Source organism: Podarcis bocagei (assembly GCF_964188305.1).
Source record: "Podarcis bocagei genome assembly, chromosome: 14".
Taxonomy (NCBI): domain Eukaryota; kingdom Metazoa; phylum Chordata; class Lepidosauria; order Squamata; family Lacertidae; genus Podarcis; species Podarcis bocagei.
Genome location: NC_138139.1, coordinates 54,885,337 through 54,937,294, shown reverse-complemented (window position 1 = coordinate 54,937,294; position 51,958 = coordinate 54,885,337). Strand labels below are relative to the sequence as shown.

The 51,958-nt window shown below is 50.4% G+C and overlaps 2 protein-coding genes across 3 annotated transcripts; both read left to right on the top strand.

The window, feature by feature from the left end:
* The first annotated feature begins 324 nt into the window (after positions 1 to 324).
* ACTB (actin beta) lies at positions 325 to 6,611 on the top strand. The gene is made up of 6 exons (XM_081169676.1): positions 325 to 479; positions 2,959 to 3,087; positions 3,742 to 3,981; positions 4,476 to 4,914; positions 5,090 to 5,271; positions 5,732 to 6,611. The coding sequence occupies exons 2-6, from the start codon at positions 2,965 to 2,967 to the stop codon at positions 5,873 to 5,875; spliced, it is 1,128 nt and encodes a 375-aa protein (XP_081025802.1). The 5' UTR covers positions 325 to 479; positions 2,959 to 2,964; the 3' UTR covers positions 5,876 to 6,611.
* A 4,648-nt stretch (positions 6,612 to 11,259) lies between these two features.
* Positions 11,260 to 50,187, top strand: FBXL18 (F-box and leucine rich repeat protein 18). 2 transcript variants are annotated; one of them, XM_081169512.1, is made up of 5 exons: positions 11,260 to 11,385; positions 13,230 to 13,430; positions 13,999 to 15,548; positions 22,176 to 22,394; positions 48,160 to 50,187. In XM_081169512.1, the coding sequence occupies exons 1-5, from the start codon at positions 11,368 to 11,370 to the stop codon at positions 48,314 to 48,316; spliced, it is 2,145 nt and encodes a 714-aa protein (XP_081025638.1). In that variant the 5' UTR covers positions 11,260 to 11,367; the 3' UTR covers positions 48,317 to 50,187. The 2 variants fall into 2 exon arrangements, with proteins under 2 accessions (XP_081025638.1, XP_081025639.1); XM_081169513.1 differs by lacking the exons at positions 22,176 to 22,394; positions 48,160 to 50,187 and adding an exon at positions 20,889 to 21,495.
* The last annotated feature ends 1,771 nt before the right edge of the window (positions 50,188 to 51,958 follow it).

The following is a 51,958-nucleotide window of genomic DNA, read 5'->3' as shown; positions in this document are numbered from 1 at the left end:
AGCCTTTGCAGGACCCGATGCACCAAACGGCGCGCTTGCAAAGGGAGGCTCGGCGGTGCAATACTGCGGGGGGGCCCCTTCGCGAGGGAAGCAGGCGTGCAAGCGGCCCGGGCCGAAGCCACGCATCTCTGCCCCCTCCCCGGCTTGCATTCCCCCCCCCCCGCTTTGCAAGGGAGAGAGAGAGAGAGAGAATTGCTGCAATGTGCACCGAGGAGCCTCGTGAGTGAGTGAGGGCGGCGCAGCCAATCGGAGGCGCCCGCTCCGAAAGTTGCCTTTTATGGCGAGAGCGCCGCCGCGCTGCCCGTATAAAACCCGGCGAGGCGGCGCCGGCCGGGCAGCCGTTAAGCGCTCTCTCTGCCGTGCGGATCTCTGTTGCGCGCCGGGTGCTCTGCCGCCGAGCTCCCTTTTTCGCCGCCCCCGCCGCTCCTTTTGAAAAAGCCCCCTGTTCTCCAGCAAGCAGCCTTGCCACTAACAAAAAGGTAAGCGCCTCTGGTTTATTTTATTCTAATTTTTTGCATTTGCAAAAAACGGAATCCGAAGGAGCAAGGGGGGTGGGGTGGGGTGGGATCTTGGCCTTTGCAAAGAGTAAGTGAGCGTGCATGGGTTAAAACGCTTCGTGGGGGGCTTCGGGGGGCTTTGGCCCTCGGTTGCGTAAAGTTGCGCGTTGTTGGGGGCTCGCCTAAGAAAGGCGCGCGCCGGGTTTTGGTTGCTTTTCTTGGGAAGGAAGCCCTTTTTTGGGGGGGGGTCTGGATTCTCGGAGATGGGAGGCTCGCTCTGTAAAAGGGGAGCCGGGCTGCATCTCGAGGAGGGGGCGCGGTGTTGCAAAGGGCTTGGATTAATCGCATGTGCGTCAGCCTTCCGCGGAGAAGCCGCGAGGTTCCCTTTGCGCGGAGTTCGGGATGGGTTCGTGTCTTGGGGGGGGGGTTAGAGGTTTCCTGGTAGGATCGCGCGCCCCCTTTCCCCAGCCCTTTGCGCCGGTGCCTTTGGACTCGGCGTTCCGGGCTGCGCAATGGGCTGCGCGCCTAAGCCGCGGCGCGCCCGGGATTTACAACTCCGGAGTAAAGCGCTCGGGGGGGGGGGGTGCCGAGAAACGGGAGGTCTTTTGCCCAGCTTCTGTTAACGGAGAGAGAAGGATCTCCTCTCCCCGGCGCTAAAAGAAGGCAGCTGGGTTTGCGCGGGGTTTTTTTCCTGTTCGTGGGAACGCGTTGACGCGAGTCTCGCCTTGCGCCAGCCAACGGCCTGGCCCGGGGAGACCCGGTCAGAGCTTGGCGACTCTTCCTAGGCATTCCCGGGCCTGGTAGGCTCCGTTTCCGGGCTGGTGGTCGGTTTTTCGTGGGGCCTTTTTCTCCCCCGCCCCCCCAAAAAGGGGGGTTTATTGCAAAGTGCAAAGATGGGGGGCTTGACTTGCATGGGTAAGCTGGGCCATGCTGGCAGGCAGTTGGCCTTAAGGGAGGGGGGGTGTTGGAGTGCTGCTCCCCCACCCCTTCTCCTGAGCCCCCCCCCTCCGCCTAAGAGGGAGGTGGGGGCAGCACCTCAACGTGCCAGGGTGTGCCTCGAGGAGGAGGGGGCTGTTTCCGGTGGTGGGAGCCGGCATGTCTATTGTATTGGTGGAACACATGGGGGGGAGGCGCCTTTGGGGGAGGGGAAGCCGATCAATCATTCACGGAGGGGCTGCCCCACCCATGTGGGTGATGGGCGCTCTTTTGTCTCCTTGGAGCAGCTCTAGATCCTTCGGTGGGGGAAGGAGGAGCAGGAAGCCTTGTCTGTGTGTTACTTCTTTAGGTAGGGGGGACACTGGCTGCCCTAGAGGGCTCTCCCCCCCATAAAGAACATTTACTTCTTTGCTCATGTACCAAAAAGTCCCCTCTCTCTTCTTTCAGCTCTTTGGCCTTTTTCTTTTAAGCTTCCTGGCGCCGAGTGGCATGGTGCTAGTCCTCATTGAGAACCTTCCATTGTGTTTTATCTTTATAATAAAAGACTTCAGCGGCCGGCTGCTCTGGAGAGGGGTGGGGTCCTGCTACGGCCAAGTAGGGCATACATCTCCTGGATGGAAATTCCCCATTTTTTAAAGCACTGCTGAATTATTTGTGGCTTGCTCCGAAACAAACGGGGAGTTGAGATGCTGCTCCTTTTTTGCGGGTGGGGAAGCAGAATTTGCTCTTGGGAGTTAATGCCCGGGAGAGTCATCCCAGCAGCAGAAATAGCATCTTAATCTTCGGCTGGGGACAAAGGGCCCTGGTCATGCCAGCCTCCCCTTGCAGGAAGGCGAGGCAGACGGTGCCCCCCTTCTCTTAAAAATCATTGGGAGGAATGTTCTTGCTCCTTCCTCGCTTTTAAGCCGCATCTTGGCTTGCGAGACTAGCAGGACGAACAGGTTGGCGCGCTGCTGTTCTGATCTGGGTGCGGACGCGAGAGCCCGTGTGCTTTTTGAAAAATAACCTATAGGGTGTAACTTGCCCTAGTTTCAGGGCAAGACTGTTGAGGTCTTATCTTGCCTGAAAGGAGTGTTGAGATGAGCTGCCTGCGCCACTCCTGGGAGTGGCCCTCAGACATATGCTCCTCTCTGGAGGGGGGGGAGGCGTGGCCTCCCTCCCCATCCAGCCCTCCGAAATCTGGCTGCACAGCTCGCCTTTCTCCCAACCATTGCCTTTTATGGTAATAATGCGAGACGGGGAGCAGAGGACTTCCTTTGTCCCAAATCTGCACAGAGGAGGCGGGGGCCCCCTGGCGGCGGCGGGCGGCAAGCGCCGCACGATGACAAAACAGGAAGCTGGGGAGGAAGTTGGGGTGGGCGGGTGCCTGCCTGCGCCATTAAATCTCCAGAAGGAGAAGTGGGTGGGGTGGTTGCGCTTAGTGGCAGGTGGCGCCGAGTGCGAAACCAGAACCCTGCGGAAGAGACGGTCCTTGGATCCAGCTGCCTCATTGCCAACTCTGCCTTTTTGTTTCCTCCTTTTAAAGATCGCCATGGATGATGATATCGCTGCCCTCGTGGTTGACAACGGCTCCGGAATGTGCAAAGCCGGTTTTGCCGGGGACGACGCCCCTCGCGCAGTGTTCCCCTCCATCGTTGGTCGCCCCAGACACCAGGTATGTCGCTTGCCAGGGCCTCCTAGGCTCAAAAGTGAGTTTAAACGCATTCCAGGTCTCTAACAAAGTATAGTTGGTAGGTCTCTAAATCGGATGCTGTTGCTGCCAACTTGTGCCTGACACTGATAGTTTTAAGTGCCCTTTCACTACCAACACCAGGTCCACTTCGATCCAAGTCATCTGCTAATTTCTCTCTGCCCCCCCCCCCGGCCTTGCAGCTGGAGGTACAAGGAGGGGTTGAACCTAGGGGCCAAGTGTGTACAAAAGCAAACCAGGGCCTTTCCTCACAATGATCTCTGCCCCCTTTTGAAAAAGCTTGGAATAAATTAGTAGCCTCGAAATCGGCTCTCTAGATGGGCAAGCACTTTTAGCTGGGAGTTTTTCTCCTCTGTGCCAGCAAGTGAAATTTAAAAGTCCCTTCCTCGCTTGGGGCTTTCCAAAGCCTTTATACAGAAAAGAGGCAATGATGAAGGGGCTGCCCCAGGTGTGGAAATGGCACCCCACCCTGGGCTCCTTCACAATCGAGTCTCCTTGAGCACCAGGAACTTTAAAGACAAGCCACGCCTGCTGCTTTTTGTGCCCGGTGCTGGGCTTCTGCTAAGGGCTGGCTCTGGTGCCCGCTTGTGGTCTGATGCCTCTTGTCTCTCCTCCCAGGGTGTGATGGTTGGCATGGGCCAGAAGGACAGCTATGTTGGTGACGAGGCACAGAGTAAAAGAGGCATCCTGACCCTGAAGTACCCCATTGAACACGGCATTGTCACCAACTGGGATGACATGGAGAAGATCTGGCACCACACCTTCTACAACGAGCTGAGAGTCGCCCCAGAAGAGCATCCTGTGTTGCTGACAGAAGCTCCCCTGAACCCCAAAGCCAACAGAGAAAAGATGACACAGGTACGTGCCGGCAGAGCCCTGCTTCTGCACACCTTTCGTCCCCCTCCCCTGCCAACGTGCAAGAAGGCTACCTGTCAACATTCCCGTTTTCTTTTTGCTCATCTTTTCTCCTCTTTTGCCCATCTCTGCAGGGGTTTCCTTTCCTGGTCTGAATTTCTCTTGCTGGATCTTGAAAGGTTTTTATCTCTCCTGAATTGGCTTTTCTTTTCTCCTCCCGACTTGCTCGCACCACTTAAAAGCCGCTGCTCTTTTCCACTAACCCTTTTGACTTTGTTTTTGAGTGACTTCTGTAACATTTCCTGTGTTGTGAAACCGGGGCGGCACGGGCAAGAGTTTGCCACTATGCAAGCTGGTTGCATCAATTGTGTGGGGGCCCATGGCTGCCTAAGCATGGGCTGGCCATCTGGGTGGTACAGGCTGTGACCTGTTGAGCATGAGTTTTGGGTGCCCCTGGGGCTTCCAGGTTCTTGACGGTCTCCCCTGTGCTCTTCCAGATCATGTTTGAGACTTTCAACACCCCAGCCATGTACGTAGCCATCCAGGCTGTGCTGTCCCTGTACGCCTCTGGCCGCACGACAGGCATCGTGATGGACTCTGGCGACGGCGTCACCCACACTGTGCCCATCTATGAAGGCTACGCCCTGCCCCACGCCATCCTCCGTCTGGACCTGGCGGGCCGCGACTTGACCGACTACCTCATGAAGATCTTGACCGAGAGAGGCTACAGCTTCACCACCACAGCCGAGAGGGAAATCGTGCGCGACATCAAAGAGAAGCTCTGCTACGTTGCGCTGGACTTCGAGCAGGAGATGGCGACCGCGGCGTCCAGTTCCTCCCTGGAGAAGAGCTACGAGCTTCCTGACGGCCAAGTGATCACCATCGGCAACGAGAGGTTCAGATGCCCAGAAGCCCTCTTCCAGCCCTCTTTCCTGGGTAATCTCTTTTTTTTTGCAAAGCTGTTCCCTCAAATCATAGCCTTGGCAGAAATTGGGGGTTGTAGTCTAGCAGTATCTGGAGGCTGTGGGTAAAATCAAGGTTTCGGTTGTGTGGTTGGGGGAACTTGGTCCTGGGTCCGAGGCATTAAAAGTTTTTTTTTACCTTCCTGCAGGTATGGAATCCTGCGGCATCCACGAAACCACCTTCAACTCCATCATGAAGTGCGACGTGGACATCCGTAAAGACCTGTATGCCAACACCGTCCTGTCTGGCGGCACCACCATGTACCCAGGCATCGCTGACAGAATGCAGAAGGAGATCACAGCCCTGGCACCCAGCACAATGAAAATCAAGGTGAGCTTTCTGTTTTCAGCTGACACTCTGCAGCCAGTGGAGCCACAGGAGACTTGGTGTTGCTTTTAAGCAGGTCCTTCTGTAGCTAACTCTGCCGCCTGGAGGACTCTGGTTTAAAAGTGTCCTTTGCAGCCGCTGAAAGGTTGCGTTTGACCCATCTCCTTGTCGTGAAGCTGTGTGCATAAATCACATCCTTGGGATTTGGGGCCTGCAAAGGAATCCTACCAACTCTACAAAGAGCTGCCATGATCTCTGGCAGGGGTTGGGAAGAATGGCCAGGGGTTGGGAGTTTTAGTTCAACGACTGCTTGTTTTATACCAGGGTATAGTCATTGTTAGATTCTGTGAATGGGCAACACCTGAGCACTCAGGTGAGCTTCTGTAGCCTTTTTCATGGCTGAAACCTTTTCACCCCCTGCCTGTGGAGTCTTAACAAGTTCTGTGACGCTTTCTCCCAACAGATCATTGCTCCACCAGAGCGCAAATACTCTGTCTGGATTGGCGGTTCCATCCTTGCCTCCCTGTCAACCTTCCAGCAGATGTGGATCAGCAAGCAGGAGTATGACGAATCTGGGCCCTCCATCGTCCACCGCAAATGCTTCTAAAACAGGACTTAGTTACCATGATAACAATTGCCCCCCTTTTTTGACAAAAAACCCCATTACTGCGCGTTTAAAAAAAGTGAGAGTTGAGATTGGCATGGCTTTCTTTGTTTTGGCGCTTGACTCAGGATATAAAACTGGAACGATGAAAAGTTGACGGCAACAGTCTTTTAGAAAAATAATAATTGTGTTGGAGCGAACATCCCCCCCCCCCAAAGTTCTGCAATGCATCTGAGGACTTTGATTGTACATTTGTGTTCTTCCTCTTCCTTTCTTTTTTTTAAATAGTCATTCCAAATAGTACCATGCATTGAGAGGAAGTTAAACCGGCCTCTGCGGAGGCAGCAGCCCAGCTTTTGAAGGAGCAGGAGTACTTTCTGGTGTTGCAGGAAAGTATTGCTTGTACTTAGAAACCTCCCCCCCCCTCCCAAATGTAATCCAACAAGTGTCTTTTCTGTATCTTGCGCCTTAAAACGAAAAAAACACTTGGTCCTCTTCCAATTTTTGTTTACTTTTGGCCATGCAAAAAACCAATAATGAAATAGAAACGGGCTGTGTAGGTTTATCTTCTTCCCAATCTCTAGATGTGAAGGTTTACAGTGTACCCCCTTTCCCCCTCCCAGAGCTGGGGGAGCCCTTACCCAAATTTGGTGCCAGTATGTATACGGGGATACGGTGGGGGTGAAAACTGTACACTGACTTTAAAATAAACAGTTCCAATAAAGATGCACATGATAGACTTTTGCCTCTTCGTGTCAAGTCTCTGGTCCGCGCAGCCTGGGTTTGGTTGGGGCAAAGAAGAGGGTCATAGAAAAAGAACGGCAGAGGTGGAAGGAACCCCTAAAGAATGTGGGGAGGGTGGGGGGCTTTTATCCCCAGGGCCGGTTCTGATCAATTGCCAACCTGGGAAGTGTTGCCAAACCAAGCTGCTAGTCCAGTTGGAGTAATGCATGGTCCAGTTCAGCCACAGGCTTCCATACATGACCTTCCTTCCCTTACGAGAGACTTCCCTTGCCAAGGTAGAAAGCGGTCTGACTACAGCTTGGAACAAGCGTGAAACTAGTACAAGAATGGGAAACCTGGGGCCATCCCAATCCCTATCGGCCATAGCCTGTAGGGTCTGTGGTTGGGGATGAGCAGCCTGGCACCATTTGGAAAGACCTGGCCTTGTGGCTCAAAAGTGCTCCTGGGGTGCAAGTTCTGCCTGCTTACAGGCTGGGCTTTGAACCACTGCTGCAGAAACAACTCATGAAGCCTAAGGGCTGAGCAGAGTTGGAGGCAGCCTGCTTATCCTAAGCTTCAAGCAAAAGCCTCTTGGCGTAGTTTCATTCCTGCAGACAGACTATGGTGCTGAATACTAATAACGTGCAGGGGCAGGATTAACTGGACAATGCCTGCCCTTTTTCCTTTTGACTTCATTTCCTGTATGGGCTTGAGGGCAGATATATAAAGTATATGAACATGGTTCCAGTTCAGGGTGAGGTCTGCTTTTTGATCTACTAAGATCTGCAGTTCTAGCTGTTTCTAGGTGCATTCAGGGACCATTGGGCTGGCAATTCAAAGCAGCCAGAAGCCCTGGGAGGATGACCCAGGTGCTTTGCTCTGGTCTGTGCTGAAATGGTCCTCTTGGTACTGGAGGTTCTACTGAGCTGAGGGGCTGGCATGATGCACAGGATGGTAGGAACCAAAGAAAAGTAGCTTCTTCAGTTTGGCACCTTGAGTATAGTATTTAGAAGCATTTCTAATTATAAAAAGCCATTCAGCTCTCAGATGGCAGCCTGCAATCCCTGATACTGTACTGAGTTAGAACTGGTGAAAATAAGTCTAGAACTGAACCAAGCTCTTAATATTACTATCTCCTTATGCAGAACCTTTTTAGTTGCAAACAAGCAAATATGTATTAATCCCCTAGCACAGAGATTTCTCTTCTGAGACTCCTGGATTCCATCTGCTTGCCCAAGTTGGCCTCGGAACAGGGGTCTACAACCCTATCCATAGAATCATAGAATCATAGAGTTGGAAGAGACCACAAGGGCCATCGAGTCCAACCCCCTGCCAAGCAGGAAACACCATCAGAGCACTCCTGACATATGGTTGTCAAGCCTCTGCTTAAAGACCTCCAAAGTAGGAGACTCCACCACACTCCTTGGCAGCAAATTCCACTGTCAAACAGCTCTTGCTGTCAGGAAGTTCTTCCTAATGTTTAGGTGGAATCTTCTTTCTTGTAGTTTGGATCCATTGCTCCGTGTCCGCTTCTCCAGTGTCGTCAAAAGGAGCATTTGCTGTTTCCTTCAGATGTTGGTTGTATGTGTGACCACTTAAAGGTAAAGGGACCCCTGATGACTTGGGTTGCGGAGCTGCTCTTGCCTTATTGGCCAAGGGAGCTTCCGGGTCATGTGGCCAGCACTACTAAGCTGCTTCTGGCAAACCAGAGCAGCGCACGGAAATGCCGTTTACCTTCCTGCTGGAGTGGTACCTATTTATCTACTTGCACTTTGACGTGCTTTCGAACTGCTAGGTGGGCAGGAGCTGGGACCGAGCAACGGGAGCTCACCCCGTCGAACGGCCGAACTTCTGATTGGCAAGCCCTAGGCTTTGTGGTTTAACCCACAGTTCCACCTATGTCCCTTAGTCCTTCCCTTATAGATAGGTCCTCCTTGAGTGACATCAACTGCCAATAGTCATTTTGAGATGCAGCTGAGCAACCTTAGGGAAGCTTGGCAAACAGGGCCAGCCTGGCAATATGGGCCTCTCAGCGATGCCTGGAATCCAGGGTGCACTGCTTCTAATGGGAGGTGAAGGAATGAGTTAATGGACAGCGATTGAGAGCTGATTCCTTTCTGACTGTCTTGAAGGAGGCTTGCCCACCTTCCATGTACCTTTTGCTGGAATCCTGTCCCACCTTCCTTAGACACTGGCTGTTTTCAGTCCAGGTGTTTTGAATAGCAGGTGCCTGTTGCTATTTAAAAGGGATCCAGTGGATTCATGGAGAAGAGGAGGTCTGTTGATGGTTACTAGTGAGGATGGCGCTCTAGAGATCTCTAGGATCAGAAGCAGTGGGTCTCTGGGCAAGGTCCCTGATAATGGGTTTTGCAGACAGGCTCCTGTGAGGGATGGGGTGCTGGAAGAGGAGACGGACCTTTGCTCTAGCAGGGCTGATCTTGCGCTGCTGAAAACTTCCAGTAGCGTTTACCTGAATGAGTTGAACCGAGGAAATGGGGTGTGTGTCTTTCTCACTAGCAGTTCTGCAAAAAGGATTTACAGTACAGATGGTTCTTTAAAGCGAGCCGAGAAGAGTTTTTCTCCCTTGCAACGCTGGAACTGATGGGCACCCAAAGAAGATGAATATTGGAAGGTCACCCAGAGCAGAGTTGAAACTTTGGAACTCCCTCCCTCAGGAGACAGGGATGGCCACCAACTTAGAATCATAGAATCGTAGCACTGGGTGGGACTCCCAGGGCCATCTAGTCCAGCCCCCTGCAATGCAGGAATTTCAACTAAAGCATCCATGACAGATGACCGTCCAGCATCTGCTTAAAAACCTCCAAAGAAGGAGAGGCCACCATTTCCCAGGGGAGTCTTCCTGATGTTGAGTCAGAATCTCCTTCAGTGGCGTAGCGTGGGGGGTGCAGGGGGGGCCGGCCGCACCGGGCGCAACATCTGGGGGTTAGGGTTAGGGGGCGCAAATCCACGGGTTAGGGGGCGCAAATCCACGGGTTAGGGGGGGGCGCAAATTACTTGCCTTGCCCCGGGTGCTGACAACCCACGCTACGCCACTGATCTCCTTTCTTGTAACTTGAAGCCATGGGTTCAGGTCCTACTCTCCAGAGCAGGAGAAACCAAGCTTGCTCCCTCTTCCATGTAGCTTCCATGGGAAGATGGCTATTGTAGCTCCCCCGAGTCTCCTTTTCTCCAGACTAAAGACACAACTCAACCGTTCCTCCTAAGGCTTGGTTTCCAGACCCTTGATCAACCTGGATGGCTTTAAGAGAGGTTTAGACAAAATCATGGAGGAGAGGGCTATGACGCCTATGTCCTGTGTCCACCGTCAAAGGCCGATATGCCTCTGAATACAGACAGCTCAGTTGATTAGCGCATAGTGCCGCTAACTCCAAAGTTGCAGGTTCGATTCCTATATGGGAGAGCTGCCTATTCCTGCATTGCAGGGGTTTGGACTACATGATCCTGAGGGTCCCTTCAAACTCTAAGATCCTATGACCATATAAGCCTAGGGGAGGGATGCATTTGGCCGTCACACTACAGTTCCCATCCCACTGGGAGAGGCATTAAGCGCAGCCCTAGCCATGTCTGCTCAGAAGTCAACCCTGCTGAATTCTGAGCGGAGTTGGGATTTCAGCCTCCGCTGTCCTTAATAATCCATATTTGCTGCAAGGAATTTAAGAGCCCTGCTGGAACAGGTGAAAGGTGTGCAGTGCAGCGCCCAGCCAGAGTCCACAAGGACAATTGCACTCTTGCTGCTGCCCCACAGCGGCTGGTGTTTGGAGGCCCACGTTCTCTCATCTGAAGGTAGCAAACAGAGCCGTCGTGACTTGCAGCCTTCCCAAAGAGTCTGCCAAGTCCTCCTTTTAAAGCCATTGAGGTCCGGCACAGGCTCTCTCTTTCCTTGGAAGTTTTTAAGCAGAGGACGGCTGGCCATCTGCCAGGGGATTCCTAGAACAGTAGAGGTGGAAGGGCTCTCGAGGGTCATCTAGTCCAACCCCCTGCAATGCGGGAATCTCAGCTAAAACATCCAGGACAGATGGACCTCCAAGCTCTGCTTAAAAACCTCCCAGGAAGGGGAGGGAATCCATTCCGCTGTCAATCAGCTGCAATCCTTGAGCTGCAATTCCTGCATTGCAGAGGGTTGGGCTGGATGACCTCGCGGGGTCCCTCCCAACTCTACAGTTAGGAAGCTGCCTTATACCAAGTCAGGCCTACCTCGCAGGGTTGTTGTGAGGACAAACAGGGGGAGAGGGAGAGCTCTGGACGCCGCCTCGGGAGGAAGGTGGGACAAGTATGCCCTCAGTCACTATGCAAATAAAAGCAGGCATGTTTTGGATAGCAGCCTAAAAGCAAGAAATCTGAGTGCCGGCTCTTTTTTTTGGCGGGCCAATGCCACTCCCAAGATGGCGTCCGGGACACGATGGTACATACACGGAAAGAGAGGGAGGCAGAGAGAGAGAGAAATAGACGGAGACATAACGAGGAACACAGAGGCAGAAACTCTATTCCCGCGCCGGCGCCGGACGGAGGCGGAGAAGCTGGAGAAGAGACGGCTGGGGGGGGGGGGGCGGACCTTCTCAAGATGGCGCCTCCGCTTTCTTCCGCCTCTCCCCAAATGGCGCCTCTGAGGCGGCCGGGGAGCGGAAGTGAGGTCAGGAGCGCGCCGGAAGCTGCTCCATCCTCGTCTCCGCCGGCTGGGAGGCTGCGCGTGAGGCAGGGCCGGCGGCCGGGGCAGAGGCGGAGGCGCTTTCGGAGGCCGAGGCCCGCCGACCATGGCCTCCCCGGGAGAGGTAACCCCGCGGAGCGAGGCGCGGCAGCATCAGCCGGGCCTTGGTGCCCATGGCAACCCCGGCTCCCCCGCCCCTCGCGTGTCCATGGCAACCGCTCCCAGCAGCTCCTCCCGGGGGCGAACGTCTGAAGCGGCCCTGTCGCGTGTCAGGGGGGAAGCGGCCCTGTCAGTGCCGCCTGCTGCTCGGCAGGGAGGGAAGGGGAGGGTTCGGCTCCTCGGAGAGGCTGCATTTATTGATGTATTTCATCTGTTTCATAAAAATCCAGAAAACATCGCAGGATCCCAAAGGGGAAGCTTCTATATGCGGGTGGTTGACCTTTATCAGCACGTTTGCAGCTCTCCCTGGCGTCCGATTTGGTGCCAGGCTGGGCTGACACCCCCCCCCCCCGCCCCGAGGTGCCTGCTCTTCACTGCTGGCTTTTCCCTGCCTTGCTGCCTCTCGGGTCTGATTTGTATCACTTATTAGCATTTCCATGAATTAAAGTGAGAGCAGGTAGGACAGAGGTTTCAGCCTCTTGAATCTCAAAGTGCAGGGCAGCAGCTTAAAAAGGTAAGGCTGCAGAGTTCATACTCCCCCCCCCCCCAAGACAATTGCATGGGCCTTAACCTGGTGTCGAAAGTTGGGGGCAGCTGGGCCTGAGTAGGCGCCTCTGTTTCGCTCTGATGGGCAGCTACTTTCCAGCTCGAGTGGGTGATCTGTGGCCCTCCAGATGTTATCGGGACTCCCATCAGCCCCAGCTGCGCATGGGAGGGGTGGGAGAGTTGCAATTCAGCAACATCTGGGGGGGGGTCCCCCACAAATGTTCCCCTACCCCTGTTCCAAGGCTGAGGCTTCTGCAGCTCTGCTTCCTGAGGCAATTCTCATGGTCATTCAAAATGGGACCTCTTCTATGCAGAGCAGCTGCACCACCATCTGAGCTGTGCCCCCCCCAGTCTCTCCCAGCATTGTAACTTGAGCCTGCACACCCATCCATCACCCCCTGCTCTAATGCCAGCAGATTTCGCCCATTGCAGTAGTTGACCAATTCCCACCTCTCCTCCCCCCACCGCTTATATTTCATTCTACTTTCTCTTCATCCACAGCTGTGGTCTTGCCCCAACTTCCCCCCTCACCACTCTTCTTCACCCCTCTACTTCAATTTCTAGCCTTTCCCCCTCTTCCCCAGCTTCTGGTCTCCATCCATCTCCTTCCTATGGGGCCTTTCCTTCTATCCACGGTCACCCTCCACACAGCAGACCCTCACCGCTTTTGGTTCATAGCCCACCGTTCTCTCACAGGCCACTTTTTAAGTGCCTTGAGTCAGGTGTGGTTTTGCACCCAGGAGGAACTGGAGGACACAATCCCCAAGGGCCCTAATTCAGGCCTGGTTCAAGCATGCCTGTGTGTCATTTGGCATCTTGAGGCCTGCTGGCTCACAGTGGGCCTGTGATCTTCACTCCCTTGGGAATTGTTGTGTTCCATTCACATGTACAAGATGTTAACTTGACGACCTTTCATTCATATTTATCCACTCAACCATAAGTCACCAAATATTGCAGCGGAGAAAACTTAAAAGATAAGGTTCACACATTGTAGTCATCAGGTGATAAACATGCATGTGTGAACAAGTTTCCAGCATTTCCAAGTTGCTTCCTGTATTGCTCTTTTCTCGATTTTGTTCTTTACTCTCCTGCTCTCTTCAAAATCCCCTCTTTTCTTTGTTAACTGGCTTGCAGGTTTCTTCACCGGAAAACCCGTGATTCCATATGCTCTCCTTCAGACACATTCTCTTCCTCAACGGTCCCCAAAGGAATCTCATTTCTGTGTCCTGCTCTTTTGCTTTCTCTCTGTCTCTCTCTCTTCAGGAAGCGACGAGCGATGAGGGTGGAGAGGAGAGCAACGCTATGAACTTAATGGAGTTCTCGGATGAGATCCTTTTGCACATCTTGAGGTACACCCCAGTCTCAGACCTTGTCCTGAATGTCCGAAGAGTCTGCCGGAAGCTTTCTGTTCTTAGCCTCGACAAAAGCCTTACCCACGCTGTGACCCTACATAAGGACTATCAGGTGAGGAAGAGCCTTGAGGGAATCACGGGATGTGGATGGAGCTGGGAGGGATACTTGTTCTCAGGGATACTGAGTTTCAGTTAAGGGATTCAGTCCCTAGTGTACATCAGGGTGGAGAAGGAGGTTAGTATTTTAAGTGAAAAGGCACCATGGAGAAGGTGCTTCCTGGGTTTAGTGTAAGAAAATGCTTTCACTTGTCTTTATTCTGGCCTCAAACAGGGGAGGGGGTTTGCTAGATGGCTCTCTCTAGCAGAGAGAGTGAGAGAACAGGCTCAGTGACACTTTTCAGGGCTGTCCGTAACTTCACCATCAGTCTCTCTCCCAACCTTTCTTTCCCTCTGGCTGTTTCTTCAGCCTGAAGGTTAACCTAGCTCTCTGAACACGCTGCAGGGTGATCTGGCCTTCCATGCTGAAAACACTGGAAGCTAACCCTAACCCTCAGCTGCTTTCAAAGAGAGCTCTGTAAAGGAAGAGGTCTCTGGAGAGTCTGTCCCTTCACATCGAAAGTGGTGCTGGCTCCTTTTACGGATCGCTAACGTGTGTTTTTCTTTCTGCCCGTTGCGCACAGGTGGACAAGGACAAGGTGAAGCAGCTCACGCGGGAGATTGGCAAGGAGATTCAGGAGCTGAACATGAGCGGCTGCTATTGGCTGCCCGGCTCCACCATCGACCAAGTGACCCGCTGCAGGAACCTGGTGAAGCTGAACCTGTCCGGCTGCAACCTCACCTCCCTCCGCCTCTCCAAGATGCTCTCTGCCCTGCAGCACCTGCGCTCCCTGGCCATTGACGTGAACCCGGGCTTTGACGCCTCCCACTTGAGCAGCGAGTGCAAAGCCACTCTGAGTCGCGTGCTGGAGCTCAAGCAGACCCTGTACACGCCCTCCTACGGGGTGGTTCCTTGCTGCACCAGCCTCGAGAAGCTGCTCCTGTACTTTGAGATCCTGGACCGGTCGCGGGAGGGCTTGATTATCTCTGGCCAGCTCATGGTTGGTGAGAGCAACGTGCCTCACTACCAGAACCTTCGGGTCTTCTACGCTAGGCTGGCGCCCGGGCCGGTCAACCAGGAGGTGGTGAGGCTGTACTTGGCGGTGCTGAGCGACCGCACACCCAAGAAACTCCACGCCTTCCTCATTTCTGCCCCCGGCGGCTTCCCCCAGAGCTGCGCTGTGAAAAACCTCTTGGACTCCATGGCCCGGAACGTGACGCTGGATGCCTTGCAGCTGCCCGGGTCTTGGATGAATGGCTCCAGCCTCCTGCAGCACTTGAAGTTCAGCAACCCTGTCTACTTCAGCTTCAGCCGCTGCAGCTTGTCCGGCAGCCAGCTGGTCCAGAGGGTCCTCAACGGCGGCAAAGACCTCCGCAGCTTAGTCAGCCTGAACCTGAGCGGCTGCGTCCACTGCCTGTCTCCCGACTCCACGCTGCGGAAAGCGGAAGACGAAATTGACAGCAGCATCGCTGAGACCCTCGTCGCCTCCTGCTGCCACCTGAGGCACCTGAACTTGTCGTGCGCCCACCACCACAGCTCCGAAAACTTGGGCAGGCACCTGTGCCAGCTCCTTGCTCACCTGAAGTGCCTCCTCTCGCTGGCCTTGCCCGTCTGCTCCATCGCCGACGTGAGCCCTGTGCCCGCCGACAAGCCGTCTGTGCAGCCGGCGACCAACGCCGCCTCCCCGAGTTTTGGGAAGAAAGTCCGGATCGGGGTGCAGACGTATCCGCGGAACTGCTTGGAGCAGGGGAATTCCAGACCCCAGCCCTCCGTGTTTTGGACCCTGCTGGAAAGCCTTCCGTTTCTGCAGCAGCTGGAGCTGATTGGGTCCAGTTTTTCCTCCGCCATGCCGCGGAATGAGCCGGCCATTCGGAACTCGCTGCCTCCCTGTGGGCGGGCCCAGCATGTGGGGGATGCCGAAGTGGCCGCCATTGGCCAGCTGGCCTTCCTGCAGAGCCTCACGCTGGCCCAGCTGCCCAATATCCTCACAGGCTCCGGGCTCGTTCACATTGGGGCCCAGTGCCAGCACCTGCGGACTCTTTCCCTGGCCAACCTGGGCATGATGGGCAAAGTGATGTACATGCCAGCCCTCGTGGACACGTTGAAGCACTGCAGGTGTTTGCGAGATCTCAGGTGAGGGCCTCAGGTGAAGCAGAGGTGGGCCAGCTCCCGAATTAGCCCAGCACTGTTGCTTTCCCATCCCGTTGCAGCAGGGAGAGAGCTCTGGCACCTGGGGTTTCTTTTCTTCCTGGCAAATGAGGTTGTGGGCTGGGTCATTTTGGGTTTTAGCTAGCCGGAACTCCTAAAGAGGCAGAGGGCCTACGACTCAGGCAGCGTTAGAAACTCAGATACACAGTCATGGGAAAAAGAAAGCCTTTGAATTCTGTGGTTTACATATCAGGCATCATAACAATCCTCTGTTCCTTAGCAGGTCTTAAAATTTGGTAAATACAACCTCAGAGGAACAACAACACATGACATATTACACCGTGTCATGATTTATTTAACAGCGATAAAGCCAAATGTATGTATTTACCTACTTAATTTATACAGCAGAAGTATTCTAGGAAGCCAGCGTGGTGTAGGGGTGACGGGTGTTGGACTAGGACTTGGGAGATCCGGGTTCAAATCCCAACTCAGTCAGGAAGGTTACTGGGTGACTGCACAGTCACAGCCTTTTAGCCTACCTCACAGGGTCGTCATAAGGAGTAACTGATGAATGGGGTGAACTATGTGCTACTTGGAGATAAAGGTGGGCTTCAAAGGCAGTGAATAAGCCCTTCTGCTTACCTGCTTAAGAAAGCTGGAGATCTCCGTGTGGTTGCAATTGGACCTGTGCCAGTCGCAAAACGTGCCTGGCACCTGGGGAATTTCTAGCACTGGACTCGGGTAGGAGCTGCACATTCTATCCCTGGTACATTGACTCTAAAGGCTCTTGGTCATTAGTCCTGGAGATGACCTTTGCCTGACGCCCTAGGAAACCACAGCCAGGCAGAGTCGTTGGTTTGGGCTAGATTGGTATGCGCTACATCAGGCATATCATATCCAACTCTATAGAGACCACGATCTACTCCCAGTGTAATAAAACTGGCAGTGATCTACCCATTGTCATTGCCCATAGTAGTTGAGCTTTTTTTGGAAAGGGTTGCATTAATTCGCTCACCAGTCTGTAGCTCTCACTCAGACGCCGGCAGCAGTAATTGGACATAGTGCCAGGGCGGGGCGCGTAGCAATCGCTCATGAACAGGGTTCAGCAACCTTTTTCTTTTTTTTTTTTTAATAAATTTTTATTGGTTTTACAACATTTTTAAGAAAAACAAACAAACACAAAAAATGACAAACATACACAAATAGTTTCAAAGATATTTTCATAAACCTCTTTTCTTGGACTTCCCCATACCCCCCCTCTCTGCATCCCAATGTCCATATTTGAACTAGCAACTCCCAATTGTTACTTTCTAATCTCTGTCATCTTAGTCCTCTTTTATTGTCTAACCTTGTATCCCTGTACCCTATTGCTTCTGGCAACCACAACATTTTAACATTCATTCAGTTTATAGTAGTCCTTAAGATAGCTTTTAAATTTTTTCCATTCTTCTTCCACCGTCTCTTTTCGTTGGTCACGGATTCTGCCTGTCATCTCAGCCAATGTCATATAGTCCATCACTTTCATCTGCCATTCTTCCAGAGTAGGTAAATCTTGTGTCTTCCAATACTTTGCGATGAGTATTCTTGCTGCTGTTGTGGCATACATAAAGAAATTTCTATCTTTCTTTGTCACCAATTGGCCGACAATGCCCAAGAGAAAGGCCTCTGGTTTTTTAGGAAATGTACATTTAAGTACCTTTTTCATTTCATTATAGATCATTTCCCAAAAGGCCTTTATCTTCGGGCATGTCCACCAAAGGTGATAGAAAGTACCTTCAGTCTCTTTACACTTCCAACATTTATTATCGGGCAAATGGTAGATTTTTGCCAGTTTGACTGGGGTCATGTACCACCTGTAAACCATTTTCATAATGTTTTCCTTTAAGGCATTACATGCCGTAAATTTGATACCGGTGTTCCATAACCATTCCCAGTCATCTGACATAATGTTGTGTCCAACATCCTGCGCCCACTTAATCATAGCCGATTTAACTGTTTCATCCTGTGTGTTCCATTTCAACAGCAAGTTATACATTCTAGATAAATTCTTAGTATTGGGTTCTAACAATTCGGTCTCTAGTTTTGATTTCTCCACCTGGAAACCGATTTTCCTATCCTGTTTAAAAAATTCCATTATTTGGCGATATTGAAACCAATTTTCTACTTTGTGCTTCAATTTCTCCTGACTTTGTAGTTTAAACTTGTCTCCATCCTGTTCTAAGATTTCCCAATACTTCGGCCATCCGACCTCCATATTGAGTTTCTTCACTGCTTTAGCCTCCACTGGTGACACCCATCTAGGGGTTTTATTTTCCAATAGGTCTTTATATCTTATCCAAACATTAAATAATGCTTTTCTAACAATGTGATTTTTAAAAGTACTGTTAACTTTGTCATACCAAAGATATGCATGCCAACCAAAAGCATTATTGAAACCTTCCAGATCCAAGATGTCCGTGTTCTCGAGGAGCATCCATTCTTTCAGCCAGCAAAAAGCTGCTGCCTCATAGTACAATTTTAGGTCCGGCAGGGCAAAGCCCCCTCTTTCTTTAGCGTCAGTCAGTATTTTGAATTTAATTCGGGGCTTTTTGCCCTGCCAGACAAATTTTGAAATGTCTTTGTGCCACCTCTTAAAACATTCCATCTTGTCAAGAATCTGCAAGGTCTGAAACAAAAATAACATTCTAGGCAATACATTCATTTTGATTACTGCAATTCGGCCTAACATTGACAGTTTCAGATTTGACCATATTTCTAAATCTTTTTTAATTTCTGACCAACATTTTTCATAATTGTCCTTATACAAATTGACATTCTTAGGTGTTAAATAAACCCCTAGGTATTTCACCTTCTTGACCACTGTCAAACCTGTTTCCTCCTGAAATTTCTCCTTTTCCATATCTGTTAGGTTTTTCCCTAAAACTTTAGTTTTTTGCTTATTCAACTTAAATCCAGCTACCTGGCCAAATTGTTGTATTATTTCTAAGACCCTTTTCGTACTAGTGTTTGGCTCTTGCAAAGTCAATACTAGGTCATCTGCATACGCTCTTAACTTATAATGTTTAGCTCCGACCTGCACACCTTTGACCTGCTGGTCATTTCTTATCATATTCAGCAACACCTCCAGAACCGAGATGAAAAGTAATGGGGAAATTGGGCACCCCTGTCGTGTTCCTTTTTCTATCTTAAGTTCCTCAGTCACAACATTATTTACAATCAGTTTAGCTTTTTGTTCAGAATATATTGCAGCCATACCATTCTCAAAACCCTGGCCTACCCCCATCCCATGAAGATTCTTCCTCATAAAACTCCAAGAGATGTTATCAAAGGCTTTCTCCGCATCCACAAAGATCAATACTGCTTTAGTGTTTATATTCACCTCCAGCTTTTCCAAGATGTCTATTACATTCCTTACATTGTCTGCTAGGTGTCTTTTAGGGAGAAAGCCTGCTTGGTCTTTATGAATCTTCTCCATCAAAACTCTTTTAAATCTTTTTGCCAAAATGTCTGCAAAAATTTTGTAATCCACATTAAGGAGTGATATTGGGCGGTAGTTCTTGAGTTGGGTCTTTTCAGTCTCTGACTTTGGTATGAGTGAAATATATGCCTCTTTCCACGATTCAGGTGCCCTTTTTCCCTCAAGAATCTCATTACAAACTTCTCTTAGTGGTTGAATCAGCCATTCCTTCAGCGATTTGTAGTATCTAGAAGTCAGTCCGTCTGGTCCCGGAGATTTGCCCAGTTGCATATTCTGAATGGCAGCCTCTATCTCTTGTTCTGAGATTCTCTGGTTCAAGTCCATCTTACTTTGCTGAGAGATATTTTTCAGCAACCTTTTTCAGCCGTGGGCCGGTCCACCGTTCCTCAGACCATTTGGTGGGCAGGACTATATTTTGAAAAAAAAACAAAAAAAAAACAAATAATAATGAACGAATTCCTATGCCCCACAAATAACCCAGAGATACATTTTAAATAAAAGGACACATTCTACTCATGTAAAAATACGCTGATTCCCAGACTGTCTGCGGGCTGGATTGAGAAGGCGATTGGGCCACATCCGGCCCCTGAGTCTTAGTTTTCCTATCCCTGCTCATGAAGAACCGGGCGAGCTCTTTTTTAAGTCCCGCGATCGACAAGGAGAACCCTCGCAATCTCCCTGTTGATCGGTTGGACATTGCTGCGCTAGATCATGGGTGAAGGATGCAGTGGCCCTCCAGTTGTTGTTGCCTAACTCAACATGGCTAGTTGTTGGAGATTGTGATGGGAGATGCAGCCTGCGAACATCTAGAGGAGTGAAGAGACCAAAAGGCTCACCTGGTATAAGTAGAAAGCAGCTTCGTGTGTTTGCAATATCAAGGGGGAAGGCTAGAGAAGGAAGCAATGGACGTATACTATTCAATTTACAGTTAACATAAAAGGCTGTCAGCTCATTGATGAATTTGTAGTTGGTTGACCAATTGATTAAAATGCTGGTGAGTTTGCTTGTCACCAAAATTGCAAGGTGGGTGCCTTCCGGAGACATGGAAAGCAGTTTAATGATCAAAACATCCCTGCATTGTTTGTAGCAAAGGCCATTCCTTGTTTTATCCCCCCCCCCAACCTAATGAAACACTAAAACTGAAATAGCCTCAAAGAAAACCGAATGAACATGCCTTTAACTCCCAGGCCCACTGATAATAGTTGGCCTTCGCTGATTAATACACCACAGAGCCAATGGACTCAGTGTTCTAAACAGAAAAATACATATATTTTGATACAAAAGAGGATAGTTTCAAAGCAGCTCCCTGGGGGTGGTGTCTGTCTGTGCTTCACCCTGATTCTCAACCGGTTTCTAACTCTGAACATTTAAACAGTGATATTGTCAGGGCTTGAAAACAAAAAAGCATATTCTGATGATAATAATATGGCAACAGTGTCACCTGGTGGACGGGATGCTGTACTGCAAAAATATTTTCTGACCATTTACTGTTGTGAGTAACTTAATGTCATAGAATGGTAGAGTTGGAAGGGACCCTGAGAATCTTCTGGCCTAAGCCCCTCAGGTGCAGGAATATGCAGCTGTCCCATATAGGGATTGAATCTGTCACCTTGCTGTTATCAGCGCTATGTTCTAACCAGCTGAGCTTTGCTTGCTCACATGTTGCTTTGATCATGGAGCAACAGCGAAAACTTTTTATTTGCCCCTCTCCTACATTTCCATGGTACTTATCACACAAGGAGTCCTTCCTTTGCTTCCCTTTTATTTATTTTGATTTATTTCATAAAACTTGTTTGCCGCTTGTTTGTAGAAAACCTCAAAGTGGGTTTCCTTTCTTTGGATCTCAGTGGAGAAAACGGAAGATCAGCATTTGACACCTGAGACACGATGCTGAGTATCAAATAAGTGAATTCTTATCCCTGTGGCAGAGGGATGTCCTGAGAGGAGGGTGGAGGAAGACACACACACACACACACACCCTGCCAGCAGATCATTTTCAATAGTGTTTTCCTCCTTTGGATTCCTGGAGCTGATCCCACTCACTCCAGGCAGCTGGGAAAACAGCAGTTTACAAGCTATGGCAATGATGAGACCATCTCAGGTTGCCCTGTAAATAGATAAAAGCTCAGAAGTCAGGGCGTTGCCACAGGTTTCACCTGTCCAAGAGTCACAAAAGGGAGAGGAGTGAGGCAGGAGCAGATGCAGCCCAGTTTACAAAACGCCCAACCTCTTAACTGGAGCTTTTCGTTGGGGAATTGTCTTTCTCCTTTAAAACCCACTGGTGAGTTAACTCTCCAGCTAGTTCCTTCATAGAGGTTACATCAGAGGTTTCAACTAAAATCAAATGGATTTTGCCTTCCCAAAAGCTCTGTGCTGAGCTCCACTCTGCTAAAAGCAGGCTTGTTCTTTCCTCATCCCTTCTGGCTTTGCAAACACTTCCCCTCCTGGTAGAGCAATAATAATAATAATAATAATAATAATAATAATAATAATAATAATAATAATAATAATAATAATAATAATATTAAATACCATATTTTTTGCTCTACAAGACTCACTTTTCCCCCCCTAAAAAGTAAGGGGAAATGTGTGTGCGTCTTATGGACCGAATGCAGGCTGCGCATTTGCTATCCCAGAAGGCAGAACAGCAAGAGGGATTGCTGCTTTCACTGCGCAGCGATCCCTCTTGCTGTTCTGGCTTCTGAGATTCAGAATATTTTTTTTCTTGTTTTCCTCCTCCAAAAACTAGGTGTGTCTTGTGGTCTGGTGCGTCTTATAGAGCGAAAAATATGGTAGTTTACTGTTTATACCTCGTCCATCTGGCTGGGTTTCCCCAGCCACCCTGGGTGGCTCCCAACAGAATTTTAAAAGCACAACAAAATGTCAACAATAATAATAATAATAATAATAATAATAATAATAATAATAATAATAATAATAATAATAATAAATTTATTTATACCCCGCCCGTCGGGCTGGGCCTCCCCAGCCACTCTGGGCGGCTTCCAACAAAATATTAAAATACAGTAATGCATCAAACATTAAAAACTTCCCCTAAACAGGGCTGCCTTCAGATGTACAGCCCTCCCCTGCAAGTGTTGTCTCTCTGAGGCGTGTCGTTTTTGCCTCCGCAGGCTTGAGCAGCCCTACTTCAACGCCAACACCCAGTTCTTCCAGGCCCTGAGCCACTGCTCGTCCCTCCAGCGCCTCTGCATCATCTCCCGGAGCGGATCTCTGCAGCCGGACGCCGTGATGGCCTTCATGACCGCTTGCCTCGAGGTCATCATGTGCCACATGTTCACCGGGGAGTCTCTCACAGTTTGCAAAACCTTGCAGCAGTCCTTGATAAAGAGGTGAGTTCAGGCAGGTGACACGTTCAGACCATACTGTCACTCTGGGCAGTCCTATGTTTTTGAGGCTAAAACAGGGAACTGCCAGGCTCTCCCTCCTTGGCTCAGGATGCAAAGTAAAGACATGTGAGGCTGGAAGTGCACTGAGTGACGGCATAAGTGCATCCTCGCTGCCTTTGCCTGAGCTGCTCTCCAAAGGGGCCAAGAGTGACGTGCTGCGACACGTCTGCCATCAAGGGCCCCCCTGTCTTCCAAGCTTGGCAGGGCAACTGAGAACCTCCCGCAAGTTTGCAGGAGGGTGAGCACAACAGTTTTTTGTTTTTTTTAAAAAAAACTTTATTCCAAAACTGAAAAAGAATTACAAGCATCAAATTCAAAATCCATATTCGTTTTGTAACGTAAGCTTATTACATAGTTGACTAGATTAAAATATACCTAATTCCTATAGACTTCCCTTTGTTATATTATAAATGCAATGCAATTAGAAATACTACAGTGGTACCTCGGGTTACATACGCTTCAGGTTACAGACTCCGCTGACCCAGAAATAGTACCTCGGGTTAAGAACTTTGCTTCAGGATGAGAACAGAAATCGTGCTCCGGCAGCGGAAGGCCCCATTAGATAAAGTGGTGCTTCAGGTTAAGAACAGTTTCAGGTTAAAAACGGACCTCTGGAACGAATTAAGTACTTAACCCGAGGTACCACTGTATATTAGAAATTTTTATAAATTCCCCTATACCCCCCCCCCACTCCGCTTCACCCATGTGTGATCTCAATATTTTTTTAACTTCTTCCATCTTGTTGTGTTGTTGTAGTTTAATAATTATTCAATTCATTCTTTTATTATTTCCTTGCTTACCCCTGCACATTATCTATTAATATTCCAGTTCTGGAACCATATTTTCTCATGTATTCCTTCACTCCATCCCACTCTTTAATTATTCTCTGATTTGAATGGCCTCTAATGATTGCCGTCAATTTTGCCATTTCCACAAACTCACCGGGTTTGCTTTGCCATTCTAGTAATGATGGTATTTTCTCCCCCTTCCAATTCTTTGCGATCAATATTCTGGCTGCTGCTGTTGCATAAAAGAATACATTTTTCTTATCTCTGGGGATGTCATTAGATATTGGGCCTAACAGAAAAGCCTCTGGCTTTTTGATAAACGAAATCTTAAATAGTTTTTTCAGCGGGTGAGCAGAACAGGGTTGGTGGGCCTGCCTCCACCCTCGGGCTGCTGGTTGACCATCTATTGCAGCCTCTCCCAAGCTGCCTCCCCCCAGATCGGCCTCATCCTGACCGAGGCTCCTGGGAGTTGTGGAATGGGCTCTGATTTGGGGCCGGCTGATGTCTCAGATAAGTGGTTAGGAGATTTAACTCAAGCATTTTTCTGTGTTATTTTCTAGTAGAGCTATGCATGCGCATCATTATAGCTGGAAATGTCTGAATTTTACTTGGTTTTTCTTTGAAGCGACAACTTTCCAGCCCTGAGGACAAAGAGGGAAATTTGAAAATGTGCCAGGGTGTATAGCATCAGCTTAAGGCTCAGGTACCAGCACAGGAGATAATAACAGTCCTGGGCTTCCTACGTCAGAGAGAGTTGACATCTTGTAGCTCTGCCCAGTTTCCTGATCTATATTCCTGATCTTTCAATAGCTGAGTTCTGAATGTATTTACATGTGTGTTAGTCAACCTTGTGTGCTTTTTTGCTCGCTCCCCCCTCCCCTCTTTAAAGTTTTATAAGGAAATCACCATATTGCCCCAGTACATATCGCAACACTTTGCATTTAATCCCTGCTCATCCCAGTGGCAGAATAGAAATGGCGTCGGCTATGAGAAGAAGGTGAAGTTTGCAGCCTTGACAGAGGAAATAGGGCTATGGCTTGATTTAAAAGATATCTTAGTTGAGTGAGTTTCTTCATTTAATTGATTGATTAAAAGCATTCGCAAAGTTTTGCATATAAAATCCACAGTACTTTTATAGGGGAAAATAGACCATGAAGGCCACACGGTCAAATTCTGTGGGACCCATTTCTCAGTAGGCATGCAGAAGATTATGCTGTTGCCTCTTAGATCAGAACTGGCTTGAATGATACAGGCATATTGTACAGGGGAAGCTGTCCCCATTCTCTTCCAACATTGCGCTCACCTTCTGTTTTTGCAAGTGCTCGGTTTTACTTAAAATCTTTCCCAGGCAACTGAAGGTGGCATTTTAATCTATTCACAGATTCACTGTTGAAAAGTTGCCGCCCTAGCAAGCTGTCATTGTAGGCTGCAATTCTAGGGACCACAATAACTTGTGTAGCATAGCTAGTAGGCTGACCACCCCATACCCAACAGCTTTGAAGTACTGTAAGCCCTATTGAGTTCAGTAGGACTTACTCCCAGGTAAGTGTGTCGAAGGCGGCAGCCAGAGCTGGGGACCAGGAAGGCTTTTCCTCTGCCGTGAATTCTGTCAGTGGCTAGAGGGTCAGAGGCTCAGCTCCACAGTGATGGCAATATTGGGGTGGTGAGATCGTTCATGTAGTTGGTGTCTTGTTTTTTGCTTCCCAAACCCACAATGCATCTTGTAACACGAAAAGCAGACGATGCAATAGCTGCTTGGCAATTGTCTCCCGTGGCCGGTCTTGGCCAGTTTTTCAGCCTTATCTTGCCAAATTAACATGCAGAGTTGTTACAGGTCGAGGTGCGGCTCCAGATGTTGACATACTCCAGCTCCCCCCAGCATCGCCAGTCATCCCCGGTGATGCTCCAACAACACCTGGAATCACCTAACCGCATATGTAGCCTTGGTAACACCTGGAGGGCCACAGATTCCCCATCCCTGCCGTTGAAGAGTAGCTTCAGCCTTGAATTCACAGTGCTTTGAACCGTTAGGAAAAGTGCTGCACAACTTTGGAACTTTTCTATTACACCCAGAAAGAACTGTGGGGTGTCTTAAATCAGCTTCAGAGGAGACTTTTCTCTGTAGAGCTGCTGCCTTCACAACCATGCTGCTTTTGGCAGTGCGGCTTTTGGGAAGCCAGCCAAGACGTGGGCTGTTAAACTCCCCGTGGTGTCAGGGGTTTCTTTTCAACAGAACCCTCTCCTGTGTCTTAATTGAATTCATCTATGGGGATTTTTCTCTCTCTCCCTGTAAGAACCAGAAATTCTTTCTCCAGTCTTATCGTTCTTTGCCTGTCCTGTAGCTCATAGCAGAGCTGAACTAAACTTTAATATCCTTTTTCCTGTGCTGGTTCATACTGCCCAGCAACCAGATTGCAGCTGTTTTCTTCCATTTCATACAGACTTCTTTTTTTTAAAAAAAATATATTTACAGCACCAATACAAACAACACAACAATTTCCCTGTCGGCCTTACTTTATTCCCCTTCACTTTTTGCCATTCTGTTCTCAAAGAGGGAGAGAGGGCCCTGCTAGATCAAACCTATCCACTTGCCCTGTATTCTGTCTCCCAAATGCAGCCACCCAGATCTCTCTGAGCTTTCAAAACTTTCAATGTTGGTGACACACTTTTCAGACATGCATCGTTTCACGACACAGTAATTCAGTTTTACTAGCAAACCGAAGGTTAAATGACCGCCTTTCCAGCCTGGAGAGCATGGGGAGAATTTGTGCGACACACCTACACACTGCAGCCGACACACTAACATGTCGTGACACACAGTTTGGAAAGCCCTCCTCTAGGGAGCTCACGGACAGGGTGTGATGGTGATGCTAGCTGCCCTTGTGTGTGTTTGGTCTTCTGAGCCTTTGCTGACACCCTCCTTCTCCTCATCAGTACTAATTACAACACCAATTCTCCCTTGCTTGTGTTTCCAAAATGGCACCACCTATTCACAAGAGGCAGGTATCCGCAGCCTTCAGGGAACCCTGAGGTTTGCTGAAGCGTCAGAAATATTCAGGGGGCAAAGCCCTAAAGAGAGGGAAATGGCTCACTCGCCCCCTTCCAAAGGTTCCTTCTTCTATACTCTGATCAGCACCTGAGTCCTTACATGAGACACAACTGGCAGCTCCCAGGGGCAGGGCCTTTTCTGCGGTGGCCTCCCCCTTGGGCAATGCCTTTCCTCGAGAGATCTGCCAGGCCTCGGCACTGTGCTGTTAGGCAGCTGGATAGAACAAGGAAAGTGTTTGGCTGAGTCTTTGTTATGTCAGTGCTGCTCTAGGTAGTTGTTTTAGGAATTAATTTCATCTGTTGTTTTTTGTGTGGGTCAGTTTTCTGTAGTGCATGATGTGGGAATCAGGATACTGGACGAGGAAGGCCTTATGGTCTGATCTGGTAGGATTCCTGCAATAGTCCTGCCTTGCACTGACTTAGTGCCCTGACTGAGTCCTCGGAAGAGAGACCCCACAGGTCCTCAAGGACCTTGAGATGCAGGTGGTGGTCTTCCAGAACCTGTGCTGAGGGTTCTCTTTGAGGGTCCTCTGGCATGAGACCCTTGGAGCTGTCAGAGGAGAAGGTGGAGCCTTACCTCTGCTCCTCAATAACCCTGCTGGCTCCAAGAGGGCCCGGGCCAAAGAGCAAAGGCATGGCAAATGTCCAGAGACGCAGAGTCCTTGCGCTGCTTGTGCGTAAGGGATCTACTCCCGAGTGAGCCATCCCTGGAATTCCTTTCCTACCAGCAGCTGGGCTTAGGGTGTGGCATAGAGGGCTCTTGAGCCTTTTAGTTGCTGGAAACAGCACCGGCCTCTGGCTCCTTCTCCTTGCTGAACTCCCTGTGATACAGACCCTGGACAGTTTCCTGACCTTGCTTCTGCATCCCATTGTTGTGAGCAGTGTTAGAAACTCAGATATATAAGCGAGGTGCCAAACCCTCCTTCAACCAGGGTTACAGTGGCCAAAAAGGAATCCCTAGCTGCCATTTTGGGGCCAGACGGCTTGAAAGTAGCGTTTTTCAAGGCAATTTCTGCTTCCTGAATTTCAGATTGTGCAGATACAATAGAGCGGATAGAATTCTACAGGATGTGTTGCTAGAGTGTGAAAACAGGCAAGACCCACAGATCCCCAGCCATGCACCTCCAGATAGGGGAGACACAAGGGGCCTTCTGGGAGCCCGGGCATCTTCACTTGGCCGCAAGTGGCCGATAACCAGGTGCAGAATGGTTCACTGAGGCTCTGCTGCACCTTGAGTCCCGCTCTCCCGTATAAACGCTTTTACCTCCTTGGACAGAGGCCCTGGCTCTTCAGGGAACCTCCTGGAGCGCAACCTCACAGACCCAGCCACGAAGCGAGCCTGAGAGCGGAGCGTGGCCCTCCACACCTTCCTCCTGGATGCTTGAGGGGCTCTCCATTCATTTCCCCCTAGATGGAGCTGTGGCTTCGTGTTAAAAACTCCGGAACGCCTCTCCAACCCCCCACCCCAACCCGCTAATTCTGCAGGGTAAGTATTTTTCTCCACCACCAGCATCAGCAGCCCCTTCTCCACTGCAGAAGTCGCGCCAAGCAAAGAATCCCAATGACTTGCGATAACGGCACTTGCTGCACGGTGCGTTGAGCACAAGTGTTTGCAGAGGCGGCCCTCTCCCCGCCCCTCCTGCCGAACCTGCTGGGAGCTGGAGGGCGGCGTTAAAAGAAACGTTTGTGTTGCAGCAAGTGTCTTTTTGGACCCCCTGCCCCCCCCCACCCCCAGGTACCTGTTTTATTCAGCATAAGCTCTGCAGAGGCTTGTCATTTCAAGGACACGGTGTATGTGGGAGAAAGAGAGCGTGCAAGCTAGTTACACCCATGAACAATTAGCAACCGCAGCAGGCATGCCTTTAAGAAGCAGCTGACGCAGGAGAAGCCGGGGGGGGGGGGAGGCTCTGACATGCCAAACGCTGGCCGTGTGAGTGTCGACTCGTGGCAAGTCATACGTTCGCATTCTGCAGAGAAGGGAAGGCAGGAGCGCTGAGAGGGCGAGAGGGATCAGCAGTCCAAATGGCGTGCCCGGTTCGATTTAACAACCTGATCTCATTATTGAGACTTGCGCTTCATTCAGCATCAGCAGAAAGGGGGGCGGCCAGCACGGACGATGAGGTTTTCTGTTGTAAATGGCAGGAGACCTGGGGGTGGGGTGGGGTAGGGGGCTGGGACTGGATGTGGACAAGCAGGGAGGTCTAGGAAGGGGGGCGTGCTGTGGGGCTTGGAGAAAGGATAGGGAATTGGGAAGAGTGGGATGCCAGAAGGATGTCATCAGAGCCCCTGTTGGAGCAGAGGAAAATATTTGTTTTTATTTGTTTTTGTTGTTATTTGTCTGGAAAAGATTTATAGGCTGCCTTTAAGAGCACGCTCTCTCAAGACGGTTTCCATCATGAAATATTAAAAGTGCAATATGACACAATCTGAATTATCATGCGCAAGCAAAACCTTCAAACACATTCCTGCTTCTCCCGCCCGAAAAAGCCCCACCTAAGATAAAGTTGCTATCCATGACCACGAACCCTCAGCAGAGAGGGGAGACAACCTGTAGGTAGGACAGGATGATCACCAATCCTGGAGAATTTGCCTGAAATCCTGGAGGACCGCTGCCAGACAGTGTAGACAAGACTGACGTAAATGGTGACTCTGTACCAGGCAGCTTCCCATTCCTAAGGGAGGGAGGGAATGCATTTATCTCCATGCATTATTCTCCTGCACCTCTGTCGGATCCCTCTGTCACCTCTCTCCAAACCCTAAACATCTTGGCTTTCCCTCGCAGGAGAGATTTTGAGAGAGGAAGAAAAACTTTCTCCATGCCTTGAATTTCCTTTGTATTCCTACCACATGGTGCAAAAGGTTTCCTTCAGTCCTGTTTTAAGGAATATTTATCCTCAGCTGGTGGATTGAGGCCAGTCTTTCACATATTTAAAGGTGGATTCACACAAGCGCACTCACAAACACCTCTGCCTTTTCCCCCTTTATGACTTTCATTTTAAGAGAAGGCAGAAGCTGAGACAGAAGGAATTAAATGTGGGCCTTAGAAACCTGGAGTATCCCTAAGTACCCCAAAAGCAGCAGGCACCGCCTTTGCTTTTCAAGCTTCTCCCTGAAACCAAGAGAGCGAAGAACTTGGCCGTTTTCAAAATGAGATCTTTGCCAGGGAACTGCTGGATGTGCCATTTTAACCTCGTTGGAAATCAGATTCCACAACTTGCCCTGGGATTTTAACCAGAGAGTAAACGAGTGTTCCTTGGCATGACGGAAGCAAGAGAATCTGAGCCCAACCCCAGAGGATTGCAGCCCAGCCCCGTGATTCAAATAAACAAGGGCTGAAATCTCGCCAAGCCAGATCCAGTGTGCTTGTTCCAGGAACATATAACACTCACAGGGCATCCCCTCCAGGCTTTTGTGGCCTGCACATCATTTCCCTATTGCTGCCTGCCATCATTCCTTGCATTTGCTGGCCTGGCAACACATAGCTGGTGTGTGTGCATGTGTGTAAGAGAGAGAGAGAGACTTTGGGCTGTCTCGGGGCCTGTTTTGTACAGATTTGAGGAAACGTCAGCCAGCATAAACAGATCACTAAAGGAAGTTGGTCTTGGTACGCTCCCAGGAGGTTGAAGGGCTTCTTGCTTTGCTCTGTTGTGATTGGTCCCTTGTCCTGTGGAACTCACTGCCACAGGAGGCTGTGACAGCCACCAACTTGGATGGCCTTGAAGAGAATTAGACAACGGAGGAGAGACCTCTTGATGGCTATTAGCCAGGATGGCTGTGTTCTGCTTCTGAAGACCGGTTGCTGGAGACTGCAGAGGGGAGAGCGATACCCTTGTGCTCAAAGGCTGCTTGCAGGTTCCCCACAGGCATCCGTTCAGCTCCTGTGAGGACGGGATGCTAATCCACCTCTTTGTGGCTTACACCAGGTCAGCCTGTTTCTCTGCCCAGCCCACATATTGCCCACTCTGACCGGCAGAGGCTTTCCTGGGCTTCAGGCAGAGAAGAACCTTTCTCATCACCAGCCAAACTGGGGATGCCGGACGCCAGACCCGGAAACTCCTGGCTGCAAAACCAGGGGCTCTGCCCTGGAGCCACGTTCTCCCCTCTTGTGCTTGGCCCGCCTCCTGCTCTCCCGGGGTTGGCCTGAGCCTTCCTCTCTGCCTTGCCCTTCGCTTGGATGCCTTGGGCAAGCCGCAGGGCCCTTCAGACTGCACGGTCATGTGGCTTTCCTTGCTGAAGGACGGCCGAGGGAGCTGCTGGGTCAGAGCAGAGTGGAATTGCCTTCGGGTCTTTCTGCTTTCCCCTGGCACGGCTGCCCTTCATGTGCCCAGTGCCCTCTTTGGGGCTTCCCTGGTTTGAGTCCCAGCATGCTTGGTGAGCTCATCTTGCAGTTCCCCTGCAATGCACACTGGAGAGAGAGAGAGAGATTATTTTTGCCATGGCATCCAAGAACCCAAGGTGGAAACCTTTCTGCTCTTCCCTCAGCACAAGAACCAAGATCTACCGGTTTCCAGTCCCATCCCTGTCACTGATGAGCTCTAGGATGGTCAAACTCCTGCTGCTTCCCGGTCTCTGACAGAGTTGAGATACGGGAACCTGCCAAAGGAGAGCCAAGAGCCTAGACCAGGGGCCAGAATCCGAGATTTGGGAGAAGAAGCAATGGAGGAGGACTGGAAAAAATTTAAGGACTATTTGCAAAAATTTTATAAGTTATATGAACTATAAAAACTCGCATGATTAGGAAAGGTTAGCTCCAGCAATGAGAGTTGAGAATATTGAAATTAGGTAACACTGAGGAAAAGATTAAATGTTTAAATGTCTAAAGCGATATTATATTTGGTTATAAGGTAATTGGATAATAAGTAATTTAAACTTAAAATACAAGGATTTGAAAGTACAAAGGAAACACATGAAACAAGGTTACAATTTGCTGATAACTTTATTGTTAAGAATGCATTGTGGGAGATGTGGGGAAGTCCGATAGATGACTGAAATAAGTTTTGAAATGATTTTCTTTTTCTTTTATTTTCTTGCTGTTCTTGTTTCTTTGTATATCTGACTGGTTACTTTTATCTGGAAAAAATGCAATAAAATTTCTATTAAAAAAAAAAAAAAGAGCCTAGACCAGGGGTAGGCAACCTAAGGCCCGGGGGCTGGATGTGGCCCAATCGTCTTCTCAATCCGGCCCGCGGACAGTCCGGGAATCTGTTTGTTTTTACATGTCGAATGTGTGCTTTTATTTAAAATGCATCTCTGGGTTATTTGTGGGGCATAGGAATTCGTTCATTTCCCCCCCAAAATATAGTTCGGCCCACCGCATGGTCTGAGGGACAGTGGACTGGCCCACAGCTGAAAAAGGTTGCTGACCCCTGGTTTAGGCCATGGGTAGGCAACCTGAGGCCCGGGGGCCGGATGCAGCCCAATCGCCTTCTCAATCCGGCCCTCGGACGGTCCGGGAATCAGTTTGTTTTTACATGAGTCGAATGTCTGCTTTTATTTAAAATGCATCTCTGGGTTATTTGTGGGGCATAGGAATTCATTCATATTTTTTCCTCCCCAAAATATAGTCTGGGCCACCACATGGTCTGAGGGACAGTGGACCGGCTCATGACTGAAAAGGTTGCTGGCCTCTGGCCTAGACGGTCAAACCAAGAATTGGAGGTGCTCAGAAGGGCCCACTGGATCAGGCCAATGGCCCATCTTTAGTCGAGCAGCCTGTTCTCCCAGTGGCCAGTCAGGTGCCCATGGGAAACCTGCAAGCAGGATTCAAGCACAACCCTCCTGTGGTTTCCAGCCACTGGCATTCAGAAGCATTGCTGCCTTCAGTTGTGGAGACAGGACATAGTCATCATGGCCAGTAGCCATCCATAGCCCCCTTCTCCTCCATGATTTGTCCAAACCTCTTTTAAAGCCATCTAAGTTGGTGACCTGTTGTTATTGTCCATGGAGTTTTTGAGTTGGCATCTCAAAAAGCAGAGACGTTACCTTGTCGACAAAGGTCCGTATAGTTAAAGCTCTGGTTTTCCCAGTAGTGATGTATGAAGTGAGAGCTGGACCATCAAGAAGGCTGATCACCGAAGAATTGATGCTTTTGAATTCTGGTGCTGGAGGAGACTCTTGAGAGTCCCATGGACTGCAAGAAGATCAAACCTCTCCATTCTGAAGGAAATCAGCCCTGAGTGCTCACTGGAAGGACAGATCGTGAAGCTGAGGCTCCAAGACTTTGGCCACCTCATGAGAAGAGAAGACTCCCTGGGAAAGACCCTGGTGCTGGGGAAGATGGAGGGCACAAGGAGAAGGGGACGACGGAGGACGAGATGGTGGGACAGTGTTCTCGAAGCTACCAACATGAGTTTGACCAAACTGGGGGAGGCAGTGGAAGACAGGAGTGCCTGGCGTGCTCTGGTCCATGGGGTCACGAAGAGTCGGACGCGACTAAACGACTAAACAACAAGAAGTTGGTGACCATCACTGTCTCCTGTGTGAGGAAGTTCCATAGTTTACATGCTGCATGAAGAGCCTGGAGGTGAAGCTCAAGCTAGAGGAAGGTCTATTTTTCCACCGGCCAAGTCCTGACGTGGCCATGGGTGGCTACTTTATACTGAGCCAGACCACTGGTCTACCTCACTCATTGTCCGCACCAGCCGTCTAGATGTTTTGGACTACAACTCCCATCAGCCCCAGCCAGAAGGTTGACCCTGATTGGCAGGGACGCCTCCAGGGTGGGATCTTTCTCAGCCCTGCTGGGAAACACCAGCGGTTGGACCTCGGATCTCATGCATACAAAGCGGGGTGTTCTACCACGGAGTAACGGTCCTTCTCCAAAGGAAGGGGAAACTCTTTGCAGCCCAGGGAGATGCACTGCCCAGTAGCTGAGTGCAGCACTGAGTTTGCCCACTCCAGAAATGGCAGTCTCTTTTGAGAGAGCTCTAGAAGCAGGACGGACTTTAGGTCTGGACTCTGTCCCAAAGAGTAGATGGAAAGTGCCTCTCGGGCAGGTGCAGAGTGCAGTTCCTCCATCGCTGCATCAATCATGAGAACCGCCCATGTAGCAGGGATGATGAGGCGTAGTTTTCAAATCTGGTGAAGGATATTTCCTAGGACCCTCGTACCTGCGGGACCGCCTCTCCCGGTATGCCCTGTGGAGGACCTTAAGGTCCATAAATGGCAACACCCTAGAGTTCCCGGGCCCTAAGGAAGTCAGATTAGCCTCAACCAGAGCCAGGGCCTTTTCAACACTGGCTCCAGCCTGGTGGAACGCTCTGTCTCATGAGACCAGGGCCCTGCAGGATCTGATTTCTTTCCGCAGGGCCTGTAAGACAGAGTTGTTCTGCCTGGCCTTTGGCTTGGAATCAACTTGATTCCCTCCCCCTCTTTTTTCCTTTCTCCTTCTGTGATGGAACTCCTATTTGGGGACTTCCCTGGCTTTTTTCTGTCCAATGTAGGACCAGTCTGGAAAGTTAGCCTTGGTGAAGACTTGACATTTTCATCCCCCCGAAAGCTTTTGATTTGAGTTTCCATTGAAATGAGGCTGCATTTTAATGTTTTACTGTTGTATTTTAATCTTATTTTTAAGTTGTATTTCATTCCATTTGTTTTATATCAGGTGTTAGCCTCCCGGAGCCCAGTCTTGGCTGGGGAGGGCAGGGTATGAATAATTATTATTATTATTATTATTGAAATACCAGTTTCTGGAAGCCAAAGGAAGGGAGAGGGCTCTTGCGCACGGATCCTGCTTGGGGCACCAGGTTGGTCACAGTGAGAACAGGAGGCTGGATTAGATGGGCCTGATCCAGAAGGCTCTGCTTATGTGCTTACGTTTTCTAGACGTGCCGGCTCTGCCCGTTAGCCTTTGCAATGTGGGCGCACTGGCCTGCAGAGTGAAGGGGGGGGCTCCCTCCTGCCTCCCCAGGTTCTTTCCCAGCTCCATCTCCTTCGCTTGCGCTCGGCCGCCCTCCCCTCCTGCTCCAGTGATCGTACCCTTAAAATATTTATCTTCTCTCTTCTGTCCCCCACTCCCTTTAATTGTCGTTTAGTCAAGCTGTAAATATTTAATTCTCATCTCTCCCCTCCCCACCCTGAAACGGCCCTGCAGCTCATTAAGCATCGCCATCCCCTCCTCTGAAATGCCCCTTCTTGTCCTGCAGGGAAGCGTGTGTACAAGTCGGGCTTTTATTCCGCGGCATTCGGCCTTGGATGCCAAAGCACAGGTGTGAGAGTCTCTGGATTTGCTGCGGTTTCCAATCTGAGCAGGCAGAGGGGGACTTCTGCTTCTTCTCTGCAGATCCTGGGGAAAACCGGATAGTGGGTTTGCTCTCAGGCAAAACATGTCCCGGGACTTGTGCATTCCTCGCTGCTTGCTCCTGAGTAGGTCCAGCTGTGGCTGCAGCTGAAGTCAGCGGGCATCTGGGCCGCTGGAAGCATTTGCTAGAGTTGGCGGGTGGTTGGGTGGGGGGGAAGCAAGGGGTCCATGCTCACTTCCTGGGAGTCTTGTTAGTTCTGTGCTTTTTGCTGACCATTCTCGGGGCACCAGAGGATTTTCCAGAAGTCATGCCAGCAGCCAGAGAAGGAACCAGGGCTGGCTGAGGTCAGAGTCTAAGCAGGCTGGGTGAGGAGAGAGGCAAGGCAGAGCAGTCCAGGGTCAAGGTTGGCAGAGGCAGGGAGCAGGCAGTGCCCAGAGCGTAGGCATCGCTCCAGCCGCTTGTTGGGGGGATTTTGAGTGGGAATTGATGGAGCCACACCCCATCTGATTCCTCTCCCCCTCACCCCAGAGGTCTCCTTGAGAGGAGGGTCTTACTCCTGAGGCATCCTTGCAGTGGTGAAAGAAGCTTGGCCGTCTGGGGCAGCGTGGATCTGAGCCCATGACCTTATTGTTATGATGCGTCTGGGGAGACGGGGGCAATTGGCAGGCCCCCAGCTGGCTCCAGCCCACCAGCCGGCAGCCGGGCGAACTCCTGTTCTCAGAACAGCATCTAAACTGCGACTCAAGCCTCAGAGACCTTTAGAGACTGAGCACGCAAGCCAGCAGAGATAAGAACTCTTTGCAACAGAAGTAGCGGACAGAGGCATATGTAAGCATATTTACAAGCATTTATTCAGCATCAGAACAAAGGAAAAACATGTCTGCTTCCCTTCGTGTTCAAGCAAACAGCAGCATAGGCAAAAGCTATACACAACAGAAGTCCCCAGCAGACTGTGCTGGAAGGAAACAGACGTGTGACATACAACAACTCCACATGCCTATTCTAAAGGGGGAATGGAACTGTATCCTAACAGGGTACACTGCGGGGCCTCTGGACTCTGCTTGCCTCCTCCCACTCTGCTGCCCTACAGCTGGGGGGGGAGGCATCGGGTGGACCATTTGGGCAGCACGGAGCCTGCGCGCGCACAATCCACCACGTCTCTCCCAGGAGAGACGCATGGCTTGGGCGCGCTGCAGGCGCCGCGGTGAGTGCCACCCGGCATTTTGTCACCCTTCTCGGTGGTGACACCAAGGGCAGGCCGCACCTACCACACCCGCCTTCCTCTGCCCTCCGCACCCTTGCCTGGAGAGCACTTCTCTAGATGGGCTGGATTCCCAGCTGGCATTTACAGCGCCAGTTCTCCCTCAGGCTTGGGCAGCCTCGGTGTCAGAGGCTTGCCCTGGGTGCGGGAAGCCCCTCCTCAGCCTTTTTGCAGGATCCTGGCTCCCCAGCCCTGGACAGAGCCAGACAAGGCTTGGTGTGAGTCCCATGTCTGAAACCTGACACTGTCCCTGTGGCCTTAGGGATGTTGTCAGACTCCTCCCATCACCCCGTTCCCTGTCCACTTTGACTGGTGGAAGTTGGGGTCCAGCAGTATCCAGAAGGAGGCAAGTTTCCTTTTTTGTATACAGTGGTACCTCAGGTTAAGTACTTAATTCGTTCCGGAGGTCTGTTCTTAACCTGAAACTGTTCTTAACCTGAAGCACCACTTTAGCTAATGGGGCCTGCCGCTGCGCCGCCGGAGCACGATTTCTGTTCTCATCCTGAAGCAAAGTTCTTAACCTGAAGCACTATTTCTGGGTTAGCAGAGTCTGTAACCTGAAGTGTATGTAACTGAAGCGTATGTAACCTGAGGTACCACTATATAAATTTTTAATAGTTTTTTTAACACGACATTTTCAGCAGTAATTAAACATATTTTTACATCTTATTCATTATTTTTTTACTTCCATCAGTCCTGTCTGAAAATTTTCCAATCTAATCTCTTAGTATGCATTTCTTATTTTCCCTCTTAACATTTAAAACTCATAACCAATATCTCTGTTCTTTATCTACTTTGTAGCACTTCATATATTCCTCCTTACAAAACTTATTGTAGTCCCACTAGCGTAATTTGTTGATTACAGTTGCTCTTCAAATAATTCATATACTTCCTCCAGTCTTCTGTGAATCTCTGGTCCCGCAGGTTTCGAATCCTTCCTGTCATTTTGTCCAGTTCCGCATAGTCCATTAATTTCGTCTGCCATTCTTCTTTCATCGGAATTTCTTCTTGCTTCCATTTCTGGGCTACCAATACTCTTGCTGCTGCTGTTGCATATAAAAACAATTTAACATCTTGCCAGGAGGCAGGTTTTCAATCCCTTTTCTATCCAGTGGCAGACCTTGCGCTGGTTCTGTTTGGAACATGCGTGCCTTGTGTTAGGTGAAATAAGTGTTGTGTGTTTTTAAGGGCGGTGTTGGGGGGGATGAAAGGGGTGCCTTGCTGCCACTCGGGGGAGGCCGGCAGTTTGGGGGTGCAGCATCAGCCTTGGCGCCCCCCCCCCTCAACAACCAGCTTCCCAGACGGAGAGGAACTGTGGCACATCCTTCAGCATCAGAGCAGGCAGCTGCTCCCTGGACTCACCTGATTCCAAGGGCCAAGAGGATTCTGGGATGCAGCGCAGCCTTCCCAGCGCAGCCGGCTGTTCTGTTTTCACCCAGGGAGCAGGGAAAGGATCCTGGTCCGCCAGGCTTGCGGCTGCATCACTGCGAGGCCTGAGAGCAGCCATAGCTCAGCTGCAGAGCATCTGCCTTGCAAGCAGAAGGTCCTGGGTTCAAAACCCGACCAGGTAGGGCCGGGACAGACACTCTGCCTGAAGCCCCAGAAGTTTAGGCAGGGCTGCACTAGGTGGACCAAAGGTTTGTCTAAGGCAGGAGCATCTTGTGTTCTTCCAGTGTAAACAATGGTCCTGGAACGGCATTTCGTTTAAAAATTACTTTTCTGCTGTGCCCCCCTTTCCCTTGCCTGCCTCCCCCCTCCCCCCCATTCCTTCCTGACCTTGAGAAGGCTCCCGCCCTCCTCCTCCTCGGTCGCTGCTTGCTTGCCGTGGGCCAGCGGCTGATGCGGCTGCCAAACCCCTCTTTGCTAGCCTAAGCATGTCTGCTGGCTGGGTCCCCGCCTCCGATTGCGGAAGGCTTAATGTATCGCTGGCGTAGTGAATCATTTAAGATCTCGTTCCAGCTTTCATTGTCTGTTTGGCTTCCTGCTCTCTTGGAACCCTCGAGTAAGGCTGTCACTTTGAATTAATAATAAAGGCTGGCGGGGGGGGGGAGGAGAGGGCTCCTCCTTGGCTTGCGTTACTCGAGAGCGCAGACGGGCACCTGTTGAAATGCGGCTGTTGGGGGTGAGGTGGGGGCCGGTATTTGCTAACTTCCACTTTCAGTAGTGGGGAGGGCGACACACACACTCACACACACACACACACACACAGAGCAGGTTGTTAGGTAATCAAAGGGTCCTGCAGAGGAGTCACCTGCCTTATTTAATTTGCTTGGCTCGTTTATTTATTTGATTTTTACCCTGCCGCTCATCTCCAGAGAGCTCCAGGGTGGTGCAAGGGGTTCACCGCTCCAGAATATAGCCGCAATGGGGGGCGGAAACTGCGCATAATTTGAGATTTCGACAAGGGCTGGAGCCTCCCGACACTTTTTATATCATTTTGGCACTCCTTTATTACATACACAACAGAACAGTCATGTTCATGACATGGCTTGCCACAAGCCTGGCAGATCTGGAACGATGCCTGATAACCGGATAGCGCTAATATTGGACTTTTGTTATTTTAACCCACATGTGACGGCACTCGTTCTGTGTGCCTATTTTAGGGTTGTCGTCATTATTATTATCTTATTTTGTATTACATTTGTATGCCGCCCTTCATCCGTAGGTCTCAGGGCAGTTCATAACATAAAAATACAGGATTAAAAAAAAAAAAATTCCTTCCAGTAGCACCTTAGAGACCAACTAAGTTTGTTCTTGGTCTGAGCTTTTGTGGGCATGCACTCTTCTTCAGATACACTGAAACAGAAGTCACCGGATCCTTATATATAGTGAGAGGGTGGGGAGGGGTATTACTCAGAAGGGTGGTGGGAATGGGAGATTGGCTGATAGGTGTGGTAAACCAGTTGACGACTGTTAACTATTAACGACTGCAATTGGTCTTATAGGAAAAAGCAAGGGATGCGATGGCTAAAAAGGTCTCTCTTCAGACCAGGTCTCTCCATGGTTTTAAGTTTGGTAATAAGTTGCAATTCAGCAACTTCTCTTTCTACAGTGGTGCCTCGCAAGACGAAATTAATTCGTTCCGCGAGTTTTGTCGTCTTGCGATTTTTTTCGTCTTGCGAAGCACGGTGTCGGGAAAGTTTTGGAAAAGCTTCAAAAATCACCAAAGTCTTTAAAAACCTCAAAAAAGGCTACCACACCGCGTTCTATGAGTTGCTCCTCAAAGTCAAGTCGCAACTGTATTAACGGTGTTAAGAAAAAGGAAACAAACTTGCAAGACGTTTCCGTCTTGCGAAGCAAGCCCATAGGGAAAATCGTCTTGCAAAGCAGCTCAAAAAACAAAAAACCCTTTCGTCTAGCGAGTTTTTTGTCTTGCGAGGCATTCGTCTTGCGAGGTACCACTGTAGTCTATTTCTGAAATTATTTTGTAGTAAGACAGCTACTTTGAGATCTTGTATAGAATGTCCTGGGAGATTGAAGTGTTCTCCTACTGGTTTCTCTGTCTTATGATTCCTGATGTCAGATTTACAGCCATTTATCCTTTGGCGTAGGGTTGGGCCTGTTTGTCCAATAGAGAGAGCTGAAGGGCACTGTTGGCATGTAACTAGGATAAAAAAAGAAATAAATGCATAATAAAAACAGGAGCAGACCCAATTTCATATTTTTGTTTTCATTTGTTGTTATAACTGCTCTATCTGTTTTGTATAAATTGAAATCGAAACATTTTACAAGAAAAAACAAACCGAGAGGCAGTGACTGGCCCAAGGTCACCCCCAGTGTACTTATTTCATGGCCAAGTGGGAATTTGAACCCTGGCTCTCCCAGGTCCTAGGCTGGCACTCAAACCACTTCACCACCCAGAGCTTATCTATTCAGGTGTGTTTCTGAAGCAGGCATAGGCAAACTCAGCCCTCCAGCTGTTTTGGGACTACAACTATCATCCCTAGCTAACAGGACCAGTGGTCGGGATGATGGGAGTTGTAGTCCCAAAACAGCTGGATGGCCGAGTTTGCCTGTGCCTGGTCTAAAACTCCTGTATTCCCCATGCTCTCGTGTGTGGCCCTTGCCTTCATCTCCGGAGGGGGGCAAGGTGCCTGCCTCTGGCTCCATCCCTCATCCACAGCTCCAGTTTTAAGGACTGCGGAAGAGAGCGGCAGCTGCAGCTCCCTTGACTGGAAGGCATCTCCAAAAGGTCTAGCACCCCCTTGCTCTGCCCATATGCCTGCGCAGTGTCGTGGCAGAGGGTTGCCACGATCTGCGTTCCCATCTCAGTTTGGCCATGAAGCGCAGCAGCTCATTGGGGGCCAGTCTTGTGTACACTGCGCAGTGTTGTGGCTTTGAGGATAAACTGCAAAGTTGCAGGGGGAAAGCCGTGTGCATCTCTGGCAAGAAGGGCAGGCAGGTAGCTTTCCTTAAGGCAAACCCTCAAATTTCACACTGGTGTACAGAAACCCAGATTCTGCAATCGGTGCGTTGAAGCTGCATTTCGGGTTTTTGCAAATACCTTTGATCGAGACTGTGGCGGACGACAGGAAGTGTTTTAGAGGGCAACCTCTGCCGTTTGTACTGGATCGGTTTCGGTTGTTGTGATCCGAGGGTGCAGACAAGCTGTGTGAAGAAGCGCAGTGTTTGTTTTTAAATGCGTGTCATCCGCCTTGAAGAAGTGGCGCTGCACCCTCTCCTTAAGAGGACCTCCCTGGACCCAGAAGCATCAAACAGCTTCCACCCAGTGGCAGATATCCCCCTCTTGGGGCAAGGGGCTTCAGAGGATGGGGCAGTCTGGCTTCAGGCATGCCTTGAAGAGACTGAATGTCTGGATCCATTGCAATCTGACTTCAGGCAATGAAACTGCCTTAGTTGCCCGGGTTCATGGCATTTGTCGGAAGTGAGATAGTTAGAGAGCGGCCCTGCCCATTCTTCTTGGCCTTTCGGCAGCTTTTGATACCATTGACTATGGCGTCCTCTTGGAGCAGCTCAAGGAGTTTGGCGTTTGTGCTTCTGTGGTCTTTCCCCCACCTCCAGGGCTGTTCCCTTTGCAGTAGGTGTGGGAAGCCACTACTTGACGCCATGGGAGCTTCTCCATGGTGTCCCACAGAATTTCTTCTTGCTCCCCACACTATTTAACATCTACAAGAAGCCTCTGGGAGCTGTCACCAAGAGATTTGGAGTTAGGTGTCGCCCATATGCAGATGACACCCAGCTCTGTGTGATGGCCTGGGACTCGGACTCGGAACCAGAGGAGTCTCAGTCTGCACCGGATCCTTTGCTTCAGGCATCATCTGAACCAAGCCTGGGGCCTGATCCTGAAGAGCCTCAGTCTGCACAGGTTCCCCTGCAACAAACACCAGCTGGGCCAAGTCAGGGGCCTGATCCTGTCCTGGCTCCAGATGTGGGGATGACCTGGTTGCCTCCAGCTGGGCCATCACTTACAGCTGCTCCATTACCAGTTGGGTCAGGAGAGGCTGAGGCGGCCTCTGGGTCTAGTAACCCACCGACGTCTCACGAGCTGCAGAGTCTGAGGTCTGAGAGAAGGAGAGACCTGAGTACTCACAGGAGGAGTGCTCAACTTTGGGTGAGACAGGGAGGTGAGTCACCGGGGGATCAGGACCGGCCGCTACCCCAACAAAGATAAAAGGCTGTCGGACCCTGCCCCAGGTTACAGGAGCAACATTGCTGTATGCCAGATCCTGCCTGAGATACTGTGCCTGACCTTGCCTGGTTTCCTGCCTCATGCCCTGCCTTGGCCCTGTCAGACTGACTCCCAGAGGAACCTTCGGATTCTGGACCGGTCCTGGACTGCGTTTCATGGGTTACCCCTGGGCCCAGCACACTCTGTATCTCTCTCTGTGTTCCATCTGAATCCTGAGAGGCGGCTGAGGTGCTGGACAGATGCTTGGAGGCAGTGATGGGCTGGACATGGGCCAGCAGATGGAAACTGAATCCTGAAAAGACAGAGGTGTTACGTGCTCCAAGTTCTCGAGTCCAGGTGGGAAGGTAACAGTTCTGGCTGGGGTTTCACTCGGTTTGTAGCTTGCCAGGGGCTGGGGATACTCCCGAATCCAACAGTTTCCAGGTGCAGCTGGTTCTCTAGCTATGGCCGCTTTGGGGCAGAGATGACTTGGCTATGGTTGACCCCACACTGCTGACTTCCAGACTGGATTATTGCAATGCGCTCTGTGTGGGGCTGCCCTTGAAGACAACTGCCTCCTCCTCCCCTGCAGACCTTCTTGGATGTTAAGATCGGCAGAGGGGAGGCCGTCTTGGTAATTCAGAAGTTTGGAGGGGGGGGGGAATCTGGGATGCTTAGTTAAGTGTGTAGCCTTGCCAGGCCTCTCAATCTGCTCCCTGGTGTTTCTGAGCCCTTTGCACATGACGTCCACCTGTTAGCAAGCTTTTCTCCACAACCGTTGCATAGAGTGTGTTGCGAAAGTGATGCATATGCCTTTGACAACCCCCAACAGGAACGAGAGATCGAAACTTGATGCAGTTCTCAAAGCACTGCATATGTGCTGTTCTCAGAAACATGCCAAGGGCACTTCCAAAACCCCACCTTCCTCCCCTTAGCTTCTCTGTGGCCAGCCCAAAGCTCCCATTCCCTGCCATATGCTCTGGGGGTGATATTTTGGGTGGTGCCAGTTGCAGGCCACAGCGGGCATTCGCTAGTTCCTCTCCTCTCCCCCCCTTTCTGAAGTCTGGGTCAGGGCAGCCGCTTCCCTCTGTGCCCGGGAGCTTTGCCACGGCACCCTGTTTTTGTTCACGTTCCCCACTATGTATGCAGGAGGGGGAAGGCAGAACAAGAGGCATCAACCGTCACCGTAATGTGTTTCCCAAGTAGAAATTAAGCTTAATTGGCCAATTATTGAAATAACTTCTTAATTTGCGGAAGATGTTGGAAAACAACTTCCCAGTCTGTTTGAGCTTGTTGTGGCAGCGCCCGGCCTTGAGATTTGATAAGGTTGCTCTGACTGCTTCCCTTTGATCCTTGCCACCCCCAGCTGCCCGCTCCCATTTTCCTTTTTTAGGAAGTGGCTTCTTGGGTATCATTCTTGGCGCACGTCCAACGCCATCTATTCTGAGATCACAAAGCTTTCTGAATGTAAGAATTCACATCGACAGCCATAGCTCACTGTCAGAGGGGAGTTGTGGGAGGAGAGAGAGAGAGAGAGAGAGAGAGAGAGAGAAAGAAAGAAAGAAAGAAAGAAAGAAAGAAAGAAAGAAAGAAAGAAAGAAAGAAAACAATGCACTTCTGCATCCACAGAGGCCGCCCTGCAGCTGTGGGCTTTCAGGTGTGCCCAGGTGGCAGCTCCCCATGCTTGGAGGCTTGGCACCTGTGCGCCAAACAGGTGCCGTATCTAGTCATCTCTGCACCCAGGGCTGGCTCCCATTTCTCTGCCCCCTGATGCCCAGAAGCAGCACAGGGGTGAGTTGCGTGTGGTTGTCATGCTCCGAAGATCCTGCTGCTGCCACTTCAATTTCTTGACCAGCTGGGCTGATCTTGTTAGTTTGGGCAATGTGCACGTTTACGTTTGTCCTTGTACCTTTTAGTGGTGTCTGTTCTTCTTTCTGCTTTTCGTCGATGAATCACTTGATAGAGAGAACCCTTGAAAAGGGTTTTAACCGGTGCTGTCACCTGGCTAGGGAAATCGGTCAATTTGATTGCATGAGCTTTTAAGTTGACTCGGGGGGCCAGAAAGGAGGATTACAATAATGTGCTGGAGTAATAAGGTTCGGGAGAATCTGAACCCACTTTTGTCGCTTGGAACTCTTGTGATATTAATTTATTGCATTTGATTTGGGTATGGAAATCAGTTCCTATATGTTTAGTTCTAGATATATATTTATAAGGAGGATTAGACAAATGTGTGGTGGATAAGGCTACTTGCTACGGTGGCTCTGCTTTGCCTCCACGACCGGAGGCAGCAGTGCTTCTGAGGACTAGTTGCTGGAAACCACAGGAGGGGAGAGTTTGATTGCATGAGCCCGGGGCCTGTTTGATCCCTGGCATCTCCAGGTAGGTTTGGAAAACCTTCTCTCTCTTTGGTGATCCCTCGTAGCCGAGTAAGATTGTCTTCCATGAACATGGTGTTAACAGTGAATCTGTAAGTGACTGTGGAGGCCAATTCTGGATCCACACGTCCTTCTGCAGTGGGGACATTGGTTTCCGGGGGGAGTTGATCATGGTGATGGTTTGCCAAGCGTGCCTTCCTGTTAGCACGTTTCTGCCTTTCGTCCTGAGTTTGAGCATCTTCAAAGCCCACAACACCTTTCGTAAAGGCTGTTCTGCAACTGGAGCGCTCGCAGGCCAGTGTTAAGAGTCGGACACGACTAAACGACTAAACAACAACAACAACAATACCACATTTTTAAAGATTTGCTTTGAGAGAGTCTTTAAAAACCTCTTTTGCTGACCACCAGCATTACGCTTTCCATTTTTAAGTTCGGAATAGAGTAGTTGCTTTGGAAGACGATCATCAGGCATCTGCAGAACAGGACCAGTCCAACAAAGTTGATGTTGAAGAATCACTGCTTCGACACTGGTGATCTTTGCTTTTTCCAGTACACTGGCATTAGTTCGCCTGTCTTCCCAAGTGATGCGTAACACTTTTTGGAGACACCGTTGATGGAATCTTTCGTGGAGTTGGAGATGGCGTTTATAAGTGGTCCACGTTTCACAAGCAGACAGTAAGGTTTGGAAAATACTCCCTGCCTGGCAAGATGGTGCTATTCCATGTGGGAAGGTAGCCCAACTAAGAGAAAGAAAACTCATCCTAAAACCTCTGCTGCCTTGCAGGACATCTTTGGGAGAAGAAAAGGCTAAGGAGTGAGCCCTACACAAATCTGGAGTCCCTAAGGCGGTTGGATGGCACCTTTTACGCCTCCCTCTGGCAACTCCAAGCTGGTGCTAAACAAATGGCTGTGCTTTTCTTTGGAGGCCAGGATTGGGGGGGGGGGCTCTTGTCAGCTGGGCAGTCCAGGACCTCCAGACACACGGCCCAGGCTTGCGCCCCAAGGAGGCCACTTTGTGGGTGCTGCAAACACAGCTGTTTGACTTCACCTCCGGAAGTGCACTCCATTGTCTCTTGAGACAGACGGGTGCCAACAAAAGCTGGGTACTTTTGTGGACATATTTGCAAGTCTGGATTAGGACATACAGTGGACGCTCGGGTTGCAAAGGTGATCCGTGCAGGATGCACGTTCGCAACCCGCAGCATCCGCAACCTGCAGTAGCACACCCGCGCACACATGGGTTGCGATTTGGCGCTTTTGTGCATGCGCAAAGCGCGACTGCCGAAACCCAGAAGTAACCCATTCTGCTACTTCTGGGTTTTGGTGTTCTGCAACCCGAAAAAAACACAACCTGAAGCATCTGTAACCCAAGGTATGACTGTATCTTCAGTTTTAGGGCTTGTACTTGCTGGAGATGATGTGATCGCGTTCTCCTCCTTACCCAGTAAAGACAAATAGTCCTTGTATTAAGGGAGAAGGCCGGGCTAGAAGTTTTGTCCCTGATATGCTACATGTCTCTATGCAGCAGGCATTTTGGTACAAAGAACCTTCCCCCTGATCCTCATAAGCATGAGTTTGTTGAATATGTTTAATGAATCTGGCATATTTATCAGTGTATGTGGCCATCTGCCAAGGATTCTTTTGTTGTGATTCCTGCATTGCGGGGGGCTGGACTAGAGGATCTCTGGGGTCCCTTCCAACTCTACAACTCTGTGATTCTACGCCTCTGTTTTTGTTCTGTCTGTATATTGATATTTGTCCTTTACTTTTCCCGTGAGCTGCTTTGAGAGCGGTTATGCATATAAGTAAAAGAACAACAGTGAAAATGAAATGCAAGCGACCCCTTGAAAGCATGCTATAGAAGAAGGACCAGGCCTTGGGTGCTGGCGTTTCCTGGCTCCTGTCAGCTCTGTATTTACCAGCAAGTTTATGGTATCTTTTGGCCATTGTTATTCTGTGTGCATTAATCCCGAGTAACGGCACAGCTGGGTTCTGTCCTTGCAGTCACCGAGTCGGATTTGAGAGAGTCCTCATTCCACACCCTGCCAGGCGCCGCGACAGAGTAGAAATAAACCACCTCCTTGCCTTGCGTTAAGGTGGGCATGGAATTTAAAGAGTGGCGAGCGTACCTTTTCTGGAGACCGTTCAGCAGAACTGCCTGCGACTATCCCATCGGTGGCTTAGGGGTGGGCAAGGACAGCTCCCCACATAACAGGGCGAGGACCAGTACGGGCGGCAGTATTTCCAGTTAAGGTGTGGACATCCTGCACTTGCGGCCCTCTGGTCAAATATCCACCTCCAAACCTCTGGGGGCTCACCTTTTTTTTGAGCCAAGGGGCAGCCGTACCTCCCCGTTGCCCACAAACTGGGGGTGGGAAAGTCGTCTCCCCCACAACCCGACCTTTTGATGGCTCCTGTTGCAGCGGAGTGACCTGCTCTCAGAGGAGGAGGCTGCCCGCCGTGTCCCTGCATGAGCAGCTCCTCTGAACGTGCCTCTTTTCTGAGCAGGCAGTTTCCCCTTTCTACTGCGTTCCCCGAGACCCACCCTTTTGTAGAGCTGCACACAGGATTGATTTTGGGGGGAGAAGGAATGTGCAGCCAGCTCTCCCGGGGTTTGAAAAGTGCGCAGTTCAAGGATCAAACCCTGGGCAAGGGCAGAAGGGTCCTGGGCCCCCTCAATTGATTCTGTGGCCTTGGCTTAAGGCTCCGGTTGTCCCCGCATCCTTCCCTTCCCGCGCAGAGACAGCCATGACCCGCGCTTCTTCTCCCCTCCGGCAATCAATGCCAAATATTTTAACTTGCTCTGTGCGTGCGTGGGCTCCCTCCTTCCTCCCTCCCCGGTTTCCCAGCATGCCTTATCTTTCCCCTCCTGCTGTGTGTCCTATTGCCTCCCTATGTGGCTATCATCATATAGGGCTTTCTGCCTAAGCCAGCTTTAAATGATTTCTCCCTCCACCCCTTTTGGTAAACATTGTGTACGGGGCTTAGCTGCAGCAGCCCTTTTCTCTGCAATTACAGCCCTGCTGGCGCAGTCCTTTCTCTCCGTGCATTAATTCCACTTCCAAAGTCCAGGGGAGGGGAGATTTATGGTGGTCTACTCCCCCCCCCCTTTTTCCAATGCAGCAAAATTAGCGGCGTGGCAGAAAATCAAGGACAGGAGGTATTAGAGTTGTGGAAGTGAGCCAGAGTTGAGGGGCAGTGAATGAAGTGTCAGGGGGGGGGGGCGGGAGCCACAAGCCGAGGCCAGGATCCAAGCAAAGAGGCAAAGGCTGAGAGGTTGAGCATCTGTCTTGCATGCAGCACGACTCTGGATCGACCCCTGACTTTCTGTGCTTGAGGAGTGGAAGCATTCTCTGTGTATGGGCCCATCTGTAGCCACACTTGGAACCGCGGCTCTTGCAATAAAGCCACAGGGAGGACTCCTCTGAGAGAGGCCACTTCTTATTTCACAGCTTCTAGGAGGAGGTTGGGGAGCCTGTGACCCTCCAGACGTTGCTGGACTCCAGCTGCTACCATCCCCGACCTCTGAGCTGGGTGGGAATTGGGAGCTGGTAGGCTGCAGGTTCCTTGCCCCTGTTACAAAAGCTCTCTCTTAGACCCCCCCCCCCCGGCTTCTGTCACTTAGACCCACCCCCCGGCTTCTGTTTCCACCAAGCCTGTCTCGCATCGGAATTCCAAATCCTAGGCAGGTTTAATCAGAAGCAAGATTCTCTGGGCTTGATGGACAAACTCTGAAATAAATACAGTGCTACCTCGGGTTAAGAACTTAATTCGTTCCGGAGGTCCATTCTTAACCTGAAACTGTTCTTAACCTGAAGCACCACTTTAGCTAATGGGGCCTCCTGCTGCTGACGCGCCGCCGGAGCACAATTTCTGTTCTCATCCTGAAGCAAAGTTCTTAACCCAGAAATATTGGGTTAGCAGAGTCTGTAACCCGAGGCATATGTAACCCGAGATACCACTGTACCCAGGGGATGATTTCTTAGCATGAAAGACCAACACTCTTTTGGAAAGCAAGTGAAAGTCTTTTCTTCTTTGGTGATCCCTCGTAGCCGAGCAAGATTGTCTTCCATAAACACGGTTTTAACAATGAGTCCGTAAGTGACTATGGAGGCCAATTCTGGATCCACACATCCTTCCACAGTGGGGACATTGGTTTCCGGGCGGGAGTTGACAACGGTGTGGATTTGCAAGGGAAATGGATTCCTTTCTGGCTAAGGAAGGGAGATGGGGGCGGCTTTGGGGAGCATTGGGGGCCCCACGTCACATAAGGCGGCTGCCCTCCCGTGCTGTGGTCTCTGACACCCACCCCAGCTCCCCTTCCTTCTGCCCTGACCCCCTAACCTCTTCTGTGTCTGGTTTAGCTTTCAGGCCAGCCGACCCGCCTTGAACGTTGTCATTTTCCCTCTCCTGCACGAGGACTTGACGGAGGTCATCCGGGACGTTCCCATGATGCACTTGGACGAAATCACCTTGTTCAAAAGCCGGGTGGCCGAGGAGCCGCCCAACCTGTGGGGGTGATGGCGGCGCCGGCGCAGCGGAGTGGGAGGCTCGGCGTGAGCGCAAAACAGCTGCTGCTTCTCCTTGGCCAGGCGGTCCGGCCCTTGAGCCTCGCGGGGCCACCCTATTCCAGTGTTCTGCAACTCAGATGCCGCTTCGAGGGCGAGCTTGCCAGGGTGCCAGGCAGGCCTTGCGTATCCCGTTTGGGCAAAATTTGCCCCCGAAGAAAAATCTTAATATTTATTGGTTTTAATTGACAGCCCGCCCCACCCCTGAGGGACTCAGGGTGGGCCACAATGAGCTGGTGATTCCTTGCTATTTAATACATGAATTCTCATGCAGCTTTAAATGTAGTTAAAGGGGAGAGGAATTTAACTTGAAAGAATGTGCTCCCTTTTCTTCCTCCTCCCGTTACTTATTCTCGGAGACGGTTGGCTCTTGTGCTTTTTTTTGGGGGGGGGGGTCTTCTTCACTCGAATGTCTTAAGGGACTTTGTAGGTTGACGCAGAGAGTGGACGTGCCTGAGCTTTTATTTATTGGGGGGGGGATTTTGGTGTGCACATGTCCTACAGCTGATCCTGCCCTCTTACCTTGGGGGGGGGGGATATTTTGTTCCGCTAGGACCTGCTGTGCTGGATACAATTCCAGTTTCCAGCTTTTTAGCCAGAGACACCTGGGATGTTTCTACGCTTGCCTGCTGGGGTGCGGCCAGTTGCCAGGCCAGAGCGTCCTCCAAGTTTCGTATGCATCTAAATAAAAATATCCCAGGAAGCTGTTGAGTCACGCAAAATTTACAGGATTTCCGTGTCTTCTGGTGGAAGCTCCCTGCTTCCCCTCTCCAGCTCACGGTTCCGTCTCAAACATGGCTGCCACGTGGCAGGAAGTTCTCCTGCACAAGCCCCAATGAAATGAACGGGTGCTGTTCAGGAACACTCCCGGCTCACTGCACAGGTCACCCTCATTGAGCTGGGAGCTGCTCTGAAATGCCCACAGCACAAAGCTTTGTGTCGTTTAGCTTTTACAACCTTGTAGCCATTTATGGCTCTGAAGAAAAGCAAGCAGACCTTGTAAGCAGTGGCTGGCATTGAGCTCCAATCCCAAATTGCTGTTGTGACCATAAACAAACACACACACACACACACACACACACACACACACCTCTCTCTCTTTACAGCTCCCCAAATAACCAACCCTTCCTAACAGCTTTTTTGAAAGCAGGCTTTGCCTTTATCCGGCTAGTTCTGCTGGAGGTGCTAGCTTGGACTGACACAATTTTATCAAAACCGTGCCAAAATGCTCCTTTGCCAAGGCCCTCTTCTGGGGGGGGGGGGCTGCAGCTGTTTTGCCATGGGGGGTAGCCTGGCCCTGGTCCTTCCCTCCATCGTACTGCAGGGCCCTTCCTACTCCCACTTTTGCATTCTCCTAAAACACGAGTGGGGAGCCCGGTGCCCCCTCCAGACATCGTTGGGACCCCCAGCTCCCCGAGAGCCAGCTTGGTCACATTGGTCAGGGGGGGCGTAGGACCTGCAAGGCCAGAAACATCTTGGAGGGGGGCGCAGAGGGTTCCCCACTCCTTTATTAAAAGGCCCTTCGCTTTCCTCTTGGGAGGACGACAGTGGCGACGTTGCAGCTTCTCATGGGTGCAGATTTAGGTGTTCTGGAAGCAACGCTGCATTGTTTGCAATGGGGGGGCATGGAAGGAGGGGGTAGAAGAAGCCCCCGTCTCCCTCAGTTGCTGTTTCTCAGCTTCTGCTGCTCTTCGCTTGAAGTCGTGGGCCGGCTTGAGTATCCGTAGCAATGTGTCTGTTCCAATGTGATGCTGGTATCTGTGTTAATTGGATCAACAGTGGATTTACCTGTCAAATATGGCATATAAACACTTCTGTACTCACCTTTGCTATCTTACTATGCTCTTTTTGTGTGCGCCTTCTATCAGATCAGACTCTCTCTCACTCTTTTGTCCAGCTTCAGAGGTTTTTGACTGCAACTTCCATCAGCCTCAGCCAGCCTAAACCAATCTCCTCTCCTCTGGCACTGGGTCTCCACGGTATGTTTAGCCTGGAGAAGAGGGGACCAAGAGCTGGTGTGAGAGCCATCTTCATATATCTAAAAAGTTGTCATGCGAAAGAGGGAGCAAGCTCGTTTTCTCCTGCTCTGGAGGGTGGGATCCGAACCCAGCGCTTCCCGTTACAAGGAAGGAGAGTCCGACTCAACATCAGGAAGAAATTTCTGACCGTTAAGAGCTGTTCGACAGTGGAACGGACCCCTTCAGAAGGTGGTGGGATTTTCTTTTTTATATTTAGAATTTTATTGAGATTATTAGAGTAAGTTTAAGTGAATTGGAAGGAAGAAAAAAATTAGAGGGTGAGGAGAGTACATTAAAAATCAGTTTAAAAAGCAGAGGGAAACAGCAATAACAAAATAACCATAAAATATAATTAAGGCTACAAAACTATATAGTATGTAAGTAGATGGATAAACCTCCTGTTTCCCTCAAGCGTATGCTAATCCATGTATCACTATGGTTTAGACAAATACATTCCAAATATCATTAGAATCATAGAATCATAGAGTTGGAAGAGACCACAAGGGCCATCGAGTCCAACCCCCTGCCAAGCAGGAAACACCATCAGAGCACTCCTGACATATGGTTGTCAAGCCTCTGCTTAAAGACCTCCAAAGTAGGAGACTCCACCACACTCCTTGGCAGCAAATTCCACTGTCGAACAGCTCTTACTGTCAGGAAGTTCTTCCTAATGTTTAGGTGGAATCTTCTTTCTTGTAGTTTGGATCCATTGCTCCGTGTCCGCTTCTCTGGAGCAGCAGAAAACAACCTTTCTCCCTCCTCTATGTGACATCCTTTTATATATTTGAACATGGCTATCATATCACCCCTTAACCTTAAATTAAATTAAATTAAATTAAATTCATTGGAGGCTGTTAATGAAAGGTGGTGGTGGGGCATCTGTCAGGGATGCTTCAGCTGTGATTCCTGCACTGCAGAGGGTTGGAATCGAGGACCTCTGGGGTTCCCTCCCAAATCTACGATTCTCTAGGACCTACCCCTCTTTATCTGGAGCTGCTTCCAGGGATTGAACCAGGAACCTCTGCAGGGAAAGCAGAGACTCCGCACCTGGAATCATGGAAGGGTGGGGGGAGAAGCCCAACGGCTTTGCCTAGGTTCTTGTTTGCATCCTTCTCTGAGGACTGGGGCAGATCTTTGCTGTCCCCTGGTGCTGAGGAGCTACAAAGGCCACATCTGCCCCATACAGCCAGAGCCCTGTGATGCCGCATTGAAGAGCCAAGTCTTCCCGCAGAGAAGCTGTCGCTTGTTAAGGGCGCTGCCAGTGGTTACGAACCGTCGCCGCCTCTTCCTCTCCCAGAGCTACAATTCCCAGAGTGGTTTAATCACCAGTCCCTCTTCACGGCGGGTGGAATCTGGAACTGCAGCCCTATGAAGGGAAGAAAGGTTTCTCTGTGGCTAAGTGGGGATTCGAGCCCTGGTCTCCTCCCAGGCCCGAGTCCGAAGCTCTGGCCATTATGCCACACTGCCCTCTCGCTCCGCAACCCAAGTCCTGGCCACAAATCCTAATGCAAAGCCGGATTTGAGTTGTTGTTGCTGCCGCTGCTCCAGGCAGGATGCAGCAGATGTTAATAATGTGC

What these genes read in the sequence shown, in the direction of transcription:
- ACTB (XM_081169676.1), top strand. Translation starts at nt 2,965, where the DNA reads ATGGATGATGATATCGCTGCCCTCGTGGTTGACAACGGCTCCGGAATG. An exon ending in CTTCCAGCCCTCTTTCCTGG is followed by an intron (nt 4,915 to 5,089) that starts GTAATCTCTTTT and finishes ACCTTCCTGCAG; the next exon opens with GTATGGAATCCTGCGGCATC. An exon ending in CCAGCACAATGAAAATCAAG is followed by an intron (nt 5,272 to 5,731) that starts GTGAGCTTTCTG and finishes TTCTCCCAACAG; the next exon opens with ATCATTGCTCCACCAGAGCG.
- FBXL18 (XM_081169512.1), top strand. An exon ending in CCCTACATAAGGACTATCAG is followed by an intron (nt 13,431 to 13,998) that starts GTGAGGAAGAGC and finishes CGTTGCGCACAG; the next exon opens with GTGGACAAGGACAAGGTGAA. An exon ending in AGGTGTTTGCGAGATCTCAG is followed by an intron (nt 15,549 to 22,175) that starts GTGAGGGCCTCA and finishes TTGCCTCCGCAG; the next exon opens with GCTTGAGCAGCCCTACTTCA.